The sequence below is a fragment of the Rosa chinensis genome, chromosome 7 (assembly GCF_002994745.2).
Source record: "Rosa chinensis cultivar Old Blush chromosome 7, RchiOBHm-V2, whole genome shotgun sequence".
NCBI lineage: Eukaryota > Viridiplantae > Streptophyta > Magnoliopsida > Rosales > Rosaceae > Rosa > Rosa chinensis.
This window is the reverse complement of record NC_037094.1, coordinates 38,379,750-38,451,838: the sequence shown is the minus strand read 5'-3', so window position 1 is coordinate 38,451,838 and position 72,089 is coordinate 38,379,750. Positions and strand designations below refer to the sequence as shown.

Here is a 72,089-nt window from a genome sequence, read left to right as displayed (position 1 = left end):
AAGAAATAGCTTGCTAATTGCAAAACAACGCGGCTACACACATGTCCAGGCAGAAGGCGATTCAAAATTAGTTGTGTAAGCGATGAAGGGCAAAATCCGGCCCCCTTGGAGGATCCAAAAGATTATCCAGGACATACGACAAATTGCCTCAAATTTTGAAATTAGTACTTTCCATCATGTTTTTAGGGAAGCAAACTTTATAGCTGATGCTATATCAAATATAGGATATAGGTCTAGTGATGGTACTCAATGATCCACTTCTTTGCCGAGAATGGCGGCTAATGCTATATCCACTTTGACATTGTAAACTTTGGATGCCCTAGAGGCTTCCACTTTCAATTCACAGTCTTTTCGTATAAAAAAAAAAGGATACATCATAATTCATTTATATTTTTTTCTTCAATCATTTTAATATACATGTCTCTTTTGGTCATTTTTTTTCACCCATAAAAATTGATTTGAAATAGAAAAAACAAGGATTGTTGTAAATATTAATTCTTATGTGGATGTCCACATTATTAGTTAGAGACATACATGTAATATATCAATAGTCTGAATACTTATCATGTAAACCCTATCTCTATATAAGGGAGGCCTCTGAGACTGAATAATACACTTCTCCATTTTCCCCTCATTTCTCTTTATACATTTCTTACTGTATAAAATAAGTCAATACTTTATAACACGTTATCAGCACGTTTTGCTCTTCTATATATTCTTATTGCTCTATGATGATCTAGATGTTTTATGGTGCAATGTCATTGCTTTGAACTATAAAATGGGATCTACGAGTTCATTTTCTTTAGAACTCCTATTTGTTTACATTACTATTGATGGAGGTTTGCAAATATCATTCACGTTCACCATATACTGACTCCATGCAATCTTGTTTTAATTCATTTATCTCATGATGGTTGATGTAGTCTTATAATCATACACGTCTTATATATGTTTGCCGTGATACATTTATTGATGAGCAAATCTCTATATAAATGCATAATTATCTCTATTGCTCCAATATTATCCATATCTTTAATATTTTTAATATGTTCACGTTGATATATATTTATTTTTCCCTTTTATATATATTAGTGAACTTGAAGTTTTACGATCATAACTCGAGCCTGAATTTTCGAGTAGACAATTTTTTTTGAACCCGAAGTTCAAAAAAATAATAAAAGATCTTAGAACTTGAAGTTCTAATTATAAGAACACAAACCTGACGCTTCGTGCATATAATTGCGATCCAATGTTCACTTTATTTTCGAACCTGAAGTTTCGATACTGGTTAATTGCTTTTTGTTAAGAACTTGTAGCTCTAACACTATGGATCCTAACATACCTCATCTTGTGTACAGGAAGCTGACGAATTTGACAAAATTAGATTTTGTCGCCCTTGACATCTCTAGCAAGAATTACTTGTCTTCGGCTCTTGATGCCGAGATCCATCTCGAAGCTCAGTACCTTGGGACGACAATCAAGGAAGGAAACAACGCGTCCTCATAGAATAAACCCAAGGCGATGATATTGCTGCGTCATCATCTCCATCAGGGATTGAAGGATGAATACTTAGCAGTCAAGGATCCCCTTGAGCTATGGACAGGTTTGGCGGACAGGTTCGCTCACCAAAAGACTGTTGTCCTCTCCAAGGCAAGTTATGAATGGACACATCTGCGTCTGCAAGACTATAATTCTATGATCGACTGCAATTCTGCTATGTTCAGGATCACCTCCCAAATGAATCTTTGTGGAGAACATATCACTCAGGAGATGATGCTTGAGAAAACATTGTCCACATTCCATGCCTCAAATATGGTCTTATAGCAACTACCTGTTTGAACCCAAAATTAACATTTTTTTCCGACGAGGGGGACTCAAAAAAAACCAGGCCAATATCGGTGGTCCAAGCTACATATTTTCGACAAGTTCGAAATATATTGTCTAGAGGCTAAATAAGCCTACTTGGAGGCCCAACAATTTTGAAGCAAATCTGGATGTTCATCAATTTACTATTAATTATCAAGTATTTGATAATTAAATATGATGATTTGCTTGATTACCACGTATTGTGCAAGAGGGAAGATAGTAGCTGCATGTATGGAGTAGGTTTCCCATGCAATTAAGGGGCACGTGAAAGCAGGGGCTCTTATTGATTAAGGAATCAAAGGAATATATATCACGTTAATTTATGCATGTATGTGTAATTACTCATGCATGGTGACAATTAGGAATGAGTACCAAGGTGGGCCACCAGCCTATCCACTACCAATGATATGTAAGCAATCCCATGCAATTAAGGTGGATGGACGCGGAACACATGGAAGGAACCATCACCTTTAATTGCAATTAACCTTTCTGATTGCATGTGCCACTAAGCTACAGAGTCCTCGCGAAGATATATATGCAATTAAGACGTGCATATCCTACCAGATTTGGTCCAAGGACCAAAATATGTAATTAACCTTGCCTAAACGATTGCTACGAAAGAGTTAATCTATTACTTACAATATAATATCAAAACTATTAAGAGTTTTGATTTGATTCATATGCCAATAACTGTGGCCTAAAATATAGTATTTCATTCCTATTTGGAAGGTGAATCTGCAGCAGCCTATATATAGAGGCTAAAGCGATACAACGAAAAAAACAACTCCTCAATCAATCACACAGATTATCAAAGCCTCTCCGGAGCAAACCTACCTACAACCTAGTTGCAACCCAGTGAAGCAAGGGTAACGCCCCTCGCAACCCAGCGAAGCTAAAGTCATGCTTTAGCAAACCTATGCTTTCTCCAAACTTCCTAGTGATTTCTCTGCTCAACCTACAACGTTGAGTATCGATTTGGTGACGCGAAGAGATCACAACACAAGTCCTTACCAGTAAGGCAAGAAGTCTTTTTCCAGAAGGCAAAGAAAAGAATCTGGTGACGAGGTTGGTGCTCTCCTCGTCCACAACGTTTGAGAAGAAGTCAGGTCAAGGGATTCCCCGACGACTGCACCCCACGGTGCTGCAGGCACTCAAAAGAGACAGTTTGCACCTAGACTGGTTTTGGAGCCCATAATACCGAGAAAGAGGATTCACCAAATACTCTGATCTTATCTCTTATCTCCTAGTGGTTGAGCAAAACAATGAGCTCCTGATGAAGAACCTCCCCATAGGATCACAGCCATTGCCTGAAGTGAATGCAATTTTTACTAGTAGTATTGACAATGGACGTGGTGAAAGGCATGACAAAACTCGTAAACGTGATCAAAAATGTGGTTAGGGTCGACAAAATGGTCAAGGTCATGGGGGCTACAACAAGTAGTTGGGCCCAAAGAGCAATGCCAAAATTACTAAAGGAAATGGTTAGATGATCAAAATTCATAAAAATGATGATAATGTTTGTCTTAGATGTGGTGGCAAAGGCATGGTGAGCTCAGCTCTTGTCATCTGTTCCCTATGAGGAAAGCAATTGATTGGTTCAATGTCAAAAACAGGCTGAACTTCTGGTGATATAATGATCTGATACTTGTGTGGCTCTGCTTGCATATCTTCCAAATGGACTTTTCTTGGAGGTAGCTGTTTCTCTTCTGGCTCTTTATTGATTTGTGCATTTTCTGCAGCATCGATCTCTCTTATTGCTTGCAAAACATCCTCTGGTAAATCGTCTAACTTCTGTTGTGCTACCATCTGTTCTAGCTTTTTACATTCAGCAGCTGGCAGTGAGGCCTTCATCTCCTTTTCTTTTTCTTTCTTTTCAGCATCTTTCAATCTCATTTGCTTTCTTCTGTCGTTTTGCTTTCACATCTCCCCACCCGTAAATGTTGTCCTTTTTCTGTGTTCTTCTCATATTCTTTAATCTCACAACGTAAGAGTAGAGACCCATTGATGATACCGTTTCACCAGAATGTTGCTCTGTAAGGTGCATTGTTAACTCGCCCTTTTTGCTCTGCTCTGGTGTCTTCTTCTCTTTCTCTATGCTCAATGTATGAAGTTGAAATGCTTCTTCAACTATAGGACTTTTCACTATCTGAAACATGTCAGCTTGTTCTTCCATTTCCGGCACTGTGAGCATGTGGACTGTGGGGCTCTGGAACTGTGAGTCCTTGTGTGATGGAGGTGTCGATTGAGTTTCTTCTGCCATTGTGCAGTGAGGTGGAGATTGAGCTGCTGCTACTGCAGATTCTTCGACTATGCAGATCCCATGGGACTGACCTTCCTCAACAGTCGATTGATCTTCCTTTTCTTTGTTTTCAACATCCTTAGATGCAGCTCCATTTGATTCATTTTTTTCTTCTGTTGCATTAGGTGGGTGGGAGCTGTGCTGCTGAGCTACTGTTGAGGTGTGAGTCTTTGGGCTCAACATTTGCTCCAATTCCTTCAATTTTATCTCTAACTCCTTCACCGATGATGCAAGGCAGAAATTCTTTGTCACAAGTGTAGCATTTCGTTCCTCCAGATTCACCATGTCCTCTGTGATTTTCCTTAGTTCCTGTTCCTTTTCGTTCATTTTTTTCTTCAAATTATCTTTCTCCACAGTCATATATCTTATCTCCTCCTCCTTTTTCTGAAGCTCTTTCTCCCACTTGTTTTTTTTTTTTGAAGTTGTTTCCTGTTCAGCCACCTCAACTTCTAGGTTATCTTCTTCATTTTCACAATTTTGATCATCAGCTCCTTTTTCCTCTCCTTCCGGAACTGTCTTTGCTTCATCTGATCTATTCTCCTCTTCCTCGAATTCCGATTCCTCTCTATCCTCCTTCAGGTTTTCAAAGATTTTCTGAAAGAAACATGTTCAATATGTCAATGACATGCCATGTGACATGAGCAATGACATGTTTACAACAGTTATGAAGGCCAGTGACATGAAGTGTGACTTGGCCATTGACATGCAGTGTGACAGTAACTTAATCAGTGACTTTTAACCAAGATAGTTACTTGGCCAGTGACGTGGCCAGTGACAACTACTTTGACAGAGGAGAAAATACCTCTAGTTTTTTCAAGCTGTTAAAACTTGTCAAATTCTGTATCAGCTTCTGGATGTTCCATTTTCTCATTCCATGATCTTCGTTCTCCCTTCTAGATATTGGCTTGATTTTTCCAGTCTTTTGACAGAACCAATACTGCTTGCACAAAAAAAAAAAAAGTCATAGTGACTTGACGAATGACATGCAGTTTGACTTGACCAGTTACATTTCAGTCTGACAGTAACTTACTAGTATTATCAGAACGCAGCCCCCCGTATTACCATATGGGCTGCTTGACTCCTTTTTCTTTTTCAAAGTCTTTATAGACTTTTTAAGAAGCTTCCAACTTCCCTTGCCCAGTCATAAGATCCGATCTTATCCAAATTTTCGCAGGCTTTGACGTAGTCCCATGAAATTGTTCCTCCTGTGTTTGGGAACAGAAACTTGATGGACAAGTCCAACAAGATTAATCTTGCCACATTTTTGTCCTTCTTCTCAATCCCTTCCTCTGTTGTTGGATTGTCTTTGAGCGCATCTTGCAGAGCTTTCTCCACGACTCTTGTTAATTCTCGCTGTGTTTGAAAAAAACTGTTGGACAAAGTCGACTGATATACACCCTCAGAAGTCTTTGGGACCAACTCACCTTTTTCTGGCATTCCTAGGATCTTTGAAATATCTCTTGTCGAGATCCTGAATTTCTTCTTTCCAAAGAAGAAGAGGTCATTTTCATGGTCGTAGGCCTGCATGAGGAGTGTAATGAAATCATCAGATTTCTTGGCTGATTTCTCCTCTATGTAGCCACCATGGAATGCATCGACAATATTTCCAAATGGTGACTGCCTGAGCAAATCTAATGTTCTTGCACTGAGATTCTTCTTGTTATGTTTAATTGTGTTCAAAAAACTTATTAATGTGAACCTGTACTGCACATGTCCTGGTTTCACATTTCTCTTCATCTTTGGTGCTGCTTCAGGTTTTTCTTCTACTTCTGCTTCAGGTTCTTTCTATTTTTTGCTAATAACTTTTGAAGAACCCTTCTTCGGTGATTGTGCTACTTCTTCTTCTTCTTCTGTTTCTTCCTGTTTTTTTTTATTTTTTATTTCAAGCTCTTCTTGGGAATCTTCTTCGGTGATGGTTCTTCTTCTTCTTCCTGTCTCCTTTTTTTTTTATTTCTTCAAACTCTTCTTCGAATTCTTCTTTCTGTGTATCGTTTGATCGTCTTCTTCATCTTCTGATTCCACCTCTTGGTAGTCTTCGTCATCATCGCTTGGTTCCCTTTCTTTTCTTTTTGTTCTTGCCATTTCTGATGTTTAAATTCTGTTGAAAAAATAAGAAGGTTAACATTGAGTTTGCAGTTACATAATTAGTTACGTAGTCAGTTACTCTGCCAGATACATATATTGTAAGTTACATGATAAGTTACATGATCAGTTACATGGTTAGTTACATGGTCAGTTACTTGGCCAGTTACATATGTTGTAAGTTACATTATTAGTTACATGTTCAGTTACATACATTGTAAGTTACATGGCCAGTTACATGATCATCGACAGGAGGTTAACACACGTTGCCAATGAGTTGGCCTTTTCCAGTGACTTATCTGGCCTTTGACTTGTCTAGCGACCTGGTCAGTGAGGTCCTTGGCCAGTTTCATTATCTAAGCCTATAAAATATGTATTTGCACTAGCAGAATTTCCATTCAAGTAAAGCCTAAAGCCTAAACAACATCACACACAGTCATTATCTCTATATAAATGGTTATGTTACTGTCCATGTCTCTGTATCAAATCACAACAAAATGGAAACAGAGCCACTCCAAAATCAAATGACACCCACTCAGTAGCTTATGTCACTGGCTATGTTACAGCATCAAACTAAAATTTAAAGACAGTCATTGATCATCTCCACTCAAAAAAGCTTTAAATCTTCACTCAAACCAAAACTTGGAATCAAATTGTTTTGTTTCATTATCAAATGCAGAAATAATTATATCATATTCAACTTATAATTCCAAAACTAAACACTATCTCAATGACTCGAAATTAAGTAAGAGAAGTTTCTGAGAATCGAGGTTGAAAGATTACCCGGTCGAGGTAGATGATTCGAGTTCTGCAATTCTTCAAATCCCTAAAATTTGGGGCTTTTTCTGTGAAGTACTTTTGCAGAGTCGGCGCTGCTTTACCGTTGAGCAAAACAGTCGTCGGAGAATGTATGTGTCTCAGAATGTGGCCGCCGGAGATGAAGGGGATTAAAAATTCTCTATTTCGGAGTAGGTTTGAGCGATTTTTTGACGTTTGAAATTCCGAAATAATGTGGAGAAGATAAACAATAGTGCCGTTTTAGTTTACCGCCCACAAACTGCCAAAGAAAACTGACGGTGGCAGTTTTGTAATTAATTTAAAGTACGTTGGTAGATTGTGAACAGGTGACCTTAATTATCATCAGGACATTTGTGTTGTTTAAATTATAATAAGACACTTCAAAATGACCTTTTTTATCATTATCCTTTTTTTTTCCTTTTTGTTTTTCTGCTTCTTTTCTTTTCTCTTCTTCACATTTCCTTCTTTCCTTCTCAATACACTTCCACACATATTATCGGAAGCGATTGGATTCCGCTCCCTAGATGGCGTTGACCACGATTGACCCTCATTGACTATTTCGTCCTTTTGTCGGAAACTCCAATTTGCTCAATTTTCACGTCATTTTCTTTCGATTTCCGCAACTCCGCTTATTTCCTACAAGTAAATAAAAATGGATTACATACATAATAATTGACTTTAAAATGAGCTCAATTCTAGTATTTAGAGTGCAATTACGCGCATAGAAATGCATGTAATCAGATAAGCTATATGATGTCGATTATTACTTAGCTGATGATATCTATCCCAAGTGGTCCACACTTGTTCAAAACTATTCATGATCCTCAAGGTCGAAAAAAATAATTTTTTGCCACGAAGCAAGAATCATGTAGGAAAGACTTTGAACGTACCTTTGGCGTTCTTCAAATCACGTGAGGCAATTGTTACAGCATGTTTTTAGAATAAGCGTATTTTACATGATATAAGGACTACATGTATCATTATGCACAATATGATCATCAAGGATGAGCATGATTTGACAGCTCCAATTAGAGAATTTAATCATGCACCTGCCTCTACTATTGAGATAGTTGTTGATAAAGATGCACGATTTAATCAGTTTCTTTCTCGAAATAGGCAAATCAAGGACATGAAGGGTCATTTTGAGCTTCAGGATGTATTGATTGATCATCTATAGGATTGTCATGGTAAAGATGAAGCTTAAGTAGTGGATTAGATATTTAATGTTGTTTGTTTCGCTTGATGTTCTCATGTATTACATTTATGTCTCCTTGACTGTATTTTCCAATTATAATGAAATAAATGATTTACCATTATTCCAAACAAATTTCATATATCTCATTTTGCACACATTTCAAAAATATGTATCTCAATTATTCTACTATCTCAACACTCAATTATAAACTAGACAACATTATTTCACATTGTCTAATGTAATCAGATAAGATAAGATTGTCTTCAATGACAATCATTAGATTAGATTACGTAAATACATCAACATTACTAGATTTAAATATCTAAAATGGATATTTATCTACATGATAACCATAAAGACTCCTCTGCTCCCACAACACACAATACACAACACACCAATTCTCCTACTACTTCAATATCTTTTTCTAAACATGGGTTGAATTTTACAGTAGAGGAAGATTTATGTCACATCCCAATTATTATTATTAATTTTTTTTTTTGAGATGCAACTCATACTCCAATCATGGAAATAAATTTCCAAAATCGAAATACGAATAATTGGAAAAGAACGATACTAGACAAGTTTCCGAAATTGAAACACAACCTTTATTACAATAGAGGTTTACACCAACAGTTACAATAAAATGACAACTATATTCCAAGTTCTTGTCTAGGAACCCAAGCATGATTAGCAATAGCACACATATATATTACATTATTAAAAATACCCTTGTAGTAAAATAACTTTAAACTCATTTATTTGTCACCTGCGAAAATGATAAAAGGGGTGAGCATACATTGCCCAATAGGAGAAATAAACCTCTTTGAAAATCATAGTTAGAATAGTAATAATGAATGGATGCAACTACTATCTATTCCCGATAACGCACATTGCAAAATAAACCGAGCCTACATGTCCCATACCATGTATTTTACCACGAAGGTGACTCAGAGTATTCAACAGTGTGAACTAACCCCCATCCAAAGTCAATCCCCCTAACCCTCTTTTGCTATTCATCTTGTCCATTCCCCTTTCGCCAGTCCCGAATGACCCTTTCAATATCCTATACTAAGTGCACATTAACAAGTGGGCATACCTGGGATCTGGTACCCGCTGAGGTTATAGACTCAACTACGCAAAAGATAAACCAACATACTTATTCCAATAACATATTCACATTATCATCACCACCCTTATACTTCATGTCTTATTAATGCATCAAATACTTTGAATATGTAAGTGTATTGACTATTCAGCCACACCAAACAAACATAAACATATGACATAAATGCATACAATCATGTAAACAACCATCCAATACAATCATGTAACAACCATCCAATGCAAACATAGAGGCTCCCCAAGTTTTTCCCCTACCTCGATCGATTTTCACGTTAAGTATCCGGATGAAAACAAATTCCTATTGCAAGAATAGAATTTATTAGTTCCACACACAAAGAATTAAAGCAAAACTCAGTAATAAATATTAAGAAAATCTGGGCAGTGAGTTATTTTAACCAAAACAGGTTTTTACTTGACAAGCTGAAATACTGCAGTTTTCTGACCCAGTCACATTAATGTTAAAAACTGTACAAATCTGTTTAAAATCTGTTTTCAAGGTCTTCTAAAGATTCGTGGCTAACATCCTAAAGAAACTCTCGGATTTTTTTTTTTGGTGAAATGGAGGCAACAAGCCCAGAAAAGGAAAAAACAAAAAGAAAAGAAGAGGCCTACTCAGCCTTTGTTAACAACTTCCCTAGGTCTAGCAACACCCAAGATATCATCAAGGCTAGCTTCAACAACTAGAGTGGGAGGAGAATTGAAAGTGCAAAGGCCAGCAGAGTGACGAATACTTTCTTTAGCAAGGATATCAGCAACCATATTACCTTCTCTGTGGATATGCCTCATCTAGCAGTTATCAAATTGGTTCATTAACTGCTTGCAATTCATGAGGATAGTACCAAGAGGATGCAACACAATAGCATCAGATTGGAGCAGCTGAACTAAACAAGCAGAGTCAGATTCAACCTCCAAATGATTAATATGCAGAGAAGAGGCAATTTGAAGGCCATGATAGAGCCCCCAAGTCTCAGCTTGAATGACTAAACCAGCACCAATGTTCACCATAAATCCACTTAACCATTCACCAATAGCATCTCTGATCACTCCTCCTGAACCAATCATACCATTAGAAGACCTGGAACCATCCACATTTAGCTTAAAGAAACCTAAGCCAGGTTTACACCATGAGATCATCTCTATCTGTTTAGTTTTCTGAGTAAAAGTTTTACAAGTCGCATTTTTCCAATTTGTTGCATAGCTCAGGACAACATCAGGGATATTGTAAGGGATATGAAAAGATGCTTCAAAGATTCTTTTACTCCTCCAGTTCCATATGAACCAACAACTGAAAATGAAGAACACATTCCATTGAATATTACTAAAAAAGCACCTTTTTGCATCAAATTGGCAATAATCCAATCTCTCCATCCCAAAGTAACGTAATATGCATTGTATTAGGAATGGGAAGAGTTGACCAAACCTGTTGAGCATTAGGACAACCACGTAAGAGGTGGACCATATTCTCAATATTTCCGGAGCACAAGCTACAAGAAGGGGACTGACCAATATGCCTTCTGAATCTTTGTTCATTCATGAGTAGATTCCCCTGCACTAAAATCCATAAAAAGACCTTTAATTTTGGAGGGATAGCAAGAGACCAAATTTCATTCCACCTGAAGTTGTGAACATTTTGATCTCTGCATAATTGATAATAGGCTGACTTCACTGAGAAAACATCATTGGTAGTACCACCCCATATGAGTTTATCAATTGAGAACTCTATGGACACAGGAATACAAGTGATGGTATCAATAATTTGAGACGGAAGACAAGTTTTGAGCAAATCAATATTCCAATGACCATCCTGCAAAAATTATCAGCAGTAGCACTATCATTAATAAGGTTAGTGTCTGTAACGAAATGTCTAAGGGCTCCAGCTGTAGACCAACTGTCATTCTAGAAGTTAATTTTAGTTCCACTTCCCACTCTCCAGCGAAGACCAAGCTTCAATAAATTAGCACCAAAGACTACACTAGACCAAGTACTAGAGCAATTCTTAGGCTTTTCATATGTAGGAGACAACAGCGGTGCATTACGCAAGTACTTGTCCTTGTAAATTCTGCACCATAAACCTTCATCACCCTGTAAAATCCTCCAGCTGGCTTTAGTAATCATAGCTTGATTCATGCTTGCAGACTTCTTAATCCCTAGACCACCATCACTCTTAGGTTTACACACAGCATCCCAGTTGAGAAGATGGACTTTCCGCTTTTGTTCAGAATCACCCCATAAAAAATCTCTATTCAGTTTGTCCAACTTATCACAAATATGAATAGGTAATTTTGCAGTTTGCATTGAGTAAATAGGAATAGAAGAGCTAACTGCTTGGATAAGAGTTAACCGTCCTGCCATATTCAAGGTCTTGCTTTTCTAGCTAGCAAGCGTAGCTTGAACCTTATCGACAATCCCTGAGTAAGTATCTTTGTTAACTCTACCATGAATTAAGGGCATACCAAGATATTTTCCAAGGTTATCAGTTAAAGGAGATCCACAAATAGTACTTATCTCACCAGCAATATATCTAGGAATATTAGGAGAACAATACACAAGGGACTTCTCAAAATTGACAGTTTGTCCAGACAAAGCACAAAAAATATCCATGCATTTCTTTAGCGGAAAATTTCACAAACAGTACACCAAGTAAAGGGCACTAATAATTCTTATACATAAAGTTCCAAACCAATCATTTCGGTACACGAAATCTGAAACTCGACCCACTATCAGTACACGACGTCATTGACGCCATTAATTTGACACCAAAATGTCTATTATGCCCTCAGTTCTCTTTCTTCTGTTTTTTTTTTTTCCTTCTTTTTTTTTTTTTTTTTTACCAAAAAAACATGAATTAGAGTGTGAGAGTACCAAATTACCCTTTTCTGTAAGGTAATATTTAACGGCGTCATTGACGTCGTGTCTACATAGTGGGTCGGGCTCAAAAGTCCATGTACCAAAATGTTCAGTTTGGAACTTTATGTATGGAAATTATTAGTGGCCTTTACTTGGTGTACTATTTACAAAATTTTCCCTTTCTTTAGAGTCCTAGCATGATGCACACCAACTTCAAAGAATAAAATAAGATCATCTGCAAAGAACAAGTGGGAAACACAAGGGCCAGATTGGGAGGAAGGAATAGGTTTCCATTGACCCACTTCAACAATAGAATTGATTAAATGTGACAACTTTTCCATGCAGAGAACAAAAATATAGGGGGACAACGGATCCCCTTGTCTAATGCCTCTACCTCCATTGAAAGAATTTGATAGTTCACCATTCACAATAATTTGATAACTTACAGATGTAATGCAACTCATGATCAGCTTGATTAGTAGTGGAGGAAGTTGGAGTTCAAATAATACATGTTCAATAAACTGCCAGCTAAGCTTATCATATATAGGCCTTGGATATATCTATTTTCCATGCCATGAAACCCTTAGTTCCCTTAGTATTTTTGCATTTATGCATAATTTCTTGTGCAATCATAATGTTATCAAAGATATGTTTGCCAAGGACAAAGCTAACCTGATTGGGGCTGATCCATCTACAAAGCAAAGGTCTAATTCTTGCGACAATAATCTTGGAAATGATTTTGTATAGGGTACAACATAAGCTAATTGGTCTGAACAATTCCATACGCTGAGGGCTTTGAGTTTTGGGTACAAGAGTAACCAGAGTATGATTTAGTCCATCGGGGATAGTGCCAGATGAGAAAGCATTGCTAATTAACTGAATGATAGCTGGAGAAAGCATCTTCCAATGGTGTTGATAAAATAAAGCATGAAACCCATCCCATCCTGGAGTTTTCATACCACCGATATTGAAGAGGGCATTATGAATATCACTAGCAGACACAGCTCTAGTCAATCTTTGATACTCATTGCTAGCTGTGAAATCTTATATCAGGTAGATCTACTGCAGAAAACAAACTACGGAAAAAAAAAAAAAAAACCATAGTCGTTTGCTTCATAGTTGCAGGGTCATCAGACCAAACACCATTTGCATCAAATAACCCATCAATCTATTTTCGTCTTCTTCTAACCATTGTAGTTAGATGGAAAAATTTAGTATTCTTGTCTCCATCCTGTAGCCATTTGTCCCTAGATTTTTGTTTCCAAAATAAAGCCTCCGAATATCTAAGTCTTTCATACTGATCAATGAGAGCCTTCTCCAAATTAATCAGAAAAGGATTATCATATCTTCCTAAGCTTCTTTGTATGCCACATATCCTTGCAACCAGTCTTCTCTTCTGTTTAAATATATTCCCAAAAACATCTTTGTTCCAAGAAGATAAGGAAGTAGCAAGAGTATCAATTTTATTCAAAATGGTGCCATGGCTGTTATTCCAACTATCAGTAATAAAATCACCATAATTTTCATGTTGCATCCACATGAGCTGAAATCTGAAATCTGAAAGGAGTGTCAACTCTATAATTCCTCGCATCAGGGTGCAATTTTATGAGGATGGGACAGTGGTCATATTGCATTCTAGCTAAATGCTTAACACAAGCATCAGGGAAAATAATTCTCCAGTTACAATCACAAAATTCTCTATCAATATGTTCCTTGACCCAATTATTTGTCCATGTGTAGTCAGCTCCTTGATAACCCATATCTATCAGGCCATTTCTAGAAACCCAATCCTGCATACCACCAAATCTACATTTAGCCCCTCCAATCTTGTCAGAAAAAGATAACAATTCATTAAAGTCTCCCACAAGCATCCAAGGAAGGCAAAATCTAGCAGCAACATTATCCAAATAGGACCATAAACCACTATGAGAGACATTACAAGGACTAGTATAAATTCCTGATAATAACCAATCTTGGACACTTGTGCAGCAAACCTTTACTGATATGGACTTAAAAGAAGTATCAACCACCGTAATTTGAAACTTAGTATTATTCCATAACATCCAAATTCCACCAAAAAAACCATTAGCCTCCCTGACCTCAAACTCATTGAAACCTAATTTTAACAAAGTCTTTTTTGCTTTAGAGAATTGCACTCTAGGTTCACATATTATTAGAAAATCAATCTTATTCATCAAACTAAATCTATAACAACTGTTCTAAATTTCTCACTCCCTGCTCCACGAGCATTCCAAAAAAAAATGTGATCCATAAGACCAAGTAGAAAAGAGGAGGGTGGAAACCCAATTCAAGCATCAGCCATACCTTCCCCAAGTTGGGAAGGATGGTTATCATCACTATTCAAACTGCTATTCTCAGCAAATGTCTTTTCAACAAAACAATCAGAAACTTTGTTTTTGGAAACTTGTTCAGTGTCTATTCGGGTCTTCTCTGGAGGACAATGACCAAAGATAGCAGAAATACCAGCACAATAGCATCAGCATTTTCAAAAGAAAGTTTTTTGAAGATGTGAAGCTGGTGTTTAGTAGCAGAAGAGATAGTACCTTTGGTTTTCCTTTGGTATTACATGGCAGCCTTTGAACCAATGCTGTTATCAACATTATTGGACACATCTTTCATCAGAAGCCTTGGCATAGTTTTCATGTACCCTGAAGTAGAGGCACCAGTACCGGAATCATTGGTTGCTGAAATGAATCCCGCCTTTAGCAAAACTTGGCTTGGTGAAATTCTTCTTCTTATCTTGGAAACTAGTCCACAGTTTCACAATTGGAGGAGTTGATAGCTTAGTGGTATTCTCAGTAATGGTCTCAGGTTCAGAAGAAGGCATAACATCCTCATCCTGCAAAACAGTAAACCTTGAACCCTCCATCAATGGTCTTCTTTTATTCCTGTAATTCATCGGCATCCATGGTCCCATGTCCTCCTTAATAATAGAAGGTTGAGCTTGAGAAGTGTCCATATCCTGTTGTGATTCGGAATTTTCCTTGGAGACCATAACTTGGTCAATATTGTTGCTATCAGGTTCACTAGCTTGAGGATTAGCATTTGGCAAGGCATGTATGGTTGGGCATTTATCCTTAGAGTGGTCAAAGCAACCACATTCAAAGCATATCATGGAAATTCCTTCATAAACAACATGTTAGGCAACAGATTCCACTTCAACATAAGGGCACAGTGGCTTACTGAGATCAACTTCAATACAAACTCGAGCAAATTTGCCCCTAGATTGGCCAATAGTAACCTGATCAACTTAACAACATCTCCAAGAATTTTGCCAATTTTAGCAACAGTGTAATCCTTGAAAAATTTAACAGGCAAACCACAAATTCTAACCCATAAAGCCATTTTTCCAATAAATTCATTCAGGGGGTCAAAATCAGGCCTCCATTTCCTAACAATCAAAGTCTGACCAGCTAGAATCCAAGGTCCTCCACATAATACACTATTCATATCTTCTTCCAGATTAACTTAACAATGAAAAAGTCATTGGGAAGGTCAATGAGGTGCCAGCCCCCCTTTGACTTGCCATTTTCTTCTTAACCCTTTCAACATGAAATCAAAGGTGTTTGTAGAATTTGGTCTACCCATAAGTTTAACAACTACAGCACAACGCCAATCAAAGTCAAGCTTATTGTGTACCTTCTTCGAGAAAGAAACATTTTGACCATGCTTGCCATGAGTATAGCTGCAATCCTCATCAGTGAATTCGAACTCTTCCATCATCGTCTGCCTATATCGATCAACCGGGTTTTTCAACTTACTAGCATAACTCGAGTCAGATTGCTGAATCGGAATGGACTGAGTAGAAGAATCAAGATCTTCCATGCGAAGAGCTTCAAGATCAGAGGAGATATCACTGCCCTTCTTAGTTCGTTTGCGCTGCATCATCAAAGAAACGTTGCCTCCACCGCTTCCAGGTGGAAGGGAGGAGAACACAAAAGCCAGCGTCGCCACTAGTACCTTCAAAGAGCCGGAATTTGGATCGGAGAAGGTGAGATCAATGGGCCAGTCAAGAAACTCTCAGAATTTGAATCACCTGAAAATAATTTTTCTAGAATTAGTTATGAATTTTTAAGGTTCAGCTACAGTCCCACGTTTTTCTGTAGAAACTGCTACTGTGTGCTAACCTCTTTTGTTTTAATGTACTTTCTACAACTTCAAGTTGTGTAAAACTTTCAATACTGAAAATAGACTTTCTAAAGTGTCAAATAAAAGAAACCACACTTTCAACAAGGCTTTAATGGATGAGTGAAGGTTTTCTAAATTCAACTTTAAAACTGCATATGTTTCCTACTTAGTTCTGGACTCATCTCAAGTCAGATTCTATTAATCTATGTCTTCCAAAAACTCTAATGACAAAAGGAAAACAACAAACCAAATACAAAGTAATTTCAAATTCTAATTTGGATAAATTCAAAGACCAAAGATATAAACTTTTTTCCAGAAAACTAGTGAAATCAAATAGAAGATGAGAAAATAATTAGTTTTGTTCTAGTAACAACAACTTTATTCCTAACTAAACTTCAAATCTATTGCAACTTCTTTTATATCATCATGAATCCCCAGGTCTTATAATAGCCTATGAACATAACCCAATTTCCAAATTGCATTAACCATCAGAACCAACAAAGAACTTATCAAATCAAAAATAAAAGAATCACACCTGACTTTTTACTCCTCCACTTCTAAGATACCAAAACTCTCTTTCTCTCTTTCTCCCTTGTTTATCTATGTATCTAGCAACTCAAGGAACTATATGGAAAGCATAGATGGTTTAGCTTATTTATAGTGTCTGGAAAAGAGGTGAAAATGTAGAAAGCAAGATAGGTCTAACAGAAGGTAAATTGGATATTCTATTAATTGAAATCTTACCCATATAGGTACTAGACTTGCCACCTTCAGATTTCTAGAGTTCCAGCTCCTGATCCTGGGGTTCCAGCTCTAGCTTCATAGCTTTGGAGAATCACCAATCTGAAACTTGATTTCCAAGGCTGTTGACACCTCCTACTTGCCCATGGAGGCGATTATGACCTTTGTACTTTCCTAAGGCGGTAGCTGGTGTATCAGATGGAGAAGAATCTGGGGGTGAGGAAGCCGATGAAGAAACGGGAGTTTAGTCGTTTGTTTGATTTGGTTTTGTCGTGGAAATCGTTCTATAGGCTGTTAAGTTACTTGGGTTTGAGTTTTGGGCCAAAAACTTTGGGCTACACTCTAATTACTTAAACCCAAAAGAAACAAGTAAAATTATCTCTAAATAATACTATTTAAACAAATAGTTTAGCACAATAATTAAAAGTAAACTTATTTTTTTAGAAAATGTTAAAAATTTTAGGTCGTCACACTCTCCCCTCCTTTAAGAAATTTCATCCTCGAAATTTAGAACATACCACAATCCGTAAATAACTCTGGATACTTTTTCTGCATTTCTGTTTCCAATTCTCACGTAACTTCTTCCACATTTGCATGTTGCCAAAGAACTTTGACTATCAGAATACTTTTTGTTCGCAGTACTTTTTCTTTCCGATCTAATATTTGGATTGGTCTATCCTCAAAAGATAATTGTTCATCCACATCAAGATCTGTCCAATCTAAAATATGTGTCGGGTCTGGTTCATATTTTCAAAGCATTGACACATGAAAAACATCATGGATACCCGAAAGCTGTGGTGGTAGAGCTAATTTGTATGCTACTTCACCTTTCCGTTCTAGGATCTCAAAAGGACCAATAAATCTTGGAGCTAATTTCCCAGTTTTTCCAAACCTTTGAATTCCTTTTAGAGGTGATACTTTCAGAAACACATGATCATCCACATTAAATTTTAGTAGACGTGTCCTTTGATCGGCATAACTCTTTTGTTGAATTTGTGCTGTTAGCAGTCGTTTGAATGTCATCAGGAAAGAATGTCTCAATAGAGGTAAATAACTCATCCATGGCCACATTATCACTTTCTATGCTTGTATCATTAAATGTGTAATAAAGGTTTGAGAGTTTGCATGTTGCAATGGAATATTAAGTCGATCATGGGCTTTCCAATTAGCAATGTCAAGAATTAGACGGTTGCTTCTTGATCTTTGAATGCCTTTTTAATCTCCTCTTTGGCTCTAAGTACTTCTCTATACACAAAGCTCATTGATGACTTTTTATCCCCATAAAAAAAGGTGAAGCACCTTGACTAAATGGGCAAAGACCTTCAAGCAAACAATTACCTCATTCCACAAAGAGGCACTCAAAGCGGTATTAACCGCTGCTTTCCCCTTTGCACTCTTTGCATGTTGCTTTCATTCCATTCATCACTAATAAGCATAGCTCTCAACTTATGTTTCTTTTCCATCAAGCTTTGCAAAGTTAGGAAAGCAGTTGCAAATCTAGAGACTCCCAACCTCACTATGTCTCTTTTTGTTTATGAATTTTCTCATCAATGTCAAAGTTTTGTGATGTGCATAAATGTAGATGGTGAAGCTCTTTTCCTTCTCAATCGCTCCTTTGAATATAGGTTGGTTGCCAATTTCTTGAAGCATAAAATTCCAGGTGTGATTTGCACATGAAATTCAAAATCTGTTTGGCATCTTCAATTTCATCAAATCTCTTGCCACCATATTATTTGAAGCATTGTCCGTCACCACTTGAACTACATTTTATGGCCCAACTTCTTTAATGCACTTGTCCACATATTCAAAAATATATGTCCCGGTGTGTGCTTCATCTGATGTTTCCTTAGAAGCAAGAAAAGTTGTGCTTCTTTGCAATTGACCCACAAATTCATTTTTCAGTATGTCCAAGCATCGGTCATAATGGAGCAACCATTCAAAACCCACTCTTCTTCTTGCTTCTTCAATGACCTTTTAGTTCTCTCCACCTCTTCCTTCAATAATGGCTCCCTTAATTGGTATTGGCTTGGAGGTCAGTAACCTAAGCTAAATTAACCAACCGCTTCAACAAACTTGACTAACCACCATTATCAATAGCATGAAACAGAATCCATGCTTCGTGCATCTATCTAGCCAAATATTGATGCACACTATAAGTTCTTTGCTTCCAAAGTGAATCATTGATATTTTGTTGTATCACTTCCTTACTTTCATCCATTGAAGAATCGAGATCGATGGTGGATGTAAAACGGTCCATAGGCCCAAGAAGATGCTGCTTTCTTCTTGTCCCTTGACTCCCTTCAACTCCCTCATCTTCTTCAACTATAACTTCTTCCCTCAATTCAATTTCATGTTTATTCTTTTGTCTCTTGTTAGCCTTTGCCTCTTCAATAACATTCTTACATTTGACTTTATCCTCATTGAAAGACTTCTTAGACGGGGCCACATTTCCCTTAATGTAGGTAATATGTTGCTTCATTCGATATATTCCACCATTAACTACTTCCCATATAATTGACATGCACTTCAACTTATTTAAGTTTGAACCATCCACCAACTCCGCAAATTCTCATCCAATATCACCCGAATCACGCTTCAAGGATCTATCTATTTTCGACATTGCATTAGATGCTCCTAAAGATAAGTACCTGCCATTCCCTTAATATCAATCAAATTGAAATGCAACCGTTTCTATAGATAAGTATATAACTCATCAATTAAGTATTAACTGAATTAAGTAACACTACTAGAAAACTGATCATTTACGACGCACATTTTACGGCGTGCATTTAGTGTGCGTCGTAAATGAGTATCAATTACGGAACACTTTTGTGTGAGTCGTAAATGATGTATGAATTAATTTTATCATTTACGGCCTACTTTTGGTGGACGCTGTAAATTTCCCTTTTCATTCACGGCTTGCACAATATGCAGACCTTAAATGGGTAATCTGAAGTCTTTTACGACATGTTTAGGAAACGCTGTAAAAGAGACCATGACATTTATGAATAGTAGAAAATTTTTAGCTTTCCCTCCTTTCAGTTTTCCCAATTGCTAACCTGATAACATCAAGAAACATGTCTTTTAAAAAATAAAAATAAAACCTCAGAAAAGAGAAAAGGCAAGAACTATCGTATACAGACAGAGAAATTGAATGAAGGCTGTAAATTAGATTTCTAAAATGTAAATTAAACTTTCTTCATTCCATGAAGTTCCCTCTGTTTTCTTCCTGTATTTTAAGTAAATCTGTTCAAGTGTTTCACATTTTGATATGAAGAGAACCACACATTTCATAAATGATTATAGCTACTGGAGCAGTAGTAGCACATTTAAAAGGCAAACTATAAAGTCTTACAAGAGTCTTTTATTTAACAAAAGAAGCAATCTTTGTTATGTATTCATTTGATTTACATTAGAATAAGTAGATCTTAATGAAAATCTGATGTTGAATTTGTATTATTGATGTTGTTGTTATTGTTGCTGTTTTCAACTTGAAAACTCCAGGGAACTTAATTATATGATTGATGGGTATGGAGGGACTACCTCAGAAGCTATCCTGCATTGCAGAGTGCATGGTGCAAATTGATATTGTTAATCAGAAGCAAAGAAAAGGTAAATTCCTAATAAGAAAAAGGTAAATTCCTAATAAGAATCAATCTTTTTCTTTTTGAATATTCTATGTGCACTTTATTATCAGACCAAAAAAAAAATGTACAACTTTATTAGTTAGGTAGCTAGATATTCATTATCAGGATTCCCTTAGTAGAAATTATGGGGGCTACTGTATTTATACCATTAATTGCATGAAAAGTATCAATCAATCAACCATTATTTAAGGTGCTAATCTTCTTTCTTTTCCATTTTTCCTTTCCTAACTATGTACAGAACTAGTCATAGCAATTGGTCAGCCTTTTCAAATCATGGGAGGATCTAAATAGGGAAGGTGTCTAGACTTCAAATAGTGGCAGAGAGGAGACTTTGTATTGTAAGTGTCTTGTTCTTTGTCCTATATGTTTTGTTGCTTTAAATATTCTTTTTCCTAGCATTGATACAGTCCTAGCAATTGCATGTTCTATTTATATTGTTGACCTATAGTGATATTTTTCTCTTTGACAAATGCATGTATAGAGTTTAATCCTTGGAATATTTGTGTTCTGAAAACAATACAGAGAACAACTTTTACTGAAAACAATACACTATGGACAAAGAATGGGTCAATTATGAAAGGTTAAATTCAAAATTCCCAATAAACTAAATTTAGTTTAAAATTCATGTTATAGCTAGGCAAGGTAAAATTAATTAGTATTCTTTTCTCTAGAAACACTCTGGAGTATAGACACGGAGCATGTAAATTTGTTGATACTGTTCAGACGAGTTTGGGAAATCCAGAAAGAATTAGGTGTCCTTGCATTGGTTGCAGAAACACAAAACGTCATAACTATAACATGGTATATGACCATTTGATTGTACCTGGGATGAATCCTTTATACACTGAGTGGATATTTCATGGGGAGGGATGACAATTGTAGGGGTGGGCTTGCAAAACCGAAAACTGAAAGAAAAAAAACCGAGCCGAAAGCTGAATCGAAGCCAAAAAAACCGCACCAAAACAAAAAAAAACCAAACTGAACCAAACCGAACCTTTGGTTTTGTTTTCGGTTTTAGGGTGTCAAAAACAGTTTCGGACCGAACCGAACCGAACATACTAAAACGACGTCGTTTTGCCATTAGGTCAAAAATAAACCCTAAGGTTGCGATATAAAAAGTCTCTCACACAGCCGCACACCCTCACTTCTTTAGTTTCTCTCTCTCTCTCTCTCTCTCTCTCTCTCTCTCTCTCTCTCGGTCGAGTCTCTTCGATGGTTCTGCACTTCTGCCTTTCTTCCTCTCTTTCCACTAAGAGGATTATGCATACAAGGGAGGTTGGAGACAAGACGTGATCGTTTGGTGCAGTTGATCCTCATCTAGAGTCATGCTTTACCTTCTATGGTTTTATTGGATCTGCTATCGATCTACAAAACCTATCGGATAGCAGATGATGATGGTGGAACAATCCAAGCCTTAGGTATGTTGTATTGAAATTCAATTAAACATTATTCAATCATTCTGATATTGTCGATGGTAATCCTGGATTTGTTTTGTTCGTGCATAGATCAGTGGCTAAACTTCCTCTGAGACTTTGGGAGTGGTGGATTTGAGGCTGGTTTGGGCAAAGGCGGTAACTTGAGAAGAATCCTTAGGTTTGTTCTCCTACAACAAAGTAAGTAGCTTTCTCTCTAGTTCAATTTCTTCTGTAGATGATTAAATGCAAAAAGAGTTGTATGCTTATGTTTCACGTTGTCTTCACTAATTCTGTAACATAATCTTAATCATATCTCAGTTCAATTGTTTCACCATGTCATTTCAGGAGCAAAAGTCTAGATCTGATCATGTTCTTTCTACACTTTCAAAGATTAAGAGTGATCTGGAGTGGGTGTTATGGTATGCTTATGTTTTTTCAGATTCCCTACATGTGATGCAAAAATATTTTGTTTGCCTTATAAATCATTATTCAAATGCTCTGTATATGTCATGTTGGGAGACAAGCCAGTGCTTCAGTTGTAGTGACAGATGGAAAACTGTAAGTTATACTCACTAACTGATCCTCTTCGTAGCCTAGTACTGTTTCATCTTCCGAGTAATCAAATTATTAATTTCAGGTTCACCCCGAAACACGTTTAACATTTTATGGGCCAAAGAGTCTTCAGATTCATATGGTACCCACTGATGAGGTAGATGCATTTTACCAGGTAATCAAGGTCCCACTTGAGATTCATATTCTCTTATTTCCCAACTAGAGTAGACTTATGAAGCATTTGAAATATATTGAAAACATTTAGCAATCAACTCCTACTAGCAATTAAGTTATGTTTCCAATTTTCCTTTATACTATGTTTTCATGCTTTGATTTTCCATTCAATGACTAGTTAGGAGCATGAACTAATAGTAAACTCTACCTAGCTCCATGCATTCCACGTTCTACATTCCTTGTGTGTTCATTTTTGTGTACCTGAATTTTTTCTATTTATTGGTTTTGTAGTCGTTATTCATTATGCTCTCTTCAAGTAGTATTGGATGGCTTGAACTGGCAACTTGGAAAGAAATATGTGATGGTCTATAGTAGAAAGAATGTAATATTTTCACTTGCATGCTCACTTGAATGCCAGCTCTACTGTGGTGTAGGATTTATCGAGTATTTGTATTATTATTCTTGTTCAGATTGAGAATTCATTTATGATGCTTTCTTTCAGCCTGTGGAGTTGGTGTGCAAAGGGGCCTAAAAAAGACTGGCAAGGTTAGTCACTTAGTGGGTCTTCCATCATTATTTTTCACGTACATAAGATTCTCAAGTTCCTCTTTTAGTTTAGTTTTTATGGAGTGTATCTTAATTCATTAATACAAATTTAAGTTCTACTGATGGATGAAGCCAACGAGTATAATAAAGGACTGGCTAGTTTGCAGCATACATGATTTTCTGTTCTATAGTTGAAATAGTAACATTCAATTTGGGTTGTGATAGAGGACAATGGAGCACACTGCAGGAGCAAAAAGATTTGACTTATCCAATCTTGTTGTAAGATGATGAGGAATTACAAGGTTTCATGCTCCTCCTCACTTTTTTCTTGATTATATATATCTTCTTGATGAATCATTCAATAATTATGGATCTATGTTATTTATGAATAATTCAATCTAACTCATGGTTTTATACAATGTAAGTTTGACTCTTAGTAATGTATATCTGTGGCATTTTCAAATTGATATGACTTTAGAGATTGACTCTCACAATGTATGCAGGAGCTGTGATAGAGATTACGTTGGATAGATTACAAGCACCAGCTTTGGACGAGGGGGATCGATTTTTTTTAATTTGCTTTTGTTTTTTGGGTCTTTCTATTTTATGAGTTGTTAATGGTTGCTCTTTTATTTTATATTTTATATCGACAAGGCTCCAATGGCCTTGATTCCTAATATCCTTAGTTTCTAGAGTAAAAAAAAAGTAGATGAACTTGATTCTTAGTCTACACCAATGTGTTTGACAAACACTTCAAGTTTTGGTGAGCAAGGGGCCTAAAAAAGACCGACAAAAAGATAAAAAGAACTAACTACCAAACATGGTGTAAAAAAAAAAACCATATTATTAATTTTTTTAGTTAAAAAATAAAAAAACCAAACTTGGACTGAATGAACTGAACCAGTCAGTTCGGTTTCCGGTTTTGGACTCTGAAAAACTCAAAACCAAACCGAATTCAAGTTCGGTTTAGTGCTCGGTTTAGGCTCAAAACAGAACCGAAACAAATCGAACCCACCCCTAGACAATTATAGGAACACATGATAACAATGAGATTCCAAAAACATATCAAATGCTTAGGGATGCATGTTTTGAAAATGATGATGTTAGGGAACCTACAAACATTAGACATGTGCCTGATTTTGAAAATTTATTGGAGGAGGCAGAATTTCCCCTCTATGGAGGATGTGGTTGGACAAAAATGTCTGCAACAGTAGCCTTGTATAAGTACAAGGCAAGACATAGTCTATCAAACACTGGTTTTGATGAACTTCTTGGGATGATTGGTGGGTTTTTACCAAATGATCACATTCTTCCGAATTCTTTATATTCAACAAAAAAAATTATTGAAAGCATTTGATCATGGTTATGAGAAGATACATGCTTATAAGAATGACTGTTGCTTATTTAGGAAAGAACTAGAACAAGCGAATTAGTGTCCAAAATGTGGCTCATCACGTTGGAAAGTTGATAAGCACACAAAGAAATTGAATGAAGGCATTCCTGCAAAGGTTTTGAGATATTTTCCGATTATACCTAGATTTAGAAGAATGTTTAAAAATGCTGAAATTTCAAACAGTTAACATGGTATGATACTAACAAGATTCAAGATGGCATGATGCGCCATCCAGTTGACTCATTGGCTTGGAAGAGTATAGATAGGAATTGGCCTTTGCATCTGAACCTCGTAATCTCAGACTTGGTATTTCTTCTGTTGGATTTAATCCGTTTGGTGATTTCATTTCTCGTTACAATTGTTAGCCTGTGATTTTGATACATATAACATTTTCCCTTCTGTTTGCATGTCAAAGGAAAATTTAATGCTTATATTACTCATCCCTAGGCCGAAGCAACCAGGAAATGATATAGATGTATATCTAGAACCACTTATAGATGATTTGAAAGAGTTCTGGTTAAATGGGGTGAGTGTGTATGATGCATTTAGGGATGTCACATTCAACTTAATTGAAAGCAGTATTAATGTGGACCATAAATGATTTTCCTGCATATGAAAATTTATCTGGCTATTCCACAAAAGGTCAAAAAGCATGTCCAGTTTGTGGTGTTCAGACTTGCTCAAAATGGCTAGTAAATGGAAAAAAAAAAAACATGAATACATGGATCATAGGAGGTTTCTTTCCCATGATCACCCCTTCCGTTCAATGGCAGCTCCCTTTGATGGAACAGAAGAACATAGATTGAAGCCTAGACAGTTAACTGGTTCAGAAATTTATCAAGTTGTCCAAAATATTAAAAATGATTGGGGAAAGAAAAAGAAATGTGATAACAGAAAGATGATGAGTGGTAACAGAAAAAGAAAAAAGGTGGATTAAATAGTTATGACGATGATGGTGATGATGATTGTGATGATCCTATGAAGCTTACAAAGCGATGGAAGAAGAGATCAATCTTCTTTGAGTTGCCATAGTGGCAGATATTTTTTTTTCCCTTTTAATTATTCTCATCCAATTGAACTATTTGCTGATGTTATATATTAAATTTAATATTTCATTCTTTTTGTTTGAATTGCAGTATTTGCTATTGCATCATAATCTTGACATGATGCACATAGAAAAGAATATTTGTGAGAGTATAATTAGCACTCTCTTGAATATGAAAGGTAAAACAAAGCGCTAAATACAAATTACTACCCTGTGGTTTAGGTCCAAAATCAATTCACTCCCTGAACTTCTAATTTCATCAAAAATACCCCTGCACTTTCAATTTTGATCTAATAGGTCCAATTTGTTAGTTTTCCGACAATTGAATTATTTAACTTGTTAATGTAGCTCATATATGACCTATGTTTTATGATGTGGTGTCGAGGTGGTCTGCATAGTCAATTTAGGAGTGAGTCCCACTATTAAAAATAAATAATTTTTCAACAAATAATCTAACTACAACTTGAACTCATAACAGAATATTAACGAATTGGATCTATTAGATCAAAATTGAAAGTGCAGGGGTGTTTTTGATGAAATTAGAAGTCCAATGACTGAATTAATTTTGGACCTAAACTACAGGGTACTAACTAGTATTTAGCCCAAAAACAAATGACAACTTGAACTCTCGCAAAGATTTGAAAGAGATGGGAATTTCAAAAAAATTGCGTTGGAGAAATGATGGAGCTAGTTCTTTTAAAGGAATGACACCACCTTATGTGTTTTTAAAAGAGGAGAAGCAGATCTTTTGTAAGATGGTATTTGGTTTAAGGCCACCAAATGGGTACAGTTCGAATATTGTCAACCGAGTATCATTGGAGGAGCTTAAGATCTTTAATCTAAAATCCCATGATTGTCATATCCTAATACAACAAGTGTTGTCACTAATGTTAAGAGGTCTTTTACCAAAGGGGCGAAGAATTGCTATCTTTCGGCTTTGTGATTGTTTGAATCAGTTCTGTCAACAAGTGATTGATATCAGCAAAGTAGAGTTGCTAGAAAATGAGATTGCAGAAACTCTATGCCTGCTTGAGAGGTTTTTTTCTCCACCTTTCTTTGACGTTATGGTCCATCTACCAATTCATCTTGTACAAGAAGTTCTTATTGGAGGCCCCGTACACCTTCGTTGGATGTTCCCACTTGAAAGGTCAGCAACAAACTTTTTTCCACTCTTAGTGAGATATAACTTAACTTGATAGTTATCGGTCTTAATTAATAAATCTTCCAATTTAGGTATGTGGGTGTCTTAAATCAGTATGTTAAAAATCGTTCTAACCCTGAAGGAAGCATAGCAGAAAATTATCTTACTGGAGAGATTACACGCTTTTGTAATGGGTACATTAAACAAGCCGCTAATATAGGTGTTCAACAAAATCGTAATGATATTTTTGAAGAAGAAACCATATCAGAAGGGCAGCCTTTTGGTCGGAAGAGGACAAGACCTTTGACTTCTACTATGTTAGAAATTGCTCATCGTTATTAGTTGACAAATACTACAGAACTTGATCCATGAAAAGAGTAAGAGTATATACTATGTGATGCCCCGGAAATTCGTATTTATTTTCCGAGGAATTTCCGGAATCTAATTTATGGTTGTTGGACGGTTTCGTGGCTCGTGGATGGAGCGGAAGTATTTCGGACGAAATTCTATTTGAAAAGTGTGACTTTAGGGGAGGGGCTCAAGGTTGACTTTTTATTCGTTGGGATTCTCCGAAAACTTCCTTCATGAAAGTTGTAGAGCGCGTCGATACGAGTTCGTGGATATGTGGAACGCGAGAATCGGAGTTCGTATGAGAAAGTTATGGCTATGGAAAGAAGTTTCCATTTTGGTATATATAGGAAAAATCAGAAAAATATATTCATTTTCCTCATTTCCATTTCCGGAAGATATTTTCCTTTCTCTCTTCTCTCTCGTCCGCGCCTTCTGAGTGGAAGAATTTCGACTGACCCGACCCGAACCCGGCATTCCGACCCGACTTTTCCGGCCAACTGCGGCGGTCTCCGGCCGTGAAACTTGGCCAGCAGGGTCGCCTCCTCCGTCTGGTTGTCTCTGTGGTGCTCTCTAGCGCCGATTCATCTCCACGGCGGCGCTGCAAGGTGGTGCAGCCTTGTGTTTTCGGACCCGGCCGGAAAACACAACTCCGGCGACCTCATGACTTCAGGCTTCTTGGGTTGAGTTCAGAACAAGCTCGCTGATCGATCCATGGTGTTTGTTTTGATCGGTTGACGTGGAAATCGGTTCAACTCAGTTGGGATCACTGTTCACGGCTTGTGAGGTAGTTTTCGATCCCTTAGGCTTGTTTTCTGACTTCGAGCTAGTTATGAGAATTCACAAGCATGCTTAGATGAAAAACTTTGATGTTGGGAGTTTTGTGAAATAATGTGTTTTGGCCGGCGGCGGTGCACCACCGTCTGTGGTGGCGTTCCGGCGGTGTTCCGGCCACTTAAGGAACTGTTTTTGGTATTATATATGTTCTACTCGTTGATACGAGCGTTTCGATATATAATATGCAAGTTTTGGAGTTCGTTTGGAATTGTTATGATTTTTGCAGTTTCATACCGACCAATTTATGCTGTCCGTGAGGATTTGAGCGTCCGATCGACTTGTGGTTTGGTCACATCGATCGTAGACGTATTCCGGAGACTTTGGGAGGTCTCGGATGTGGTTTTGCCTCGATTGGCGCCACTTTGGGGATTTTAGTTCAAAATAGGGGTTTTGAACTTTAATCAAATGTGAATCGTTACTGATTTGAGATCATTGGTGATTAGGTGCTTTTAAAGGTGAATTGGACGAGTTGTTGGTGATAGTGTTAGTTCGGTTCTGTATAGAAGACGCAGCGGGATTCTGAGGTGAGTAATCTCACGAAGTTCATATCACGAACGGGCTTACCTTTTTCGTTTTGAGAGTTATTTAGTTAACTACAAACTATAGTTGGTATTAGTAGGCATTCCTGAGCGGATGACTACGTATATATATATTTACGTGAAATATATGTGTTTTGGTGGTTTGTGGATTTTGAAACAATATGCATGAAATGATGCTTTTTATTGTTTTGGGTTGTGGCTTTTGGAAAACAAATGATTGTGGAAATGTTGATTTCGATTTGTTTTGAAAAGCATTGAGATTTGTGTATTTGAGGAACATTTTAGTTCGCGGATGGTTTATTCAAATATGGGTTTTTACCGGGAGTAATTGATAGGGATCAATTACGGGGAATCTTTCATTTTAGATTCGTGTAACATTTTGGGTCCATTGTGACTCCTTTAATGTTTTGGTATTTATACCGCGGGTCCAAAGACTTACGAGTTGAGGATCGTGGGTGGGAAAATCGGGACTTCACGCCTTTGGCCGGGTTAGTGAATACGATCAGTTAGAGCTCTAGTCTGTCCGCCGCGTTGTTTATTCATTTAAACGTGTGAGTTTATCTCGTGCTTTGTTTCTTAATTGAAACGCGTTTGTTTATTCATTTAAACGTGTGAGTTTATCTCGTGATTTGAGTGAGTTTATCTCGTGCTTTGTTTCTTAATTGAAACGCGTTTGTTTATTCATTTAAACGTGTGAGTTTATCTCGTGATTTGAGTGAGTTTATCTCGTGCTTTGTTTATTTATTTAAACGTGATTTGAGTGAGTTTATCTCGTGCTTTGTTTATTTATTTAAACGTGATTTGAGTGAGTTTATCTCGTGCTTTGTTTATTGATTTAAACGTGATTCGTGTGAGTTATTCTCGTGATTGGTGTGAGTTGTGTGTGGTTTGAGTTACTCATACGGGCTTGCAAAAGCTTACCGGGTTTGTTGTGTGGCAACCCGGTGCACCATTCAAACGGTGTAGGGGTTAATCCTGCAGGTCAGGAGAATCGGGGCTGAAGTTGGGGTTGCATACTTGCAGCTAAACGGTAGGAAGCAAATTTTGTGACTTTACCGTTATTTGGACTTCCGTTGTAGTGAGCTCTGAGGAGCATTTACGTTTTATCTTGTTGTTGACAATTTAATTCGTAAGCTTGTGTAATATATAACTCTATGGAGCGAGTGTATATTAACTTTGAGGGTTCAGGGCATCAATATGTGTGTAAGTTAAGGGGAAAAAGATTTCAGGTATTTGTATTGATGACTGAACGTTCACGCATGTATAATTATGGGATTATATATATCGATTTTCATGTGTGTAAAATCAGGGGCGTGACATACTATGAATCTACTGAGTTTTGTTGCTTTTTATTCATAATATTCTCAATCTAAATTTATTATTTGTTGTTTCTTATCAGACTACATAAAGATGAGCTTAGGCCTAATGACGGACGTCTTGTTAAGAACGAACACCTTCTAAAAAAAAACATCAAAACACTTTTAGTGATTGGTTGGCTAAAAGAGTTAGATCTGGTGATTGTGGTGATATGTCTAGTACAGTGAGGTGGATTGCATGTAAGCCTAAAAATGATGTTTTGTCATGTTCAGGCTATTGATAGGAGCACAAAGTGTGACATTTTTAATATATATATTTTTTCCTCATTTGGCTAAGTTATTCTCTTAAAATTAATAATTATAATTTAGTTTGTGTTTTTAGCTACTTCATGGTCGAAAATGGAGAAAATAAGTGAAAAAGAGCAGAAATGAGCATAAATTAAGGACAAGTCATTTTAGAAACTTTCCTCTTTCATTTTAGGAAATATTTCCTATTTTGTTTTCGGAAACTTTCTTCATTTGAACTTTTCTATTTCTGATTTTCCTATTTTAATGAGAGTCCATCCCATTAAAAACTCTTGAGTGATGAAATCAAGAAAAATTGAAGGATTAATGAGGAAGAATTCAAGGAGATAAAATGGATTGTTTTTAATCAATATTTTTTCCTAATTATCTGATTTCTTATTGATTATAAACTCTAATTAAAATCTGATTTTTCTTGATTGTAGGAGTTTATTGTGTGCACAATTCTTGGAAGAAATTAGGGCAAATCAAAGGAGAAGAATAAGGGATGTATCTGGTCGCTATTCAAGGCATATACAATGAGCCATTAAGGGGAAAAGAAATCAGAAAATTCATGACTTTGTCAAGAGAAAATCAAGCAAATTTGGAGAAGAAATCATCTCAAGATGATTGGCCATGATTGCATCATAAGAGAGGAGAATCCCACTATAAATAGCAGTCATTCTCTACTCCAAAATCATCACTTCCTGACCAAGATCACTTCCTGACCAAGATCAGTTCCTAGTTAAAAATTATTCCATAGCTCTGCCCAATTCACTTCTCAAACCTTCATCACATACAAGACCGTGACCATTATCCTTCCATCAATCTACGAGTTCTTAGGCGCTGAGTCAAGGACGCTCCACCACCATAGCAGAGACAAGTTCATCACCTTGTTGCTAAGCCGCTGAGGAAAGCTTCAAAAGTGTAACTATGACTCTACTTATAATTATTGTTTCGGTTTTGTGTGTTTGGATTTGTGAGTTGTGTAATTGGAGACATGAGATTTTCAGAATATTTTTATTAATATTTTTGAGATTTTCAGTTTATTATTGAGTTAATTTCGAGAATTCTTTGATGACGCATGTTATAATCTTGTGCCATTTTAGGTGTTTAGGTAATTTTCAGAGTTAGATTAATAAGTTTGCATGCTAGAATCACGCTGAGTATTCATGTGTGTTTGCTTAATTTGCCAAGAGTAATTATTATTTGTTAGGACGCTGAGTTAAACAAGTAGTAATTAGTTTTAAAGAGTGGTAAAAATCATGCTTTAATGATTAAACGATTCTGGAAATTACGTGTTAATTGTTATGAGTAATAGTTAATTTGCACGTGTGAGCTGATTCAAAGAACGGATCAAATAAATGGATTGGACCATGACAGCTTTTCATTTGGGCTCTTATCTAGCATTTAAGATGGGCACGTTATAGTAGCATGTTGAAATGAATTTTCTGTTTTTATACTTAATAATTTTCAGAGTGGTAGTGGTTTAGGTTAGGGAAGTCGATCATTGTAAATAGTTTTATTTGTTTGTTTTTATTTTAAGTAGATTAGAACCAAATTTCAAAACCCCCCATTTTTATTCTTTTATTTGTTAATTGACCTTTTAGTGTAGGTGTACCCTACAATCCCTGGACTGAACAATCCCTGCTTATCCTATACTGACAACTACATTTTGCAGGGTTAAATTGTGAGGCTATTTCAGCCCCATCAGCTATAAGATCAATGGAAACAAATTTCACACTACGGACGCTGAAATAGTGACACAAAATAGTGGTGTGTCGGTTGAGGCAGACACAATATGTCAAGCAAGTGCAAGAGGCTCTTTGCATAGGCTGGACATAGTGTAATGCTATAGTGTTATAAGAGAAATTATCTTGCTAGATTATCGTAATTTTAAAGTTCCTTTATTTGATTGTGAGTGTGCTAACTTAGAAACTGGTGTCAAAGTAGAAGATGGATTTACACTAGTAAATCTCCATCAATGCCAACGTCAATTTGACAGAGATCCATTTGTTTTTGCATTACAAGCAAATCAAGTCTTTTACTCAAGAGATAGTGATACATCGAATTGTATGTAGTTTTAAGAGCGCCGCCAATAGGCTTTTATGAGAATGACAATTTCGATATGAATGATTACATGCCAACTAAGCCTTTAGATGTATCACAACTTGACATAAATTCTGGTGATGATGACTTTACAAGAGGTCAAACTAATGTGATGCCAGATGTGTCGGTAATGGATTCGATCTGCATTGCTTAATGTTTTAGTGATTTAGTGTCTGATTAAGAATATCAATATGTTTCTTCTTCAATGTGTCTTGTTATTGTGTCTGACTGATTTTTTTTTTTTTAAAACTTTCTTTCAATGATTTAATATGCCTAGTAACTATATTTATTTCTAACAAAGTGATAGTGAAGACAGTGAAGATTGGTCAACATATATTGATACACAGAGCATGCAGCTGCTACTATAATGCAGACAATTAATTGTTGGAATTTTTCAGGTTGGATTCTATTATTCTGTTTTGGTGTTAATTTGGAATGCGATATATCTATTATCATAATCATATAATATCTTCGTATTCTTGAAATCAGTAAGGTCACTCTCTTTGATTGTTAGTTCAATAATGCATCTTCAGATTATGGTTATCTAGATTCCACAAGTGAATGTGTTGCTGGTGTAGTTAGTTGGATGGTCATTTCTTTGGGATATCAAGGATTTACACCTAATTCGTTATTATTTAATTTTTTTTTCTGAAATTTGGAACTTCTTTGATTTGTAGAGTAGTTTTCTTGCTGAGGTTGATTCTGACTTAACACACATGACAGCTAGGCCCCCATTTTTCTATTTAAGAGTTGATGTTAGTGTATATATTGCTCCCAATGATAAAAATTCATATTTGTAGAGCACCAAAGTGGAATTTTACAAAGTGAAAAGTCATTGCTTATAACTGATATTTTTCATTTGCTTTTGTGCATGTTTCAATCTTTGTGGGGTGTTGTGATTGTGACACATTCTGGTTTACTGACTTTACTGTGTAGAGATGTCATAAGCATGGAGTAATGTTGATACCATCACTATAATTAGTGTAATCTGACACGTCACACTATTGAGCCAGAGGTAATGTTAATCCTATTTCCTTATGGTTTTAGATACACTCAATTTATGCATCCTTGACCTATAGTTGTTCATTATTCATTAATCAGTTATCATGTATCTTATGTCAGACCTCAAAAAAAGGTGGTAAGAGAGGAAAAAGGCAACAACAACGAATACATGCTGTAGCTATTGCTCTAAATAGGCAAGAAAGCAATCCACCAATAAGAATATCGGATGCAGATTCTAATTCTCCTGATATCGCATCACATACTGCAACACCTAATACTCTAAGGTATGAAGATGAGACATGAAACACCTGACTATAAACAAGGTAGCTAGAAATGTTCACATCACCATTGGTAGAGGAACATTTGTTATCAGCACCCTTTGGCAATTAGAAGGCCAAGGATCTGATTTCTTGTTGGGACATGATTTTATTCTCCAACAAAGATTCATCCAGGATGAAGAAGCGATAGGATTCAGAAAAGGAGAACAGGTGTTCTGGGAAGATAGGCTTACTCAAGCCAACAGTGTAGTAGGTCCAAACTTTACTACACAATATCAGAGATCACAACAGAATAGTGGTGATCTTACCCCCTACATACCCAAATTTGAAACCATCCTCCAAATTAAACAGCAAGAAGAACTGCTTGTTGAAGAATCATCTGAATCATCTTCTGAAGAAGAAGAAGAAGAAGAAGAAACAACTAGCACAGATGAAAAAGCTAGTTTCATTCATGAGCATAACCTCAAGCACTTTCAGAATAAACTTGAGTCCCAGAAAATTCCCACTCTTGATAAAATCAATAAACTACTCGAACAGAATATCGATGTAGACCCTCATAAGTTTTGGGAAAAAGACCCAGTAGTCTGTGAATTAAGATTACATGATATAAATGTCATCTGTCATGTCTAAGTCATTCCTCAGTACAAAGAGGAAGACCAAAAAGAATTCAGAAAAGATATTGAAGATCTCTTAAACAAGAGATTAATTCAACCATCCACTAGCCCTTATCATGCTCCATCATTCTACATGAGAAATCATGCAAAACACCTCAGAGGAAAAGCTAGAATGGTGATTGACTACAGAGATGTCAACAAGAAGACTGTCAAAGACGGTTATCAAATTGCCCAAGTAAGAGTACTAATCAACCAGCTCAGAGGAGCTAAAGTCTCTTCAAAATTCGATGCAAAGTCGGGTTTTTGGCAAGTTAAGATGCATCCTGAGAGTGTTCCTTTCACTGCATTCGGAACACCACAAGGTCATTACGAGCCACAAGGTCATTACGAATGGCTAGTAATGCCTTTTGGTCTAAAACAAGCCCCCTCAATCTTCTAAAGAAAGATGGACAACATCTTCAAGCAAGTGGCTGAATTCTGCGTCGTCTATATTGATGACACCCTTGTCTTCTCTAAAAACAGAGAAGAACACATGAAACACCTCTATGAGGTTGTAAAGCTGATAGTTCAGCATGGAATTATCCTAGGAGAAAAGAAAATCTTCTTTATCCTCAATGAAGTTGATTTCCTAGGAATAAATATCAAAAATGGAGTAATAAAACTCCAACTTCATATCCTTGAGAAAATCTGGAAATTCTTAGATATAATTGCTGATGCTAAGAGTCTACAGAGATTCTTAGGAGTCATAAACTATGGGAGAGATTTCATTCCCAAAATCTCAGGACTAACAACAATTGTTATCTCCTAAAACAAGTTCCAAGAGAAAATGAAACTTCACTAAAGATGATGAAAAAATTGTGAAGCAGATAAAAAATCTCTGCAAAAACCTCCCTCCTCTACAACAACCAGATGAAAATGATGAAATTATCCTCCAAACAGATGCGAGTGATAACTACTGGTCTGGTGTTGTTCTGGCAAAAACGCCTGAAACTAACATTGAAAAGATCTATAAATTTTGTAGTGGCAAGTTCAGCCCTGCAGAACTAAATTATCCCACAGGGGAAAAAGAAATTTTGGCTGTCAAAAAGACAATTTTAAATTCTCCAGCTTTTCTTGGAAAACCCTTTATTGTCCGCACAGATTGTGCTAGAGTAAAGAATTTCAAAAATTTTAAACTTGATAAAGCTGCTGACAGAGGAAGATTAGCAAAATGGCAATTATTTCTTAACCAATATGATTATAATGTTGAATTAATTGAGGGAAACAAGAATTATCTTCCCGACGCCTTAACCAGGGAAATAGCAATGTTCAGTCGAAAAGACGACGACGAACGTCGCAACCCCAGAAGCAGAAGATCTGGGAAAGAACATGAAACTAATGAGGATCCTAAAGAAAAAAAAATCCTCAAAAGGTTTCTGCCAAGTCCAAAAGGACTAGCCACAACTGATCAATCCTAGGGTAAAGGATTGGCTAGCCCGTCTCAAACGGCAGACGGTAAAGGCTCATCAAGACCGTTGACGGCTGTTGCTTTGCCAAAAATCAAACCAACTCCAACCGGAGTTATAAATTTTTTTTAATTATGAATTAAGAACCTTTGCTGATCCTGTGTTCAGAACCGGCAGGAGACTAGCTTACCACCAGAAGGCAATCCTGGATAATCTCTTATTTGCCTTTCAAGAAAGAAACAGTTGTATTATGTTCCCAGCTCTGTTCGCATTAGCTGAACAACTCCATGAAAATGCTAGACCATAGCATGAAGAAGTTCATATATAGCAGAGTGCTGTCAAAAGTGAAAAAATTCATTATCTTGAAGATCCAGAAAGTGCTAGAGTTCCTATCATAGCACTGAAAGAATCAGATTGGTTTGATTTCCATAATCTGATTGGAAGCCATAATTCTGAAAGTTGTATTCCTCCAACCCACTTCATTGTTGCAGGACATTATGTCGGAAGATATGGTGTTAATGTTCAGAGTGAACATCCTCAAGAACACAAGCTTTGGCTTGTTGAAAATGGTTTTGTCCATAATCTATGGACCAAAACAAATGATGATCTCAAAGGCCTACCCCCTATCATCGTCAACACAGTAAAAAATGTCAGAAAAAATGATTGTACTCTTAGATTGAAGTTAAGAACTACTCCACCAGAATGGATTCAAAGAATGAACGGTGAAGTTGAATACATTTCTCCTTATCATTATGTGAGAATTATTCAAAAAAGATATCTTCAGCCCACCTGTGTTGGATACAATGGCCAGCTAAATTCAAGTATTCCATGGATGAAGGCTTTATCTCTCGAATACATCAAAAAGATCATCCAATAAGATACAAGAAATACTTTCCTGGCAGCAGGAGAAAAAACAATTATCACTGCTTATGATCATCCTGAAGCAATCAGCAGTGACCTCTTCATATCTCTCACAATAAAAGAGATAGACTCGACACTGGCATGCTTACAGTGGGTTGAAAAGCTTGAAAAGGACAACCACTACAAGATGTATGTAGATACAGACGTATGGAAAATGCAACTACTGTCAAAAGAAAGCACTGAAAGCACCGAAAGCAAGCTTGGACATTTCCCAAAAGTTGCTTTTGCTTTTCAAAAGAATGCAAGTGAAAATCATTTCACCTAAAGGAATCTACTTTTGCCAACTGACCTCCATCATCAGGAGCACTCACAAAAGCAGATAATCACGGAGTTGTCCTGTTCATTTTGTAGTTTGAGTTCCGCTTCCTATATAAGGAGCTTTAAGTTTCAGTTGTAAGGCATTCGAAAATTGAGAAGAAACAGATTCTCTCAAGAAGTAAGAAAGTCATAGTAGCAGTGTGCTCTTTTCTTCCTGTCTAGTGTGAAGTAGTGTGATTTCATTACAAGTAAGTCAGTCTTATCATTATGAATAACTAAACAGCATTTAGTTGTTTACCCAAGAGTGAGGCTCTGGGTTTATCAGTCTGTATTTATGTTTGATAAATAAATTCTGACAGTGTGTGCCCAGTATATTTTGTCACAAAAATTTGTTCTATTAAATTCCTACCTTATCCTTTATCTATTTTATCTGTTAGAAACTCTGCATTTAGTTTTACGTATCCTGCATATTCCAAGATTATTCTTCACTAAGGCAGCAGTGATTCCGCCCTTTGAGTAACCGCTTAGACAAGAGGTCGTTAGGTGAAATGTGGCATGTTGAAGACTAGTCCTTAGGAAAGAAGTTTTTTGACCATATGCATGTTATAATAAGATTTTTGCAGAATTTCCAACAGTAGCCCAAATAGTAGCCTAAATAGTATAACTTAACGGTTATACCCTACGGTGTTAGTCTCATACATCAAAATGATGTTGAAATCCAAAGTTCATACACCATTTTGATAGTTTTCAAAGTTCATACACCAAAGTGTAGAAACCTTCATACTTCATGCACTATTTCTCTGATGGGTTGTGTTGGATGGTGAAGGTTGAAGGTGATCGGGTCGCGTTGTGACACTATTTTATGAGTGGCTTGTCAAACCTTCCATGGAATTGATGTTTGGAAGGCGGTGGCTGCTACTCGAAGTGTTGACTGAGTGACTCCGGTTTGGCCTCGTGACGGCAAGTTGTTGGAGGTGGTGAGTCTTCCACTGCGGGGCCCATCTTCATTCCGAGTTGTTGCAGAATGGATGTATGGAATTGTGCTCCAGAAGGCTAGGACTGGGCTCCCTTTGCCTGTTTCACTGCGTTTTTCTGCTTTGATTGTTGCATACTCTTTTGTTGGTGTTGTTTTTAGTTGCTTTTGTTTGTCAGTTGTCGAATAAGTCTATACTCTATGGAGTTATGGTTGTCGTCGTGGATTCCGGCGATCGGATCGATTTGGGTTGCTGGCTCGTTGTCATCAGGATCCAGTCCTACCCGGTCTGTGTGCTGGGTTTTCATTATCAGCCTGTGTTGAGGAGAAAGGGAGATTCTGGGATAGCTCGCCCAACATTATTCTATTGGTTTGTTCCTATTCTAGTATTGCTACTTATTTTGGTCCAATTTGCACAAGCAGCGGCTCAATTCGATCTTGGTTGTTGAATCCATTGACGTGGCATTCTCTCTTTGTTGGAGTGAGGAGTGTGGTTTAGTTGTTTGTTCTTTGGTATAAACCCTGATGGGTGCTGTGATTCGGTGTAATTGCAGTTTGAATGAATGAAGTTATTACATTAATAAAAAAAAAAAATCCCTATTGTAAAACCCAAATTTAAGACTAAGATTTTATTTTCATAATTTAATACGTAAAACCCATCGTGAACTTAACCGTCTTTTTATTCTAAAAAAAAAAAAAAAAAAAAACTTAACAGTCTTTTAGGGCAATTGTTATTAGCGCCCTTACATTCAAATTAGGCGCAGAGAGAGAGAGAGAGAGGTTGAAGAAGATGATAGTGAGGACTCCTCCAGTGAAGAAGCGACGGGGGCCGGAAATCGAGAGCCCACCACCGTCTGCGGCGGCCGGCCCTCTCGTCATCTACGAGGACCACCCTTCTCCTTCCCCGCATCTTCAACCTACCGACGACGGTTCCTCCCACCACATGCTCTGCACCTATCAATGCCGCCAAATGGTATTTTCCCAATCATCCTCCTCATTCCAATTCATTCATTTTGCTATTCAATCCTTTATTCGCACCCTAAACCTGTGATTAGGGCACAGTTCGGATTCTCCTTTACAATATATCATTAGATAAATGACAGATTGCTCCTCTACCTGAGATTAGGGCACAGTTCAGAATCGTTATCATTTACAGTTGTTGCTACTAGTTATATCCTTATACAAGTTAATACTGGACGCTTTGAATTTTGGTTGCTGTGACCTGCCTACAATTCTTATACGAGTTTAGAGGCCAGGGGTTGTTAATCTAATAGAAACCTCTTGTTCTCTTTATCGCAGGTTAAATCAGAGTTTCTAGATGCCTTGAGTAATGCAGAGAAGCAAGTTCAGGATTATCAATCTAGATTGGAGGCATTAAATGACAACTTTCGCAAAGTTGGTAGGTTTCTGTGTATTGCGCTTAACATATGTTGCTTTAATTTCCCGCAATATCTATTCATGTTTCTCAAGTTCAAACTTCTGTTCATGGCAGTTATTCTCAATTGGTTTTGGTTTGGTTACCCTAGCTTTTGACAATCAATATCCGAAAATTCTTAGGAATTTTAGCAAATCATCAGTCTTATCAGTTCACTTATTTCTTTTGTGGAAATTCTACCATACATCTGTTTGTGGTATACTCCATCATTTTTCCCCTTTGGATCAGGTAAAGAAAGGCAGATGTAATGGTGAAAGATACGTGGAGTATGTCATGTGTGGTTTATGTTAGATGTGCTCTTTGCTCGAGTAGAATGCATTTATGCACATTTGAACATCTTCTCCTTTTACTCGTACCAGGATACTGACTTGCTATCGAGTTGGAAATCATGAATGACTAATTTAAGACTCGAGAAAAGTGTCTGGACTCTTTGACACAACTTGATTTCCTTATACAAGTATACATAATATGGGCATGATTTTGTTGGTTTCCCCTGAAATAATAATGCCTATATCTTGCGAATCAAAACTCCATTTCTGATTTAACCCTTGTTCCTTAAAACCATAAGACTTGTGTTGCAAAATTTGAGATCATGAATAATACAGCAAGATATCTTCTTTTTGCATCACTGCTCTATCACGCCATTAGAGTTGTTTCAAAAGTCTTTAGGTGCTATTATTAAATTTTCTTTTTGCGAACTTAATGTTTTCAAAGTCTTCTTTATTATATTATCCATTTTCAGTTCTTGGCTTCTAACTGTAATATTATATGTGCTGCAGAATCAGAGAGGAAGAAATTTCGGGATCAATTTTTATATACAGAACAAGAACTTTCCGCGGCAAAGGGACGCGAAAAGGCTCTGCAGGAGCAACAGTTGAAGGAGGTCCATGATTTTCAGGAAAGATTCAGTAAACAAATACGATCATACACTGAACTTGAGGTATAACATATTTATCAAAGAGTTGACTCCCCCTACCATTTCGTATTATGGCCAAGGAGAATGACTATTTTTTGTTGTTGTACTTTACTAGTTTAAGAGGTCCCATTAATGAAACTCAGATGATTTGATACCTTTTATACATTTATCAAGCAGAACATAATTTTGGTTTCCATTTTCTTAAATGCTGAAATGCTTGTGTGTAATTAGTAACATCTATAACACATGTAAACAAATTCGCTGGTTTGATGATCCTGAGTTAGTTGGAGATGCAGTATGTTCAGCTTCTTATTCTGTGTGTCTGTCTCCCTTTTGTAGTCGGTGATTTATTTTTTGTGTCAGACTCATACCAATCTCTTCAATTCACATATTGTTCTTGCCCATCCAACTGTTGTAGAATTTGAAATGTCCATGTCCTAGTCTTCATATTGCCTTTTGATTTCCAGGTAAAGCTCCAAACTGAAATAAATCTTCGCACGAAAGCCGAGACTTCAGCCGCTTCGGCTGAGAAGAAAGCAAGTGTTTTAGAGGGAAAGCTAAGCCATCTTTCTGAAAGCATAGAGAGGGAGAAAAGGCATCTCAACAATGAAATTGCACATATTAAAAGAGAATCCAAGCTTTCTGTTGCTAGAATAACTGCTGATGTGAGTTGTGATGATTCTGAGTTAAGTATGGTAGTCTGTATACAATCATCCACTGTACTAAATTTCACCATTCTCTTCTCAGCTTGAACGAATGGAATGTAGAGCTCATAATGCTGAGAAAGAATCACAACTACTGAAAGGGCAGCTGGATGATCTTAAAAAGCAACTTAGTGAGGTATATATCTCTTATTTTTCTATATTTCTTTTTTGGCCAAAAAAAAAAAAAATTCTATTATCTTTCTTTGTCTCTCACATGTATGTCCTGGCCCTCTACAATTTCAAGTCTTACCTTTGCCTTTTATGGTAGCTATGTTTGTTAAACTTTAATTTTGGTTTCCCTGTTCTTGAGTGTCCACTACAAGCTGAAATATTTTCTGCTTGTCATTTTGTTTATCTTCTTGCAAAACAGTAGAATTCATTAATGTAGTGTGCTGAATAATTATCATGAATTATGGTGTGCTGGTACAATAACTTGATTAATTATATATTTTTAAATTCTACAATATTTTTATTTTTTATTCAGTGCTTGCAACAGAAGAGTGAAGCAGAGACTAAGTTAACCAGATTCACATTCCAAGAAGTTAATCATACAGACAATGATATATTGGTTAAACATCTGCAAGAAGAGCTTAGAAACTTTGTGAGTTTGCTTCCTTCATCTTTTTACTTTTTATTCTTTATTCTTTTTCTTTTTCTAATAAGTGATTGTATTGTCGTGTAAAGTTGATTTTCATCTTCCTTGATTTATATGCTTTACTATACACATGCACGCATAGTTATGATATCACATATATTTATATATACTTTTACATATATATGTCTATATATGGAGGGCCCTTCCACTAAGAGGTCCCTTTTTTTTGGTCATTTTAAGGGATTCTTTGTGGGACCCACTTTTCGATCACATATCGGCATCTAAGTTCTTAGGACTCCATGAATAGATCACTTATGCACATGTTCAGCCAAATTGATGACCGTTAAGGTATCAAATTAGATTAAATCATAGGACGAAACAAATTTGTCCAACCTAAACCATTCATGTTTATAATTGTAATTCACAGTTATGAACTCCTTAACGATTGTCAATTTGGTTGAAAATTTGCAGAAGTGATCTACTCATATATGCCTAAAAATTGAACGGTGGAGATGTTAATATGTGATAAAAAAAAGTTGGTCTAATAATCGATCCCTTAAAATGGCCAAAAAAAGGGATCCCTCACTAGAAGGGCCCTGATATGTACACTCACACACACACAACATATTCATACTATTTATAATAGGGTGCCATATATTTTTTTAGTAATCTTGATTTGCTATTTCTCAGATCTTATACTGTTTAGTCAGGCAGATTAAGGTTTTATGAAAAGACGGAAAAAATAATATCGCACACCACAAGTCGCCCTATGAATTTCTAGCTATATGTCCTGGTGTACATTATTGAGTGGTTCATAATTATGTTTCCAAGTGCTGCCTATATGGTTTTTCATGACTGGTAATCAAGATAAACCAAACATCATGCTATAGAGAAAGGGTTTGGTTGACTTTATGTCACCTTGGCATCTGGCCTTCTTGAAGCGTACTTTAGTCTGAGGATAATATATCTCTAGTTTACCAACTGTTACTAAAATTTCAACCAGGCAGCCTGTCCAATTACCTGGTGACTTGGGAACAGGGAAATATTTCTATTCTGAGCCAATTAGCAGTGGACTTTTCCTTTCGAGCAGAACTCTTTTTGGCATAATCTAATAGAGTACACATGTTTTCATCAAAACAATTATGGGCTAGAAGTGTCCTAGGAAGACTATATTTTGAGTTTATCGCTAATACCAGTTTGGCTACTGCCTTGTTGTTATTAGTGACAGGATTAAATTCTGGGAGACCTTTGGCGGAATAAATTCTTTTGCTGCTTTGTTTACCTAGACTTTTATCTCTGTTCTATCCATTATCGTAGTGTCCTTTATGAGTTCTATTTAAATCTCCAGTTTCTTTTTCCAAACCCTTATTATAAAAATGTAGGGATTCTCTTTCTTTGATTGCAACAATATAATATTCTAGTTCTTTCTGAAAACATTATGTCTCTAAGTATCCTGTAATAGTAATTCTCTGAAAAGTTGACTTATGATCATCTTTACTAGCCATTTCATCTTTCAGTTCTTACGAAAGTATCGCCTCCATTGAAAGTTAAATCTTTAGTCTGGAACTTTGGACTGTGTCCAGTGATTTACTTCAAAAGTGGCGGCAAAATCTTACTTTAACAAAACTACTTTGTCAATGGATAATTGTTTTTGGTTTATGATTTTGCTTCTCGGTTATTGAGTAGATTGCTAGGTTTGGAGGTGGTGGTGTCATTTGCGTCAGTCAACTGTACATTTATTGTAGCATAGATTTTGGAAATTTAGGAGCACGGTTGATTACTTTGGAGCAGAATATGTTTATTTCCTTTCCTTGTTAACTGGTGTTAAAGTTTTATCATAGAATTTCCAGAAGATTTCTTTAGGAATGAGAGATTGTTGTTCCCCACTGATTCTTTTTTGTTAGGCATCTTATGGTTTTTTTAATTTTTAAAATTTTTTTATTATTATTATTGTTGTTCTGCAAGCATAGATGGGACTTCTGGTCCTCCTTTCATCCATTTGTATATCTTGTGCTATTATCAATAAACTTCTCTCTAATAAAATTCTTGTAGGGAAAAAAAAATGAATGAAGAGACAAAGTTTTCATTTTTTATAATATAGATATATCTCACAATTCTCATCTCTCTTATATATCTTCATCCATAACCATAACTAAGAAAACTCACTGCAATTGTAAGTTTCATGTTTCCAAGGCAAAACAAGAGCTATATTGTTTTGTAAAATTCCTAGTCTTTCAAAGGCTATGTTGTATGATATGCAGAGCATAATTCATTCTGTTGTTGAAGTTAGAATTTTTTTTGAAGTCCGTGAATGATTCTTAACCAAACCTATTCATTTAGGTTATTATCCTATATGAATTGGATTGCTAATATGCTAATTGTTTTCACGATACTAGCAATTAAAATAAAATTGAGCAAGAGGGAGGAATTGTTTCTCTGAATCAAACTGATAAAGGAAAATGTATTTGGGGCCTCGAACTGCTTTGAGATTAGAATGTATCTTTGTAGTTTGTAATAAAAAAAATTGACTTATGGTCATTATCCTCTGATAATGATTGATTGTCTTTTACTTTTCACTAGGAAGCTGAAGTGAGGGCAGCGAGAAAGCTGAAGTCTTCTCATGAAGATGTGAATTTGTTGAAGGAAAAATTGCTGGAAGAAAAGGGCCGTAGAGAGAGGGCAGAGTCAGAGTTATCCAAATTACAAGAATTTCACCCGAGCATGAAGAAGTTGGAGGATGAGTTGACATCTTGGAAGTTGATGACCAAAGACATTCCAGGCGTGTCATGTTGTGATGATATACCTGTGAAGTTTGGAGCTTTACAAAAGTATGTGTATAGCTTGATGTCAGTTTAAGCTAGTTTTCCAGGATGTGTTAGAAGAACAAATAATTTCACTAATTATTCACTTAAAGAGAAAGGTTCGTTTGTTTCTTCCATTAAGAGGATGCGGAAGATATTAAAAAAAAAAAAAAAAATCATGTCAGGCAGGGTTGACATCCTTTTTAGTTTTATCTTCAAAGTTTTTCTCAGTGGGTAGGTGTGAGTGTGACTTAACTGAATATCTGTTATTGATAATTTCAGAAATAGATTTTCTCTTTGAGAACTCACTCTTCTGGAAGCTTATAAGTCTAATTTTGTTTCTACCATCTTTTTAGAGCTGAATATATATTTACGTATTTTCTTTGAGCTATGTATGGATAGTTTATTCCCAGCTTTTTTATTCATTATTTTTATTATTTACTTATTTTTTATTTACATTTTTTTTTATTGTATCACATGGCTTAATATCAGTGATGGGACTATCCACATCATTTTCAGCCCTGTTTTGACACCATCTGTATTTTATGTTTGAAGATTTATCATGCTCAGGTCTGATATCTTAATTTTTTGGTAGGGTTTTGGGAACTCTGGGTTTTCAATTTCTTTTGGTCTGAGTTGTCAGTTGTCTATTTGTGAGGATTTCCAGTTTGTCCAATTGCCACCCTATGTTATCCTTAATCCTCTTGCAATTTTTTTTTTGTTTACTTTTGTTTGCTTATCATTTGTTATCATCTGAAGAGTTGTATACATACTTTTCTCAGTCTGTATAATACATATTTGAATGTGGATGTTTTCAGTTTCCAATTGTTGAGGTGGTTTTCCCTCTAATGCAGAGAGGTAATTGATAGCACGAAGAGGGAGGGTGAGGCAACTGCCCGCTTGAAACAATTGGAGGTAGCTCTGGATGCTGCACTAATTGGTAAACAAAATGCTGAAACTGAGGCTGAACTGATGAGAGAGAAGTTGGAGGTAACAAAATCAGAGGTTAACAGGATTGAACTGATGGTAAGCATGTAACCTGATAGTTTTATGCAGTCTTGTTTTTATGTCTAAAACAAAGCTTATTATTCATGTGTCCCCCTTTTTTCTTATCTCTCAAGCTGGGAGGTAACATGGCGGGATTTCACTCTACTTTGTTCAGTTCTCTTTTATTTCTTGCTGGTCAGTTTGCTTCTTGTAGTTGTAGTGGTTTCTTACGAAAGTTTGGGTCTAGTAGTCTGTAGTGGCTTCCCCATGATGTTGTATTGAGTTTGGTCTAACACTAGTTGATGCAGGATAGAGACAACTAGAACAAGAAAGTCGAGGAACTTTTTCAATATTAACTGTTCTCAATCAATATGCCAGTTTCATTCAGGAATGCTTAGAAACCCTATATGATGGGAATAATAATAACTTTAGCCTAAATTATCACCAGAGAGAATGGTATATGCTTAAGACTAATTTCTTTGCATAACATTATTCCGACATTGTCCAGTATATGTGTAGACGTGTAGTGCATCAGTGATATGGCTTTATTTTTATACTTCTTGATATCAGTGCTGAAAAATGCTGGTTATCATAAGCTTTATGCTATAATTTCCAGTTCCTCTATGGTATTTAAAGTTGCATGCTTATTTCTTTCAGCTGATAGATGCATAGTAATGGCAGGAATCTATATTGGTGTTTTGACATTTTGTTGTCTTTATTTGTTTAGATCCCAATGTTTGTAGTATGTTTTATCTTTTTTGGTGCCATGATTTCCTCTATCTTCTTCTTCCTCTTCTTCTTTTGTCTTGTTGTTTGTTTGTCTTTTTTCTTTTTCATTTCAAGAATTAGTTATGGAAAATTTAAACTTGCAGCTATCTAGAGTTACTGAGGAAAGAGATAAGTTGAGAAATGACATCAATGAATTCAAGCGGGCAAAGAGTGATGGTGCAGGAGATGAAGCAACCAGTCAAAGTCTTCTTAAGGTTATAGATGTTCTTTTTTCTGTATTATTTCTAATTGGTGAGATCTCTTTTTAAGTTCTTTGTTTGGTCTCCTGGTTTGCTCATGCAGGAGCTTGAATCGTCTCTTGCGAAGAAGGAAGGCTATATTAAAGAACTAGATTCTGCTCTATTTGAACAAAAACAAGTTAATAGTTGTCAACGTGAAGAAATAAAGTCACTCAATGACAGATTAAAAACTGAAGCGAGAAAAGTGAAGTCATTGGAGAGGGAGGGTGATCAACTTCGTTCAGAGATCTCTCTGCTGGAGTCCAAGGTAGGTTTCAAAATTATCTAAATGATTTATTGATATGAGTTGGTTCTTTTTCTAGACATGAAAGGAACACTCCCCCACTAATCTTGGATTTTCGTAAAAGAATGTGATTACTACACATACTAGGTTTTTCCACTCTACATTGAGAGATTTCAAACATGTTATGGTCTTCCTTTCTTTGTACTCTCAATTTTACCTTAGAACCCATGTTGTTATTAGCTTGCCTGTTGGTTCTCCACTTCTCCGCATATGGGATGACCAGCGCGACTGTGTGTAAGCACAGGGTACCCGAAAGTTATAGGCCTCAGCTGCCATTTCTCCTTATTTGCTTTCAGCTAATCAATTCAACTACTCAATGACATGCACCTAAAAGTTATAACAAAAGCTAAAGGGCTGTAACCTTTATTGTCAGTACAAAGCTACTATTTGCAACTATACTTCTATGTTATTTACATTGTGGGCTCCCACATACCGATTACTAGTGCAAACAGCAGTAGTAGATGCCATTCAAATTTTTAATACTATAACAATGTTCTATTGTCATTGGTCCATGCGTTCACGTTTTTTTTTTTTTTTTTTTCTAACTGGTTCATACTTACATTGTAGTTTGTAAGTTCATTTATTCTACTTATTCTTATTTATCCCTTTCTATAAAATATAAAAATGGCTTTCAGGCCACGTTGCCCGCGTCATTTTACAGTGCATCTGTTCTTATTATATCGCTTCTTTGGCTTTTATTTTTCTTATCCAATTGTTTTTTGGTTGGTTTTTTCTTTACTTTTTTATTTATATTTATTTTTAATGGTTTTTTTTTCTCAAATACATGCAAAGAAAGATGGAAACCTTGTTGGCCAGTTGGCCCTACCTAAAATATTTGAAATGCTATAGGACCAGTTGTTTGAGGCTTGCCTCTATGTGTTAATACTTGTTTTTCATATCTTATTTGATAAAATGTTGTTCATCTTGGGTGAATGTTGTGAATGTTTGCTTTGTTTTTGTTTTCACCGTCTCCTGTAAATTGATTTGTGTTCAATTTGTTGAATATTTAGCTCAAAGTATTCAGCAAAATCTGGAGTGAAGAGAGATAGTTTTTCAGTCTTTTGCATCTTAAATTGAAAAACTGATTTACAAGCTGCAAAACTTGCTGTGGATTATGTAATTAAGTGCTTTTTTGCCAATACAGCTGGGCCACGGTGATTTCTCTGCTGCAAATACAAAAGTTTTACGAATGGTGAATACTCTTACTGTTGATAATGAAGCAAAACAAACTATAGAGGCATTAAGAACTGAACTACAGAAGACAAAGGAGAAGTTACAAGCCGTTGAAGAATTGAAAAGCCAGTCAGGTCAGTACACGGTTCTACCCATCTTTTTATGACAAACTTGTGTAAAATGCTACCACCTCTTTTCCTTTTTAAGATCATGACATACTTGCATCATTAAGTGGTGCTTCAGCCACTATTACCACCCATCACCACCACCATGGCTGCCATTCCCATCACTACCTCTACTGCTCATGTTTTACTTCTAATGCATCCAAACATAGAAATCAGATATTCCAAACAGATTTTTCCTACAGAACTTAAAAATCCTGGAGCCATAAATTTTGTCATTTGGAATATCCATTATTTTGATATTTCTTTACCTTAAAGAGTATTTAACGTAAGCGGTACTGTCAAAACCTAAGAATATTTAATCATTTTATTTTTTATGTCATCAAATTTATCTGTTTCGTATGTTTTATTAACCTTAGTCACAGCCTGTTTCTCATAAATGATTCAGGTGAAGCTGGGAAATTGGTGGATTCCGACATATCCGGAAAGATTGTGCAGTTGAAAGAACAAATCGCAACTCTTGAAAAACGTGAGGAAAGGTGCGTGACCGATAACTATTCTTAGTATGTGTGAAGCTTGGTCATTGTCTACTCTCTTTAGCTTGAAACCTTTTGCTTATTAGAGCTTTTGGTTCCCCATTTTTTCTGGTTCTTTAAATTTAAGAAGAATGTATTTCATTGTTACTGGGGCCTACTGGGAGGAGGGCGGATACCATCTATTTGTAAACTTTTTTGATATAGTTGTTTGGGCGATATCCTAATAGCTTAAGCTTTTTGTATGCTTTGCATTGTTTGTTCAGGTTTTACCTAAAGTATAATGCTTCACGTAGGTTGAACATTTGAATATACCGTGGAACAGGTACAAGACTGTTTTTGCTGACAGAATTTCAGTGTTCAGGAGAGCATGTTGTGAGCTTTTTGGTTACAAGGTATAAGATATATTACTCATTGTCACATTTTCATGAATAGTTTTGACCTAACATTTTTGAATTTGTTTCAGTTTATGATATACAAAGTTTCCCCTTGATTTGAATAGTAATTATACTGAGAAATTATGACAAGAAATTACAGTGTAGAATATTGACAAACTTTTATCATGACCCTCATGTCATTATAGTACCTAAACTTCTCTTCGCACCAGTCTGCACCCTGAAGTTCAGTTCTTTGGGGCTGTAGCGTTCTCTCTGTCATTTTAGTGCGCTGGATGGAAAGAAAAAAAATATATATATATATTTGAAGAATACTTAGGTGTAGGGGTGGAGGAGCTTTGGGAGAGAGTAAGATATTGAGCAGCGCTTTGGGCCTCTGTCTCGGAGGCTTTCAAAGACTACAGTCTTTCTTCCGTTCTGTTTTATTGGAAGGGTACTGTAATATATGGCCTTTGATCTCGTAGGGAGTTGATGTTTTGTCCTAGTCCTGTTGTTGCTGTTGGTTGTTTGTTTGTTTTGTAGTTCTGCCCTTTGTGGACTCTTGGCCGCTCTCTCTTTTTTCTTTCTTGGTTGTCTGATAGAATCGTTTCTAATAACAAAAAAAGGGGGAAAAAACAAAAAAAGCTGTCAGATCGCAGTGACCATTTAAAAAAAAAATTAGGATTTTGTTTTATTCTTTTCTTTGGTTGCAAGTTTTAGTTTTTAGGGTTTCATCATTTCAATGTATGAACTTAAATTGAATGTTGCACTAGGAATCTATGATACAGAAGGATGGAGGGTACTCTTCGTTTCTCACATCATGTGCATCTTAGCCTACAATCCAAATAGGCCTCCAATGAAACAACACAGGAAAAGTAATGTAATGCCAAAGCAGACTAAATCAGTAGCCCACTTTGCTTGTAGAAAACAGAGTCAAGAAGTATAAGATAATTTGTTGTGAGCTTGGGACTGGAATGCCCATTATTCAATTATATAAATGGTTAATTCTCTTTTTTCTTTGTTTTGAGAAGTCGTTGTGGAGGTTAGCCTACAATTTCACATGTTGATAAGTAATGGAAGTACATCACTGATATCATGAAAATGCACTAAAGTCGACTATCGTTGCTATAGATTAAAATTTAATGCTGATCCTTCTTACACAATTTTTTGGCAGATTGTAATGGATGAACACCAGCGACCGAATGGTATTCCTGTTACACGTTTTACCCTCCAATCTATATATGCTCAAAGCGATAATGAGAAGCTTGAATTTGAATATGAATCAGGGACTACAAACATTTTGGTATGATGGTGGTACACAAAAGTCTTTTTATTAGGCCATATATGTTTGGAGGACTGAGGATATACAGATTTTTCTTTTATTATGTATTTGATTTAGTAATATAACAAATGCTAGAATTTTTATACTTACTTCGTCTTTGGATTAATCAGGCAAATGATTATACCTCTCAGCGTGAGATATCTCAACAGGTACAGAGCATATTGTTTTTCAATAATTCTTTTGACCCTTTTTATGACTCTGTACTGGTAGGATAGTCACTTCTCTTTGCATGGAGGATCGGCATCTTAGATTTATCACATTTTTTACCTGGGAAACTCAATTGCATATTTGCATATATATATATATATATATATATATTCATGTCAGTTATAATGTGACCGGTGTTAATGACAGGCATGATTCTTATAGTTCTGACTTGTACGCATTCCTCTTTTTTTTTTTCCAGGTTTGAGATTTGGGATTAGCACCCCTTTGCACCTTTTGAGTCTTATTTTTCCTAGCATGGTTAACTCGTTGGCAAATGAATTTCTACTTAGCATTACCGCATCAATGCAAAATTTCTAATTAGATTTGGGTGCTAATCCCCTTTGCACCTTTTGAGTCTCATCTTTCCTTGCACGGCTAACTCTTTGGCAAATGAATTTCTAATTAGCATTGCCGCATCAATATACCTAACACTCAGTGAAAGCAATTTTCTCCATAGCAAAATATATAGTTTCGCATTGGATCGATATGGTATTCAGAGAGTCCAATTCTTGTCTATGACCTTGTTTTATCAATTTGTGGCTGGTTTTCAACTTGCTTGCGTGAAAACTGAAAAGTTTCCTCATCAGCTCATCTAAGAATATTATTTTGCAGGTTGAGATATTTATTCGGAAAATGAATTCAATCCCAGCTTTCACTGCCAATTTAACAGTGGAGTCGTTCAACAGGCGAACCCTGAGCTAAGACCAAGTCAACAACTTGCCTATACTGCACATACTTTATTTTTATTTTTCCTTTTTTGGTTTTGTTTTTGTATTTGCTTACATTTTATTTAAATTTAAAATTAATAATTATTTTTCCTAGTACTTTTGGAATCTAGAATACAGAAGGTTGGATGGTACTCTTCCCTAATATTGTTGTGCCATGCTGCAATGACGGCTGTTATGTTGGAAATTGCATCCTTTTGAAGAGGATGGCTACAGTGTAATTGCCATTTTTTTTTATTGGTTTGTATCGACCATTGTTTTTTTTTTTTTTTGGTCAAAGATATTCATTAAAAAGCTGGAAAGCAGCCCAACCATAGATCTATCAGAAAGCCAAGAGGCTAAACTGAAAATAAACAAAGCTCTCATAGTCAAAGCCACAGAAGCCAAGACAAGAGGAACTACGTACAGACGCAACAAACAATCAAATTAGCCCAAGTGAGAGCAAGACAGAAAGGAAAACAAGAGCACAATTAAAAGAGAACCATTGCTTTTGGTAATTGAACGGTACATTTCCTAATTTGACAAGTTGTTAAATCCTATTACTTTCTCCAAACAATTTTCATCAAAAAAGAAAAATCTCTCGATATCATGATTTTTTTTTTTTTTGGGCATAAGAAAAAGTTGAATTTAAAAAAAAAAAAAAGTTAAAGAAAATGTGGGATTCGAGTGTTATTAGCAACTGAAGGTTTGTTTTGCCTTTACTATCATCCATCACAAGTTTACAATAATTCTACATTCTGCACCCCTCTAATGTGGTCAAGATCACAGGATCTATGAGTCAATGACCTTTTGTAAAGAGTCATGCCTTAGGCTCAAAGATTTGAAGTTTTGAACACAGCAGCATTAACTTTGTTTTTTGAGTTTCATTTTACCTACTTGATTTTTGTACTATGAATCACGTGTGCGCGTGACTTACCAAAAAAATAAAAGGCCTTGACTAAATGCATAAAATTAGGCAAATGTCCTCCCACTCATACCCCCCCCCTTCCTCGAATAAATTTGAATTGCCCCCTAATAAAACACAAATAAACTTTTATTGGCCCCTCAATAATATTCTCCGGCGACCTCTACTGTGACTCATGAGATCTCCGACAACTTTTTTTGGGACATCGGGCGACTTTCAGCAAGGTTTCTGGTAAAATTAGGTGATTAATGACCTCCGGCTAAGTCTCCGTTGACTTCTCTCTTTATGTGACAAAGGGAGAGAGGGTCAAATGGTCCCAAAAAAACAAAAACAAAAACAAATTTATTTGGTTACTAGGGAATAAAATCACTTATTTTATGGGTAATTGGAAATCTATAAGTTCGGATGGGTATAGTAGAAAAAATTTCCCCAAAACTAGGGTATTTGGACATTTCTCCTAATAATCAAGTGTTTATGCACTTCTAATTTCATTATAGGTGTTTCTGTACTTACTAATTAATCAATTTTATCCAATCATTTCTTGCCAAATATTGTATAATATATTTTAAAATTCTCATCACTTACAATATAATTTTATATCTCACATTAGGGAATAATCATTCTTATAATATACTCATACACTAATGTTCATGCTTCCAGAGTGTTATTGTATTATGTATATGCAGCTTGTTTCATGAATCACCATGTGACATGATACTTTGTGATGCTACCTTCAATGAAGTCATCATTTCTAACTTAAAGAAAATAAAAAAAAAACATTTTGTTCAATGGTAGTTACCCACATTAAAATGACGGGGCACAATCACTTCAGATATTTTCCTGTGACCTAAACCCGAAATACGAAGAATTCGTGTGATAAGGTAGTACAAATAGAACCACTTGTACACTAGTAACCATCCATTTTGAAATCAAGTGATAAAGACCAAATCATCAATCAAAAGCGCAAGCACAAGCTACTGAAGACAAAAGGCGGGAACCATGTTATCTAGAATGAGGCCAAAGAACATGATAAACAAGTGAAACACTAAATTGGCGAGTTATGTGCCAGTAGTACACAGCAGTCTTTTAGTTCAAAGAGCCATATCTAGCGAAACAAATAATTTGGGACGTGCCTGATCGACCCTTCATATTTAATCCAAATGCTTGAATTGAAAACTCAGTCCCCGGAAGAATTCCTGCCTGCATAGTTTATCCAAAAGGAAACGTAACTTCAGTTATCCGTCGCACTTTTGAAATCCCAAAATAAGCATGCCACACCACAGGAATTCTACCTTAAATCTTTAAGCCTTCAGAGCAGCCTTGTGAACCATGGTTTCTTTGTGTATCTGATGGCAGCTTTTCTCAACAAGATCAAGTAGTTTCTCCAAGTTCATAGCCCACGAATTAAGAACATTGTTGCTATCCTTTGAAGTTTGGAAACAGACTATTCCTATTGGTCTGTCAATCTTGGCCACCAGTGCCTTAGACACAACCATATCCGAGAGATGCTTCTCAGCTTCCTGAATAGTAAGGGGCAAAAACTACAGATTAAACAAGAGCGGGAACGAAACTAGATTTTCAAATATATATCACTAACTTTAACTCGATCCATGAAGCATGCACAATAGGAATTGAAAGTAAAATTTGAATTCTGGAGGGTTGGAAACAGAAAAGTAAAGTATAATTGGTATCTTGGAATCCTGTATATGTGGTGCTTTAATTCCTTCTATATCAAGTTTTCATATCTGTCATAAATTGAAACAAAAAAGAGCGGCCTTTTACTATTCTTAAAAAGAGATGGGACATTTATCAAAAAAATAAAATTAAATGGAGATTTCCTCTGGAACTGAACTCCTGTTCGTTTCCTCACAGTTTGAAACTATCCCTTTCAACTACCAAGCAAAAATTTAGAGCAAGAGGACAAACTATCCAAATACAAACACCTTCAGCGGCCCCATTAAATATGGAAATGCACATGTATAAAACACAAACATTTTTTATTGCAGTTAAAATGTTTGTAATGATTTAAATTAGCATCAGCATACCTGGATACTCAAACACAATAGCTCTGCAAGTCTCTTCAACGTAATCCTTGAGTAGTACTTTGAAACAACAAGAATGTTCTGCAAAAGCACCACATGTCAGCAGAAGTAATTGCTAAATAAATAGAGAAATGGATAGCAGATAATGATATCTGGGGAAACCTACATGTTCAATTATTCTCTGCTTTAGATCTTCAGCTGCTTTGTCACCCAAAGAGCCTCCTAGCATGCTCTTCTCATTCTCAAACTCAGCCTTGTATGTATTCCAAAGAGTTGTCCATTGTATGACCTCCATAGTTACCACCTGTTTCAACAGCAACCTACAACAGTATAACAAAGGCAGGCCCCGTATGTCAAACTAAAATTACAATATGTTTCCAAACGAAGGGAGATATCCAACAGATGCTAAAGTTGAATATACCTAAAATAAGGGATTTCGGATAGATTCTTATCGTCCAAGGTGGAATTGAGAAGGCTGGACTGCATTGGATCGTATGGAGACAGAACCAAGTACCAACATATTTTCCTCAAGACCTAGATGAAGAGAAATGTTAGAGAAGCTCAACAGAGTTCAGGAGATTTAATACAAGATTACAAATAAGAGCATACCGGTATCCACTGGGCTGGATTCTCTCTAACAGAAGGAATCTCGTATATCGCCTTATAGCAACGGCTAATCTCAAGGTAATCATTGTTATGAGAATAATACCTACAGAAAAAGAAAAGAAATCAGTATCAGTATATCACCTTATAGCAACAGCTATCTCAAGGTAATCATTGTTATAATACATACAGACAAATACGAAACCAGTATCCATAATCAATTGATTCTATTCCGTACATTAACCAAGCAAAAAGAGTTGTGAAGTTAATCATCCTCAATTCAGATGGTTTACAGAGTGGTCCTAAGAATTAACTAAAGAGAAACCACATTAACTAAATGCCCATTTTGCAAACTGTACTACTTTCACTTCCAAATTCACCCTTATGCTCTTTCTCATCTTTTGTCTTCTCCCTTTCTCTGCCCTCTAACCCAGTGAATATGAATAAATAAATGACGGTGGCAGTGCAGTTTGCAGAACTGGGATTGCACATTTCAGCCCCATATACTTTGAAGATTCAAGGCATCCAATATGCAACACGTTCAACATATATTGTTGCCTCTTAATTCACTAGCATTCAAATTCTAGCATCTGGAACTCGAAAGAAAATATGATTTCACGGATAGCATACCCAATTTCATGAAGTTCCTTATAAATATTATTAGATAAACTACCGACTGACAATCACTATTTCACCACATCAAATATTTTGGTCTTCAACATTAATGATTTGAATACAGACAAATTGACTTGTAACTATATTTATTATGCCCAGACTTAGATTTGCCTGGAGGTCCTCAGCTTTAAACTGCAGTCTCCCTCCTAAACAGAAAACTGTAGAAAACAGCTAGGTACCTTGAGGGGGTTGAACCTCAGACCACATGGGAGCAAACAATGGGCCAGACCATTTTATTAAACCTTCATTCATCCTAACTTTTTTGGTAATGAATTTAATTAACAGACCGAGCAAAACACTACCAGACCAAGAAGTTATCAGTAGTTCAACTTCGAATCATCAGATTATAGGAATTAAATAAATTTTCTTGAATGGGGTTTTTAGATACCCAATCAACCGAATGCTCCCATTCCAGATTAGGATATGCTGAAATGGACATACTAATCAGAATAGAAAATTCAAATTTCAGAGCGCAAATGGAACAGTGGCATCCTTCTTCAAACAGGGATTGGAGTTGGGAAATACACCTATTCCTTTCAGAATGCTAAACATCCATGAAACTAATTTTGTCATCTCTGGATACCATGAAGCAGGTAAACCACACAATTGCTCTTACAAACATGGGAAAGGAATGCCTTCCAATGCCTATATGGCAAAACCGCAAAACAAACACTACCTCAGGACGTTTGAGAGAATCAAAACATCAATTCCATACGGACAAATTTGCATTCAAATAACTATGAAAATTTAGAGATGCCTGTGACTCTGTCTAAGCAGCACACAAAGATATAAGAGTTCTATGGCTCATGAAACCTCAAAAAATCTAGATAAATAGCCAAGCTGGTTAAGCGTGTAAAGAAATAGAAACAGAGATCAGTAAATGAACGAACACTGATATACCTTATCATTAATTCGTAGTAGATCCTTTTCAACTCTAGGAGCGATGGTATATCAGCTGGAGCTTCTTCAACAATACCGTCACCTTCTTTAGGCTTTTTCTTTTCTTTTGAAGCATCAATATCAAAAGCTCTTGGACTAATTTTCCTTGATAGTATCTGAGCACGAACATAGTCTTGTCGGTCCAAGCACAGACGAACCTGCAAAATTTAATTATCCTCAGAGTGGCTCACAATGATAATGAAAACTAAAACCTAATAGTTGTACTTCCAATGAATGTGTGCATGGTGAAGATAAGTATTCAAAAGAAAACTAGAACCATACTTGTTCAAGAATGAATGCAATCTTCTCAGTTTTTGCCATAGCACCAAAAGTTTCCACCTGTAAAGCATATCGCACAAAAATGAGTACCTGAAATTGTTTTCTCATGTTTGTTTTTTATTCTATAGGGGAGGGGGAGGGGTTAAAGAAGATAATAATTTCCATACTGACCGCAATTTCTTGCATCAGATCAGCAGCTTCAGCAATAAGGCCTTGCTCTTCCTTAATCTTTGCAAGTCTTTTGATCAACCGAGCTCTCTCAATTTCAACATATATCTAAAGGATAAGCAACAGAATTCATAAAAATTTTAAACCAAACACAAAATTACATTGCATAATTTGAAAAGAGGCTGTTGAAGCTCTCAAGCACATGTATACCTTTCCAGCAGAAACATTATTTAGTGTTTTAATAAGCTCAATACGAGTTTCAAGATCTGGTGTCTGATCAATGTATTGCATTGCTTGCTGGACCATTGCAGTTACAGCCTGTATGGAAACAGACAGCCCATGAGGAATAAACAGTCAAAGCACACAACTCTTGCAAAGATAATGGTCAACAAAAACTAGAAACAGATATCTAGATTAAGTTGATCTCCACACAATTACGATTGGATCACTGACAATACTTCATCAAAGACAAACCACACAGATAAGATGCATCCCATATAGCTACAATATCAGCATACTCTAACCAAGAGACGAGGATACACAACTAAATATCTACATTTTTTTTTCATTTCTTTCTCATGAACACCCACAACTAAAGAAATCCCAACAATGAACTGAATTTGCCTCACAAGAGAAACCTTTTCTTTTCATACAATTCAACAACCACCAGCCCAAAGCTCACACAACGATAGTGAGATGCACACACACTTCATCGAAACTCAAATTCTTTACCAAAAAATACCAATTGGATAGCACAAAACTTTAATATGATGGATAGCAACAACTAAGCTCAGTACTGTACCTGTTCTATTTATCAAAAACTCCAAAAACAAAAAAAAAAAAGATTGAATAAAGTTGATTGAAGATACAGATGGCAAAGAATGGAAAACCTGCTTGAGCTGACCACGGCGTTTGGACAAGACAAGGATCTGGTCATTGAGGGTCTTCCAAGCACCAGCCTTGAAGCAGAGCTCAAGAATGTCAGTGGCGGCCTTCTTGGTTCCGGCCACGTCGCCGGAGAGCCTCATCTGCTTCTCTAGGTTGAGCAATTGCTCTATTTGAGCGTCTAAATTGCCTCCTCCTTCCTGAGGAATTCCACAAAATCCATAGCGATTAAGAACAAACAGCGATACCCAAAACTAGGGTTTTAGAGATCTGCGGGAAAAAGGCTTACCATCGTTGAAGATCAAGACCAACCTAGCAGAGTTGTTTATGTTTAGGGTAGGAAACAAGAAGAAGTGATGACGGACCTTTTACACCAGAGCATTACTCTACATATTGGCAGTGAGTTTCAACTTTCAAGTAATGGGCTTCTCTACTCCAAGCCCGTTAATATTTCAAAAGTCAGTGGCCCAAGTAATTTTTTCAAAGCTAGGAGAGGACCTGTGGGCTAGTGTTCTTTCTTTTTTACCATGTTTACGCCTTTTAGGGCATGTTTGTTTTACAAGACTACTATGCCCCGCCTTGGTTTCTGTAACAGTCAATGACTCCTTTAACCATGCTTATGCTATAGTTGTAAGTACAAGATTTTGTACATGTTATTTGTTGGCATTCCCATACAAAGCTAGTGAAGTATATCATGACAATTCATCACTGAAGAAGCTGGAAAAGGGCCTAATACTGATCTCAGAGACGTTACAGGTAAATGCATCTCATGAGTCAGCATATGCATTGGGATTGCAACCTGTGTTGCAATCCTCGAGTCAGTCCTAGGTTTTAGGAAGTTTGTTTTCGGAAAGTATCTTTCTATTCTTAAATTTTATTATCCAAAGATATTTTCCACCAGTTAAAATCATCCCTTTGAAGACCTAATTGATTTAGCTCTGTTTATTTTAGTTGGCAATCTTTTGTTAAAAAGATTTTTCCTAATAGGAATCAATTAGGGTTAGGCGCATTGATTGTACACGATTCTTTTTCCTCCATATAATTCTGAAAATATGGTCTAGGTTTAGAGAGCTTTTAATTTGCATATCATATCAATTTGCATGTGATTGATGCATATATTGTGGGACTAAACTAATTGCTATCTTATAATGTTTAAGGAAAGAAGTTCAGGAAATCGTATATGCATTTAGAATGGTTATGATTGCATATCAGATAACTTTTCTTAGAGATGACAGTTACATGATATCCGTAAGGATTAGTTGAGTCTCACGATGTGTTTAAGAAACCTTCCAAGCTTATCTCAATTTGTGATTAATGTGATTGGATTGAGGGGGAGTCTTTATTTTCTATAAAAGGTTTTGAAACTGCATTGTGGCAGTTAGAGTTTTTGATTGAGAATTTTAATTGTGCTGCATAGTCTGCACTAACTGTTTTACAAAACTCTCATTGTTTGTTTGATTGATTGATCATACTGCTTGTTCACTGCATTCATCACTTGCATGTGTGATTGAGATCAGTGAAGCTTCAAGGCAAGATTGAATCTGAAGGCGTGTCCAGATTTCTTCATCTATACAGATTGCTTCATAGTTGTTTAGAATAGGTCTTTTATAGTTGTGAGCAAGTTAGCATTGTTGCTAGTCAATGTGGTTGAGTTGAATACCACTACTTGTGATCTGTAACAACCTTGATTCATATTGGATTTGATTCTCGTGTAGGCTACGTAAACAGCCTCGCAGTGAACTTTCCTCAATGGAGAGGTTTACACTGCGTCAGCAATTCTTGTGTTCTTTTATTTGTGTTGTTGCTTGTTTGAATAACTGTCATTACTCAAACTCTATCAATTTTGTTCCATCCGGTATTAACAATAGTAATACCTTATCCATATTTGGTATTACATACAACTAAAGAGCAAAATAGTCACAACAGTGATATCCTATGTTTGATGGAGTACTTGACTAAATTAATTTTAAATACCACAATATTTTTGTTTTTGAGCATTGTGGGAGTAGTCAACCATATTAGACCAGCAATTATGACGAATAATCAACTATAAATGCGATAATTACTATGACCATAAGTACGGCAATCATTGCAGTTTTAAATGCACACACGGTTACAGCAAAAGTGCACAATGATTACAATCATAAGTGCTGCAATGATGACAGCCATAAATGCGGTAACCATGACAATCAAAAGTGCAGTAATCATAACAACCATAAGTGCGGCAATGATGACGACTTGCCAACCAAGTAAGGGCATCTCCAACCATTTAGTCAAAAGCCAAAGCCATATGCAAAATTTGACTCCCCTAGTGTCATCACTATTCATTCAATTTTTGCATCTCCAACCATGTGTAGTCAAAAGCCAAAGTCATTTATTAATCATTTTAGAGAATTAATTAACTACAATATGAATTTATATACCATACATAATTATGTTATATAATATATCGTCGTTAATTGATTTTTAAATTTTTATTTATTTATTTTTGAGAATCTATATATTCGTGTCACGTGTCAATGCATTTCGGATACAATATCTTATCTCTATCTCGGTTGAGATTTTATTTACCACGTGATAAGATAAGATTTTCTATCTCAACTTTATTACCGATTTTAGTGCCACGTGTCAGTCGTTGAAAGGCTGGTTAGATTACGTTTTTTATTTTTATCTGCCACGTGTCGTATCCTATATTCAGATATCCTTTTCCAAACCTCCATAAATACGGAGTCATTCACTTCATCATAGCTCACCAATTCACAAACACATCTCTTCTCATATTAGAAGCTTAGAAATTCTGAACTTCGTTTTCATTTTATATTTTTGGTTCCTTGTTGCAATGAATAGGTTCCGGAAATTGTTGATGCAAGAGGAAGAAGATGCCATTACAAGAAATAATCAAAGAGCCCTGGTGATGCAGGCAGCTTCCTCTCATATCTTGAGGATCCAAGAGGAAGAATCACAGTGGGGTGGTTCACAGCCCGGGCGCCAGTACATAGCCAGAGATCGCGAAGCTATGGATCGACGACTGAAAGCTCTATACTTCGCTTCGCCGTGCAGGTTCCAAGGCGATGTATTTCGCAGAAGGTACAGAATGCGACCTCATGTGTTTGACCAAATGATGTATGATGTCGCCAACCACGATCCATACTTCGTGCAAACTGATGATGCCTCCTGCAGAGTTGGTTTGTCTACCGAACAAAAGCTGACTTGTGCTATGCGGATGCTTGCTTACGGGCTTCCGGCCGACCTGAGTGATGAGTTTCTAAACGTAGCTGAATCTACAGCTTTGGAGATCTTGTCGCACTTTACTAGAGTAATCTTCAATGTGTACCACAACCATTACCTTCGTCGACCAACTCCAGCGGATTTGCAGTGGTTGCTCGATGTTGCCGACAAAAGGGGGTTCCCCGGAATGGTGGGAAGTCTCGACTGTATGCACTGGCAGTGGAAAAACTGCCCAACCGCATGGCAAGGGCACTTCACTGGTTATAAGAGAAAACCCACAATCATTCTGGAGGCAGTCGCATCATACGATGCTTGGATTTGGCACGCCTATTTCGGACTTCCAGGTTCCCTTAATGATATCAATGTACTTGGAATGTCTCCATTATTCAACGAAATATGCACAGGTGAGGTTCATTGAGTTTCTTACCATGTAGGTGATAGAGAATATTATGACCAATGCTACTACCTAGTAGATGGGATCTACCCTAAATGGGGATCTTTTATGAAAGCAATTAGAAATCCAATTACGCCAGAGCAAGCTCATTTTACAAAGATGCAAGAGTCATACAGAAAAGACGTGGAGAGGGCATTTGGAATTCTCCAAGCTCATTTTGCAATAGTAAGAGGACCCGCCCGTGGATGGGATAGAGAGGATCTCCAATATATCATGATGACCTGCATTATTTTGCACAACATGATTGTTGATGATGAGCGTGAAGAAGATGAAGAGTCGCCTATTGACCTCGATGATATCCCCACCAGACCAAGGAAAGCACAAATTTATGAGAGGTATGAGGATGATCATGAGGTTGAACGCAACCGTCCTGAACTTGAGGAGTTCATGACCCGTTATCGGGGATTAGATGCCCAATTGTGCATAGAGTCCTTCAAGGAGATTTGGTTAATCACCTCTGGAACATGAAGCTGCAAGCCGAGCGGAACCGCAGATGAAGAGATTGTCTTTTCACGCTTTCAATAATTGGCAATGTGGTCATTGTGTGGTTTGATTGTTTGTTTCTTTATGCTTTGTAATTTTGTGTGGTTTTATTCTATTTTTAGTGTGTTTATGCTTTTGTAATGCAGTGTGTTTTATTGTTATGAATAAAAGTGAGATAAAAACAAGTTTTTGTTTTTATTTGTTAATTATAAAATAAAGCAACAATTTTATTTCCTAATTGAAAAACATAAGTGAAAAAGTACAACCAATAAAATATTTCTAATTTCTCCCCATCCATTGAGTCTCTTGAACTGGCATGTAGAGGTTCAAGTTAGAGTCATCTTCACTATGTGGTGTATTTTCTTCAGGAGAAAAGGAAGGTTGGTTGACGAAATGCACTAGCACTAGAGCTTTGTTCCTCTCTCTCAATAATCTGTGCTTGCTTCCTCTCCCAATAACTCTTTTTTTTGGGTGTGAAAATTGACAGATCCACTGTCATTGTGCGAGCATCATCCGCTTGCTGCTCAGCTAATCTTGTCTCCTCCCTGAGTTACAGCCTGTATTCGAGATCGCGCTCTCCTTGATCCGCAATCCTTTGCATTTGCAATAAGAGTTCACCTGTTTCGTCTTGCCTGGATTTTTTCTTAGCAGCCTTCTAAGCTTTTTGACTTGGGAGGCGTGCATGCACATTTGAAGTACTTGGGGAGTCACTCGCGGGAGTGCCGTCGTCCTCTAAGTTGACCGTTGTAGGAAAACTTGAGCTACCGACATTCATGCCCGGAGGATTGCTAAACTTTTTTGTATCCTTTAATATTGGCTAACAATGCTCAAACGTAAACTCCTCTCCTTTAGCTAAGGTACAATATATTGACTTGGCTTGTAATACCTATAAATAAGAAGATATTAATCATGTACTATATATATTTATACGAAAGTCAATAAACATAACATGCTAAAATAACGGTAAAATTAAATTTTAAAATTAAGAATAAGAAGTCAAGAATAAGGATGATTACCTCGTCGGTGGCGTTATCACCACTTCCTCGAAGAAGTGCCGCTTTGTTAAGAGCTTGACGCCATCTTTGGCATGCCGGTCTAATCTTTTTCCAACGACCGTCACACCCTCCTCCCAATCTAACCACGCCTCCAGGAGGATTGGAACTCTCGTATACTTCATGTATACGCTCCCACAATTTTTTTTTCTCTTGACTAGTACCCTTAGAACCGTCTTCACCAACGGTAATTACAGCTACGCACAAGGCTATATCTTCGGCGGCCTTCCAACACTCTTGTCTTGGGTTAGGCATCTTCTAAAAAAACTGAAAGCTAGCTAGATGAAGAACAATGGTGAAAAAGAATGAAGTTTGGAGGAGATTGGAGATGATTTGGAGTGAAAAATTATGAATAAGAGGGTTGGTATTTATAGAATTTGTTAAATTTACTGTTCCAACGGGCAAAAAACATTTTTATGATTTTTTAGAAAATTTTCTTTTATTTTTTCAACTTTTTTTTGGTTTAAAACACATTTACTATATTATTAACCGTTGATTTTAATCCATACAATTTTTTGAACCATCAGATTAGATATTTAGTAAATATATATTTACTTTTTCATTTTTAGAACCAATTAATCTCAGCCGTTCATTTTAAATCTAATTAATCATAGATGAATCTCGACCGTTGGTTTGCGGACCGTTGGAAGCCCCAACAGCTTCTGTCACTGGAGGGGCCTAGTGTCAATGACAGGACCCGCCCCAGATTTCACCCTGAAATCCGAAGTGGCCATGCGGGGTCCACCTTAGAAGAAATTCTTCCAAAAATTTGGCAGAACTTCCCCTAAAATGAACTACCCAAAACCTGTAGAAAGAAAATTTACACTCCTAAATCAACTCATCCTTATCCTCCTGGAGCCACCTGCTCCCCAAACCACAACTCCAATTTCACAAATAACAGTCTCAACTCACATTATAAGATTAATTTCACAGGTTATCAGAGCAATACTATTCCATTAGGTAACAAAGATCACAGAAATAGAATGAGTACGCAGAAGCAATGCTGTTGGCTATGCCTCGACTCCATGTACGCCCGACCTCATCTAATTTCGCCTGCAAACTGGGCATTTGAAAACCGAAGGGCCCAGGGAAAAGTACATAAAAACGTTAGCGTGAGTGGACAAAAATAAACAATTTTAAACCAAATGGATTTTATACTTTCCCATATTTATTTCTTTAAAAATTCCCGATGTATGCAATGATTAACGAAAATAAAACAAGAGGAGTTCCGCTCATGAAAACCGACTAGCCCCGCTAGTCACATACGATTTAAAAGAAAAAGTTGGAACTCTGATACTCAAGGAAAATAAGCCCAGCCCCGCTGGTTAAACGAAAATCGAGCTAGCCCCGCTAGCTTAAGTAGTAAAGTGAGTAGGGGAAGGCGATAGCCATACAAGTGAGCCTCCCAGGCTAAAATACTCTCATTACTCCCGTAATATACCCTTACGCCGCTAAGTGTAGCGATAGGATACCGGGCTACAGAATTACTGTCACAGAGACAGTAACCTGCGCCACAAAGGCGGAGGGCTACAGTGATCCCATCACCGCGCCACAAAGACGGAAAATCAATGCTAGCAATGATAAGTCACCCAAAGTATGGCAAAAGAAACCCGAAAACCAAGTAAATCCATAAGTACATAAAGCTTCCCCATCTCTTGCAAATGAATTTCCAATGACGTGTCCCATACGCCAAGATAATCTCAAGTTCAAAATAAATAGGAGATAAATAAATATAAAGATTTACTCCATCGAAATCTCATTTTGAAAATCTCATAAAAATCTCAAATCGCCGAATATAAATATAATATAAATAGTATAAATCCGGAAATCACATCGGAAATAAATAAATAAAAGAAAATAAGCATAATCCAATGACATGACCCCGCACGCCATAAAACCTTCAAATAATCAATTATCCAAAACCATTCCTGAAATTAACCATATGCTCGGGAAATTAATACGATAAACAAATTATAACCTCGGAACCAATTAAATAAAAGCATGCATCATTCTTTGAAAAAAATAAAAGTCCACTCACAGTACTATTCCGACGATCACGCATTCGTGTTCCGTCATCGAGCAATAGCTCGGTACGTCGTCCTGTACACAATTATATTCCGTGAATAATTCTTCCATAATTTAATACAATTCCTAAAATCAATTCCTCATAATTTCACCTCCCAATTCTCCTCGGATTTAGCCCAAATTATACCACTAATACCAATTCGTTAATTTAAAGGTTCCAAGGCAGAACCGAGAGATATCCGACGGTCGGATTCTCGTAATTCGATAATCGAAACCCTAAACTTCAAAAATTCATAATTAATTTCAAGTTTCTCCAAAAATTACCAAACTTCACATACAAGCTCTACACAAATTATAGGATTTAATGGGCTAAAAACCGGAATTAAAACACAGCCCTACACACCTTCACGCGCCGGCGGCAACCACCTCCGATGGCTACCAAAATTTGGCAGCACCATCTACTCAACAAACCCAACCTCTTTCTCAACTACAACAAGTTCCAATTTTACCTGGAAGAGCTACAATTTGGCCGGTGAAAATTTTCCAGAAATTCCAAGAACCCTAGAATTTGAAATTGTTAATTTGACCTCTACACTGCAAATTGAAATGAAAGACCTTAGGGGAAATGATCTATGTCAAAAACTGAACCTTCGAAGCCAATTTGGTGGCTGGAGACTGCCGGAATCGGAAAATATCGGCGTTGACTCAAAATTGCTACAGTGACCGTCCTCTTCTTCTCATTGCTGCACCTTCCACAGTTCATATTAAGCTACGAAACAAACCCTGAAATGAAGAGAAGGAAGAGAGCTTTCCAATGACATCTTATACGTCAAAATCCGTCGCCGGATGGAGGAGTTATGGCCGGAAGAAGGTGAAGAGGTCGGAGAGGAAGAGAGAATCGGGGAGAGAGAAGGGAGAGGGCTCGGTAAGTTTCCGAAAACCACAGTAACTCGGCTATTTATAGAAACTTATCATGAACAGTAACTTTAGTATTTTGGCCATAACTTTCGCATATGAACTCCGATTTTTACGTACCACATATGCACGCGCTCGGTTTAACGTCCTCTACAACTTCCATGAAAAACATTTTCTCAAATTTTGACCCGAACAAAAAGTCATATTTTAGGGCCCCCTAAAAGTATTGAAACGACAGTAAAAGTGATAGTAAATATCGTTTACCGTCCTAATGATTAGTAAATCAGTAAATTTAGGTTCGGGACGTAACGGTCGGCTTTTTTTGCTGAGCGTGTAAGACGCGTTAAAGGCTGGAGGCCCTTTTTTTGTCATTTTCCACGTTTATGGGATTTACTCTCCCTCTGCGCGTTGCCTTTCTCTTTCTCTCAACACCCATGTGCAGCTGGGGCCCAGCCTCTTCCGTCTGAAGCCAAAATGGCTTTCATTCCCAGCTTCCTTAGTCAAAGTAGATCCACTTTTGACTAATAAGCCAAAATGGCTAAGGCATGGGAATTGTTGGAGATGGGTTCCGGAAAAGCTAAAGCCAAAATGGCTTTTGACCCTTACCGTTGGAGATGCCCTAAGCGTTCACCTATAAATAGGGGACTCGACAATTAGGTAAAACATCTCATTCTTATTCAGTTTAGTATACTTGACTTAGACAGTTATTGATTTAGGCATCAGAGGGTTTTCTGCAGGTACCCCCTCTTCTTCGAGCTAACGGTCAAACTCAAAGTTAAAGTTCAAAGGAAGCTTCTCAATTGTTCTTGGTCAGCTCTCGCTCTAGTCAGCATTCATTGGTGAGTCAAAATTCTCTTTAGAATTTTTTGTCACCAACAAGTGGGGCGGTATGTCAGAAAATACTTCTCCCTAAAAATTGATGACGGGAGCTACATCTGACAGAATCCTAATTCTGTCACTAAGGACTGGAAGTGATGAAATCCCCCCCTTCCAAAACCCAATAGGCGACTTAAACTTGCCTCAAGTTGATGAGACGCGAAGGTTGAGGCAAGAACTCGAGCAACTCCTTAAGGAAAACAGGACCGAGAGGCCTACCAATGGCGAAAATGTGAAATAATTGGGATTTGATTGTGTCTTTGTTTAAGTTGTTGCTTAATTTTTCATAATTTTCTTGCCATTTGATTATAATATTGTTGGAATTCTTGCTTGAATTTGCATTAATTTCATATGAATTTTATGGTTTTGGTTAGGAATTTGGTGACCTATATTGAATTTTGTTTTGAGTTAATCATGTTAGCTATGTAGCTTGTGTTATTTGTTACAGTTAGTTATTTTAATTTGAGTTTACATCCTAGGTTGTTGCTTCACTTGTTCAGTCAAAATTTTTTGTATCAATTTTGTGTTAGCAATAGTCATAGTTCCTTGAGTTGTTTTCTTGTTCAACGGTTGATTTCTAAAAATGTTTGTGTTGCAATTGTTCTTGTTTTTAGGTATCATACTCATCATCATCTAGTCAAGATGTCAAACCGGAACGACCCCCATCTTCTTCCTCCCATCCTCCCATCCTCCCATCAAAAAGGGCTAGGGATGAGTCATCCTTGAGCCCCTTGAGGAAGATTCATTCCGAACAGAACGTTGATTTGGTTAGAGCCACTTCCTATCATCATCTTGTCATTATGAGAGATTATATTTCATCTTGAGAGTTAACCAACTTAGCTTCAAAAAATGATGTATATGATGAGTTAGAGACTTCTATAAATGTTTTCCTCCGAATAAGCCTACTACTAATGAAATTGTAGTTAAGATTCAAAAGAAACTATTCATTATTAGTTCGACATTTATTCGAGAGTTTCATGAATTGTTAAATATATCGGAGGATGAAATAAATGTATATGATAGGATAAAAGCAATGACTTAGCACTGCTTTTATCTTACGGAATATGTGTTAGAAAATAAAGTGACATATAGGAGTAGAAACGGCCAAAAAGTTCATCAATGTGATTTTCCTCAACCTTATTGAACTTTTGACAATTTGTTGGGAGAAATGTTAGTCCTCACACGCAAAAGTCTGAGATTCCAACGGTTGGTGGCAACATTCTTGTTCTTATGGTGGCGAATGAGATTTATATCCCATTTGCCGATATTATCTATGATGTTATCATTTCGTATGCTTACGGTTCGCCTATGAGTAAATTAGTATTTTCTTGTCTCATTACACGCATTTGCAATAACCAAAAAAGGTTTCACAAATGCAACGTTCAGATAAGTGGCTTCCAGCTTATTCTCCATTAGATGTTGAAGCTATCCTTAAGAGTGAAGCCCAAATTACCAATGCTAGACATAGTGCCACATCTTCCAGAAATACAAGTTTTTGCATACAGATTTCAAAAATCCATATCTAATTCTAGAAAAATGTTTTAGAGTGATTTAAATTTTGAATTGTTCATTTTTGTGTCTACTAACTTTGTCGAGAAAGAACTTATTTGAAATTCTTAGTAGTTTAATACTAGTGTTGAAAGAAAGGCATCCGGATCAAAATGTACTAAAAACTGAAAACTATAGCACTATTACAATTATGTCACCAGACATCAGTCCAGAACTGATGTAAAACTAAAAATCGACGGGTGTCTTAGTAAGTATAGAAAAAGATCAAAAAACTCATATGTCAGTCAGACACTGATGTTCTAGATAACAAACAACATCACCAAATTGATGTAAAATTGTTATAATCATAATTTTGTATGTTAATTATATTCAATTCTTCATATTTTGGAATTTTATGCTTAATGAGGTATATGTCGAAGAGTATCTAAGTAGACATTTGCATCAATTATTATTTCAGAAATAATGTCTCATACTCTTCTACACATCAGTTTTCAGAAACTATTGTTTGTTCTTTGTCATCTTTATGTATATTTTGCTACCTTATTTTCCTAGGAATGATATCCGTGTCTTTAAGGTTCATCGGTAGAATTGTAAAAGAAAACTATAAAAAAAATCTTTGTAAGTAGCATCATGCGGGTACGTTACCTAGTGTAACTGAATTGAGAGGAAAACTAAAAAATTGGTACATGAGTGAGGATTATAGTGCAAGACTAAAAAACGGATAAATGATGTAATAACTCATGTATAAAAATGGTCAACCATCAATTTACATATTGTTTGACAACAACTCATAAAAATTGGTAAACTATACCATAATAGACAAGATAAAACAAATTCCAATGTTATACAACACTTAAGTGTTTTGGATACTATTCATTCAAATATAGAAACTGGATTATTCAAAGTAAAATTCCTGTGAGACGAGTGTTTGGTCTCAGTAAATTTTATATTATACATCAACTTAACCTCACAAGCATTCGAACCTCTTGGAAATATGAGCAATCTCTTTGCATCTCCACAATTAGTTATCGACATAGGGATGGTCATGTTATATAGTATTTGACTCACCTTCCACAAGTACTTCACGACTTCAATCTCTTCCAGAAGTCCGGTAAATCTCATTACGGAGGTAGTCTTCAGCTTTGACATCAAACAAGGAGGCATAGCTTGTGGAGTTTTCAGAAGATTCTCTAAGCATCCTTTTGCATTACAGCCACAGCTGTCAACCTGATGGTCATATAAACAATGAACAAAGATTTCTTAAGAGCTATGTATATAATAACGTAGCATTTATAACTTGAAATACATCTTACTTCACGATCTAGAACAAAACATTTCAGATTTGGTGAGATCTCGAGAATATCTAGTAATAATGATTCCAATCAATGACAACCTTGAGAAACCAGCTTCAATTCGTTCAATTTATTAAAAGAAGACAAGCAAGAAGCCTACATGCAATGATCAAAGAGAAACTAGTGCTCAAATTCAACATTCACCCTATTAAAAATCATAGATGTGACAAACAAAAAATAATTAAAAGAACTAACAAGTTAAGGATTAAGTAATATTAATTTCCAAATAATGGGCTGAAAGAGACATATACTTCACTTCAGAAACTGATTTTAGAAGACCTGATGCACGGTTAGCAAATTTACGGTGCTCAATTGTAGTATAATCATAGAGATAGATATTGGCATTGACTACATACTGTTTAAATTTGAGTTTAAAACATGACAGAACATCCATACTTTTAGGATTTCCAGCTTTGAGGCGATGATATAGAAACCGTTTTCCTAATCTATTTACGGTTTAGGTACAGTGCACAATCTTATATTTAAAATCTTCAGCAATAGTGCATTTATCAACAATCCCCATACCTCATTCTTGTGGTTCCATCTATAACCAATTCATTGAGTGCAGGGAAATCCAATAAAAGATTCATCATCGAAATCTTGTTCGGATGAAAAATATTGACATAGAGAAATTTGAGGCTTGACAAACTACTATCTAGAGGTTTAATAATAAAATTTAACCTTATAGTCAAAGCCTCCAGTGTATCGCTTGTGAAAAGTATGTTTGGAAGCTCAAAAATCTGGTTTCTCTTTGATATTATAAAAAGAACAATTTCAACATTACTCCTAAGCATAGTGTTAATCTATCTATCAATGTCAGGGAAATTCTCAACGTAACAACAAAGACGAAACTTGTTAATGTCAAATAAGTTATCCAAGAAAAGTAATGATTGACAAATCTCTTGAAACCAAACATATCATTCGAAATTTCGCTCTCGAAGTCTAGGTTAGGAATAGAGGCTGATATGGTCCTCAATTTTTTTGACAAAATGCTGGTTCTTACAACACATGTTACAGAATATGATAGTACATGAATAAGAATTTCATATGCAAATTCATTTAACATATATATTTTTTTCTCTGTTGAAGCTTTGAGTTGAAAGTCATATATACCTGATCAAAATATAAAATACAATAAAAAAGTGAAATTGCAACATATAACAACCTTTTTTGGCTTGGAATAGCTATCAAACATGAACAACAAGTCAACAACATAAAATAAAACAACGAATTATAGCAGCTGGAGATGGTGATGTTTTATTTTTGGCTTATAGAATTTGGTCTACGGTGACAGCATTGCTTTTTGTTGATATGTCAAATGGATATCTTGGAGAGAATATATAGTTTTTGGTATGCTATAATGGTTTGGCTTTTGACATACGGTGAGAGATGTTCTAATAAAACATCGGGAAATAGTATCAGTAGCAGTTGAATATTAAGTTAAGTCAAGATGCACATCATATTAGTTACACCTCTTCGTTGACATCTCGAGAATATTTAGCAATAGTGATTCTAATTTATAACAACCTTGAGAAACTAGCTTCAATTCCTTCAATTTATTAAAAGAAGGCAGACAAGAAGCCTACGTGCAATGATCAAACAGAAACTAGTGCTCAAATTCAACATTAACACTATTAAAAATTATAAATATGACAAACAAGGAATAATTAAAAGAACTAACAAGTTAAAAATTAAGTAATACTAACTTCCAAATAATGGGCTGAAAGAGGCATATACTTCAGAAACTAATTTGAGAAGACTTTATGCACGGTTAGCAAATTTAGAGTGCTCATTTGCAGTATGATCATAGAGATAGATATTGGTTTTGACTATATATTAATCAAATTTAAGTTTAAAACATGACAGAACATCCACACTAAAATTTAGGGTTTCCAACTTTGAGGCAATGATATAAAAACTGTTTTTCTAAACTATTTTTTCATCCTCACCGCCTTCATCCTCATTTTCACTGTCATTTTCAACTTCAGGTACAGTGCACAATAGTATTGTTATTGTCTTCAGCCATAGAGTATTCATCAACAATCTCCATTCCTCATTCTTGTGATTCCATCTATAACCAATTTTTCGAGTGCAGGGAAATTGAATAAAAGATTCATCATTGAGATCTTGTTGGGATGAAAAATGTGGACATAGAGAAATTTGAGGCTTGACAAACGACTATCTTGAGGTTTGATAATAAAATTTAACCTTGTAGTCAAAGTTTCAAGTGTATCACTTGTGAAAAGTATGCTTGGAAGCTTAAAAATCTTGTCTCTCTTTGATATGATAGAAAACTCAATTTCAACATTACTCATAAGTGCAGTGTTAATCCATCTATTAATGTCAGGGAAATTCTCAACATAACAACAAAGACGAAACTTGTTAATGTCAAATAAGTTATGCAAGGAAAGTAATGATTAACAAATCTCTTGAAACCAAGCTTATCATTCGAAATTTCGCTCTCGAAGTCTGGGTTAGGAATAGAGGCTGATATTGTCTTCCATCTTTTTGTCAAAATGCTGGTTCTTACAACACATGTTG

At 36.3% G+C, this 72,089-nt stretch overlaps 3 protein-coding genes across 5 annotated transcripts; 2 read left to right on the top strand and 1 right to left on the bottom strand.

The window, feature by feature from the left end:
• Nucleotides 1–38,658: 38,658 nt before the first annotated feature.
• LOC112179868 (mitotic spindle checkpoint protein MAD1) lies at nt 38,659–51,420 on the top strand. Of its 3 annotated transcripts, XM_024318356.2 has the most exons (16): nt 38,659–38,907; nt 39,234–39,333; nt 40,149–40,309; nt 40,753–40,950; nt 41,033–41,125; nt 41,474–41,590; nt 44,165–44,412; nt 45,240–45,411; nt 46,245–46,355; nt 46,444–46,647; nt 47,828–47,990; nt 48,427–48,517; nt 48,837–48,906; nt 50,060–50,188; nt 50,338–50,376; nt 51,047–51,411. In XM_024318356.2, the coding sequence occupies exons 1-16, from the start codon at nt 38,725–38,727 to the stop codon at nt 51,134–51,136; spliced, it is 2,169 nt and encodes a 722-aa protein (XP_024174124.1). In that variant the 5' UTR covers nt 38,659–38,724; the 3' UTR covers nt 51,137–51,411. The 3 variants fall into 3 exon arrangements, with proteins under 3 accessions (XP_024174124.1, XP_040367847.1, XP_024174125.1); XM_040511913.1 differs by lacking the exon at nt 50,338–50,376 and having other exon boundaries at nt 51,047–51,420; XM_024318357.2 differs by lacking the exons at nt 50,060–50,188; nt 50,338–50,376; nt 51,047–51,411 and having other exon boundaries at nt 48,778–48,840.
• A 1,520-nt stretch (nt 51,421–52,940) lies between these two features.
• On the bottom strand, nt 52,941–58,077 carry LOC112180099 (26S proteasome non-ATPase regulatory subunit 12 homolog A). Its single transcript, XM_024318609.1, has 12 exons — nt 57,944–58,077; nt 57,660–57,854; nt 56,980–57,087; nt 56,773–56,877; nt 56,605–56,661; nt 56,284–56,480; nt 54,715–54,814; nt 54,527–54,639; nt 54,272–54,425; nt 54,109–54,186; nt 53,356–53,583; nt 52,941–53,263 (listed from the first exon to the last, which is right to left on the bottom strand). The coding sequence occupies exons 1-11, from the start codon at nt 57,944–57,946 to the stop codon at nt 53,365–53,367; spliced, it is 1,329 nt and encodes a 442-aa protein (XP_024174377.1). The 5' UTR covers nt 57,947–58,077; the 3' UTR covers nt 52,941–53,263; nt 53,356–53,364.
• Nucleotides 58,078–60,493: 2,416 nt separating this feature from the next.
• On the top strand, nt 60,494–61,804 carry LOC112177891. Its single transcript, XM_024316132.1, has 2 exons — nt 60,494–61,226; nt 61,317–61,804. The coding sequence occupies exons 1-2, from the start codon at nt 60,494–60,496 to the stop codon at nt 61,802–61,804; spliced, it is 1,221 nt and encodes a 406-aa protein (XP_024171900.1).
• Nucleotides 61,805–72,089: the final 10,285 nt, after the last annotated feature.

Bases quoted from the DNA above. Each gene is read 5' to 3' on its own strand.
- LOC112179868 (XM_024318356.2), top strand. From the start codon at position 38,725: ATGATAGTGAGGACTCCTCCAGTGAAGAAGCGACGGGGGCCGGAAATC. The intron at 44,413-45,239 runs GTATGTGTATAG...CCTCTAATGCAG, and splicing joins AAGTTTGGAGCTTTACAAAA to AGAGGTAATTGATAGCACGA. The intron at 45,412-46,244 runs GTAAGCATGTAA...TTAAACTTGCAG, and splicing joins TTAACAGGATTGAACTGATG to CTATCTAGAGTTACTGAGGA.
- LOC112180099 (XM_024318609.1), bottom strand. The intron at 54,815-56,283 runs GTATATCAGTGT...CTTTTTCTGTAG, and splicing joins TACTACGAATTAATGATAAG to GTATTATTCTCATAACAATG. The intron at 54,640-54,714 runs GTATGCTCTTAT...CTCTTCATCTAG, and splicing joins ATCCAGCCCAGTGGATACCG to GTCTTGAGGAAAATATGTTG.
- LOC112177891 (XM_024316132.1), top strand. From the start codon at position 60,494: ATGAATAGGTTCCGGAAATTGTTGATGCAAGAGGAAGAAGATGCCATT. The intron at 61,227-61,316 runs GTTCCCTTAATG...CTTACCATGTAG, and splicing joins CGCCTATTTCGGACTTCCAG to GTGATAGAGAATATTATGAC.